Here is a 60,948-nt window from a genome sequence, read left to right on the forward strand (position 1 = left end):
ACCCGAATTCTATTCGTAACTTGGTGGGGACAATCTCCCTATTTTGCGAACAGATCTTGCCTTTAGACCTGGAGATCTTTTCTTCCATTCTAATGCTTAAGAAGCAAGCGAGTCCCCTTCCTGGGCGTAGGCAGGCATATTACTTGTCTCCTCGCCTGGGGTTTAAGCTTTTACACTATCTTCCCAACAAGGTCCCAGCGTGGAAACGGGACTACTTCGGGGTGCGAAGTGCATTGGGGTGGCCGTTCCAAACTGGGTGGGGGATGGCTGCCCCTGATGCCAGTGTTACGCTTGATAGGGAGACAGCGAAGGGCCTCCGGGAATGGGCACGGCTTGGGCTAAAATGCCACCATTATCTGACGGAGACCAAACTCATCGAGGCCGGTCTGAGTTCGGGTAGGTTCCTTACTCAGAGGCTTGTCTTTTGTTTTGCTCTGTTCTTTCGTTTTCCCGATGCCGAGCTCTTTTTCTAGGTGCGATGGACGCAGAGAAGACTCATGGTGGTAACCTGTTTCACATCATGAAGAGGAGGAAGCGAGTCACCAAACGAACTCGTGCCGAGCTGCCCCGAGATGCGGAGCCCGAGGTACCGGACTACCCGTCAGTGGATCCGCCCAAGGAGCCCGAGATGGCCCCTCCAGTACAAGAAGCGGTAGGGGCCCCTTACGCCGAGGCTACTTATACGGGGGCTCCTGCTTACTCTGAGTCTGCTTATACGCGAGCTGGGCCTTCAGGCTCGGGAGGCCAAGGCGAGTTCAGGAGCGTGTTGTCGCCGAACCACGCTCTTCAGAAAAGTAGGGAGGCCATTTACCCTGAGGAGGTCACGGCATGGACCGAGCTTCCTTTGAACCAGGTAGCTTGTCTTGCTGCCACTCATTCCATGGTGGTAAGTCAGTGATTTCTTGTCGGGCTCTTTGCTATTATCTTTCTTGCTATCGTTCTTTTGAACATTTGTTATTTTTCTTTTTGGTAGGTGAATTCTTCTATCCATGCCTTGGCGGCCCAAGTGGAAAGGAGCTCGAGGCGGGCGCGAGCTGCCGAAGAGGCTTCCCGCACTGCCGAGGCAGCTTCTCGAGCTACTGAGGCGGCTTCTCGTGCTGCACAGGCCAGGCTGGCGAGGTCTCAGAGAGATACTGAGGCCATGGGAGTGGTGGTGAAGCATATGGTGGACCTGAGGTTGGATATGCAGCATCAGGTTGAATACCTTCAAGAGGATATTAGGGAGAGGACATAAATCTTTTCTCAAGGCATCGATGATGCCAAGAAGAAGGTTGTCGATGAATATATTGCCTCGTCGCACTTTGATGACTTGATGGTGGGCTCATACAGAAGGGGCTTTAAACTGAGCCGGTGGATGATCCAGAATACGTACCCCGAGCTCGATATTAGCGCCATAACCACTTCGCGCATTACTCAGGAGATGGCCAATGTTGTAGACGGTGAACCGGGCTCTGAGGATGAGGCAGGACCTTCGGGTATCGTTGAAGTGCCTTCTGATGGTGAATAAGTACCTCCGGGCCTGTGAGCTCGATATATATATAGGTCACTCTCTCTCCTGAACTGACCGTATTGCTGAACTGACCATATGCCCAATCTGTTTTGCCCGGGTTACTGCACTCGTGCGGCCTGTTTTGCCTTTGCTTGCCTATGCGGAGGTCCTTGTTAGCTCGGCATTCTAGCCTTAAGGCTCTAGTAGCGACTTAGTCCACTTCGCTTGGTGATCTATAGATAGTATCGTCTCAAGTTAACGACGTTCCACGCTCGAGGTACTTGTTTGCCTTCTAAAGTTTCAAGTTCGTATGCCCCCCGAGCGCTCTCTTTACTCGATAGGGCCCTTCCCAATTCGGCCCAAGTTTGCCCACGCCGGGCTCGGGTGCCATGATCTTACGGAGAACCAAGTCGCCGACGCGGAAGTTCCGCTTCTTTACTTTGGCATTGTAGTACCGAGCTACTCTTTGTTGGTAAGCTACGGTCCGGATGTATGCGAGGTTTCTTACCTCGTCCAGTAGGTCGAGGTTGGTATGTAACTCGTATCCGTTTGTCTGATCGTCATATGCTTCTAGTCGCAGTGTAGGTATTTCGATCTCCGCCAAGATTATTGCTTCAGTGCCGTAGGTGAGGTTAAAGGGGGTCTCTCCCGTGGCGGTTTTTTTCGTAGTTCGGTGAGCCCATAGAACACTTGGTAGCTTGTCCGCCCACAACCCTTTAGCTCAGTCTAGTCGTGCTTTCAGTCCGTGGAGGATAGCTCTGTTCATTACTTCTGTTTGACCGTTTGCCTGCGGTTGCGCGACCGATGTGAAGTTCTGCCAAATCCCCATATCTTGGCACCATTCCTGAAACTTGATATCCTCAAATTGCTTGCCATTGTTGGAGATCAGTACCCGAGGTAACCCGAAGCGACATACTATGTTCTTCCAAAAGAAGTTCTGAACGTTTCGGGCTGTAACTGTTGCAAGAGGTTCAACTTCTATCCACTTTGTGAAGTAATCTACTGCCACCACTAGGAACTTCCTCCCACCTGTTGCTGGCGGGAATGGCCCTAGGAGGTTGATGCCCCATTGCGCAAAGGGCCATGGGCTGGTGAGATACTTGAGGTCGTCGGCAGGCTGATGGTGGATATTGGCATGCTTCTAACATTTGTCGCATTTTCTGACAGGCTCGACGGCCTCTGCCTTCATCGTTGGTCAGTAGTACCCTTGTCGAAGTGCCTTTTGGGCGAGGGCTCTGCCCTCCAAGTGTCCGCCGCACAGACCTTCATGAGTGTCACGGAGTACGAGCTCGACTTCAGCAGGTCGCAAGCAACGCAGGTAGGGGAGCGTGTAAGACCGTCGGTACAACCGCTCGTCTATTATGACATATTTGGCTGCCTGGCGCTGCACCCTCCTAGCTGCATTGCGGTCCGCAGGGAGGGTTCCATCTAGCAAGAAGCTCGCGAGTGGGTCGATCCAGCTCGACTCTGCTTTAAGGACGGGAGCGACCTCCTCTGCCCCACCGAGAATGCTAAGACGAGGTAAGTCCTCTATGTACACGGTTCTCTTAGCGTTGTGACTGATGCTGGCTAACCGGGACAGGGCGTCGGCCTCAGTGTTCTCTGACCTCGGGATTTGCCTGATGAAGTGTGACTGGAAGTAGAGCAGAGCCTCCTTTACTTTTGCCAAGTAGGCAATCATAGTTAGCTCGCGTACTTCGTATTCGCCCGTACTGGTTGACCACAAGCTGGGAATCGTTGCAGATAACTATGTGTTTTGCTCTTACCTTTTGCTCTAGGTTCAGCCCGCTATCAATACTTCATACTTCGCCTCGTTGTTGGTTTATGGGAACTCAAAGCGTAGTGCGTATTCCAATTTCGTGCCACCCGGGCCGCGCAGGACTATTCCAGCCCCGCTGCCCTGTTGGTTCGAGGAGCCATCTACGTGAAGGATCCAGGGCTCCTCATCCCAGTTCGCGTTTGGCCTAACTAGGAGAGATGCCACCCTGGCTACTACTTCACGGGGTTCAGACTCTATTGGCTTGGGAGCTCCGGGCTCACCCAAACTGGGGATCTCGGGCTCAACCCGCCTAGAGACTTCGAGGTTGAACGTGCACTCTGCGATAAAATCTGCTAAGGCTTGAGCCTTAATAGCAGTTCGTGGCTTATACTGGAGGTCGTACTCGCTGAGCTCGATGGCCCACTTCGTCAGCCGACCGGAAACCTCGGGCTTGAGTAAGACTTGCCTCAGAGGTTTGTCAGTCTAGACGATGACAGTGTGAGCCTAGAAATATGGGCGGAGTTTCCGAGTTGCAATTACCAATGCGTATGCCAGCTTTTCTATATGCGGGTATCTTGTCTCTGCTCCCTGCAGAATTTTACTAACATAATAGATGGGTCGTTGGACCCGATCTACTTCTTTTATTAGTATCGAACTGACCACCTCATCGCTTGCCGAGAGGTACAGTTCTAAGACCTCGCCCTCCTCGGGCCTGGTTAAGATCGGCACACTAGCGAGGTAGTTTTTTAGCTTGTCAAACGCAAGCTGGCAGTCTCGGGTCCATTCGAACCCTTTGCCTTTGATTGCTTTAAAGAAAGGCAGACAACGGTCTGCCGACTTGGCCATGAAGCGGCTCAGAGCAGCTATGCAGTCCTTTAGCCTCTGAACCTCTTTTACTTTTCGGGGTGGTCTCATATCTTGGATGGCCTTTATCTTGTTCGGGTGGGCCTGAATACCCCACCGGTTGACGATGTACCCTAGGAACTTACCCGAGGTGACACCGAAGACACACTTGTTTGGGTTCAGTTTCATGCTAAATTGACACAGAATTTGGAAGACATAATCTAAGTCTTGTATTAATTCCTGTGAAAACTGTGTCTTGACGACCATGTCGTCTACATAACATTCTATTTTTGTGCCAATTAAGGGCTGAAACAGTTTATTCACAAGTCTTTGGAAGGTCGCCCCAGCATTCTTCAGTCTGAAGGGCATGACCTTGTAGCAGTACAAGCCGAACTCGGTTATGAAGGTGGTTTTTTCCTCATCGGACTGGTCCATCCTGATTTGGTTGTAGCCCGAGTAGGCGTCCAAGAAGCTTAGCAACTCATGTCCTGAGGTCACGTCCACTAGGCGGTCAATTCTGGGGAGGGGGAAGAAATCTTTCGGGCAAGCTCGGTTCAGGTCGGTGTAGTCGATGCACATGCGCCACTTGCCGTTTGCCTTTTTCACCAGCACTGGGTTGGCTACCCAGCTCGGGTAATGAACTTCCCTTATGAAGTCTGTTGCGAGGAGCTTTTCGACCTCCTCGTCGACCGCCCTCCAGCGCTCTGGGGCTAAGTTGCGTTTCTTCTGTCTAATGGGTCTGACTATAGGGTCAGTATTAAGTTTGTGAGTTATAAGGCTGGGGTCAATACCGGGCATATCGGCCGCGGACCATGCAAAAATATCTAAATTTTGAAGTAAGAAACTCACCAGTTCGGTTCATTGAGGTTCTTGGACGGAAGCACCGATCTGTAGCATTCGAGCCGGGTCCGTAGCTGAAGTTGAGATTGTGACCGTTTCCTCTATGGGTGAAGCTCGTTCCTCGCCTTGCTCCGTAGGCCGCTCCAGTTCGAGGTTGTCGGCTGCTTTGGTTTTTCCCTTTAGGGCGGCAACATAACACTTGCGGGACTCAAGTTGGTCGCCCCGCGCTACCCCCACACCGAAGTCTGTAGGGAACTTCATTGCCAAATAGTAGGTGGAGACCACTGTCCATAGGACATGCGTGATTGGCCGCTCTATTATGGCATTGTATGGGGAGGGGGTCGCGACCACCATAAAATCGTGGTTGAGTCTGACCGCACAAGGTCATGTGCTGACTTCCACAGGTACTGTTATTTTCCCGAGGGGCCTAACTTCCTCTCTGTTGAAGCCCACCAGAGGAGTGTTCGTGGGCTTCAACTCGCTTCTCTGCAACTGAAGTTGGTCAAATGCCGACTTGAAGAGAATATCCGTCGAGCTGCCTGAATCCACAAGTACGCGCCTGACTTCGAAGTCGCTGATCCTTAGTTTTATGACAAGCGCATCATCGTGGGGGTAGTGGATCCCTCGCACATCGTCTTCCGTACAACCTGCTACCACCGAACCTCCCACTATCGCGTGGATGGTTCCCCGAACTGGCCTCTCTTCCGGAGGCTGTCTTTGCGATGGTTCGGCTGGCTTGCTGCTGGATTCGGGGGCATCCCTTCCGTGCTCCCCTTGCTGACCTGTCTTATTATTATTATTATTATTATTATTATTATTATTATTATTATTATTATTATTATTATTATGCTGTACAAAATTTCTCAAGTACCCGCGGCGGATGAGTCCCTCTATCTCGTCCCGGAGATTATTACACTGTTCGGTACTATGACCGTGATCTCTATGGAAACTGCAGTACAAGTTTTTATTTCTCTCGTTTGGGTTCCCTTTTAGGCGAGGTGGCCATTTTATGTATGGGGCGTCTTTGGTCATCATCAAGATCTCGGTCCGCCTCGTGTTTAAGGGTGTGTAGTCCGTCCGAGTTGCTAAGGTAGCTCGGAACGGCTGGGTCGGCTTCGTCTCCCGGGCTGGGTTTTTTCTTCTGTCATATGGGTTGGAGGGTTCACCTTCCCTCTTCCTCTTCTCGATCCCGCTTTCGGTTCTTTGGTTGATCTCTTCCTTTGTTCTCATGAACTTATCCGCGAGCTTGAGGAATTCGGCTACGGTCGCGAGATGGCTAGCTACCATGTGCCATTTTAACTCCTTGTGCGTTACTCCTCTCTTGGCCGCCGCGAGCTGCACTGCGAGGTCCAGTGCTGTATCTGCAAGCACGCGTCATTGAACCGCTTGATGTAGCGCCGGATGGACTCTCCTTCCCTCTGGACTACTCCGAAGATGCTTTCCTCGGTTCAGGGGCACTGCTTGCTGGTAACGAAGTGTGCGGTGAAGACCTGCACGAACTGGGTCCAGCTTCTTATTGACTCGGGGGCCAGGTTCCTGTACCAGGTGCGGGCCACCCCCCTGAAGGTGGTGGTGAAGGCCACGCACATGCACGATTCACTGGCCCTAGCTAGGTGCATTTGGGACTGGAAGGCATTGACGTGGTCGTTGGGGTCGAAGGACCCATCATACTTGTCTAAAGGGGGGAGTTTGAAGTCTCCGGGCATGGGGACTGCAAGGAGTTCTGATGAGAGAGGGGAAGGAACTGAGAGAATAGGGGCAACTTTTACATCGTTCGAGCTTGTCTCTTCTTTACCTCTGAGCTCGGGCAGGACACGGGTGGCAGTTCGGCGACTTCGTCGGCGTCTTCGTTGCTGAGTGGGCCTGGTACTGGCGCTGCTGGCCTCTGTGTTGCCAAGCTCGATGGGCCCGGACTGTTGATAGTCCGCCGCTAGGACGCTGAATCGGTTCTCTGTCAGCGGGAGCTCAGACTTGGAGTGCCGAAGTACTGACATGGCGGGCGAGGTTCCCAACCCGCTGGCGAGCTGCGAGGCGGGGGTGATTTTTCTTTCCCCTCGGCCCGGGGATGAGGCCTAGCTCTTGGGGGGGTTTTGAAGTTGGGAGGCTTCTCTTCGGTGATGGCGTCCACCCTTAGGGGAGGGCTTAACCGGCTTTGGAGCAGGGTGCCGAGGTGGAAGCTGTGGTTGGTTCAGAGGCAGTTGGGGGAACTGCTGCTGATAGTGATACTGAGAGATGTGGTGCAGTACTTGGTGCTGCTGGAGCGGATGCTGCTGGAACTGCTGCATTTGGGCTTGCATTGCCTGCATGCACTGCATCAAGTCATCAAACTGGTTCTGGCTAGTCGCCAGGGGAACAACAGTTAGTTCGGTAAAGGTTGTCTCAACAGGGAGAGAAGGAAGGGGGATGTTCACGGTGGGAAAGGCAGGAAGGTTCACTGGCGCCACTGTTCGTGGCGCATTCAGGCTGTGGGTCCCATCCATCGGAAGGGGGATGGTGAATTGTCCGATGCACACCACGGGGACTTGAAGTTGTTCCCTGGTGGCGTTCATCTTCGTGCCACGTCCGACATTGCTGGAAGAAGCCATGAGTGTTGGGGTTTCTTGGAAAAAAGGGGTTATGGGAGTTTTAGAGGGAGGCTTTTAGAAGCGTTTCCCACAGACGACGCCAATTGATGGTGCGCAATCCGACCGGTCCTAGCTGTCAACGATCTTGCCTTGGGCTGGAGCAGAAGGTGCCTGATACGGAGGAGAAAGCGAGTAATCTCCGGGGAAGAACCCGATGAGAATGCTCTGAAGCTCAAGTTAGTATTTCCTCAAAGGCAAGATAAAAAATCAGATGGTTTAAAGTTACCACATACCTCTCTTCTTGGGGGGAAGGGGGCCTTTTATAACCACTTCGCGCACTCACTCCCAAGCTTTTGTCAGGTCGAGTATGATTACCTCTGCGCTTCTGCCAGTTCGGGTGTCATCACCTTTGCTGAGGCAGAACCGCCACTGCTCTCTTTGTCGGAGCCGTCTCTGTAACTGGAGATGGCGGTGGCAGGTGGCGGTGGCAGGTGGCCGTTGAAGTGCGGCTGTCAAGCGTCAGTTCCCAAGTCAGTCAGGTGCGCCGCCTCAGGATACGGACTCCTTTGGTGTCAAGTACGGTATGGTTGTTCAGTTTGGCGTCCTGGGGGCGAAGTGCTAGAGTGGTGTGCGAGGTGGTCTTGAGTTCGGCGTCCATGGGCGGGCCAGTTTGGATTGTTGCCCTTTGTGTTCGTAAGGCTCGGGGTCAAAGGGAGAGCTCGGGCTCCTTGTGGGGAGTTCGGACCGCGGGTTCCTCCTTTCGGAGCTCGCACCTTGGGCGTACTGTTGTGCTGAGCTGTTGCCTTTTCCACGTGTTGAGTAGTTACAAGGTCGAGCCAAATCTTCTTTCATCAGTATTCTTTTCAAACAGAGCCATAGTGAAAAAATTAATAATAAGAATACGGGAGTTGTAGTGACACAGAGATGAGAGATAGGGAATTGATTACCTTCGCACCATATGACTGCTAGAAAAAACACCGGTGCCGGAGGAGTGGATTCCAAGAGAGAGGGTTGGGTGGGAATGGATCCTTGCTACCTCAGCATCATAAGAGTAGAGTTTGTGCGGGAGGATAGCTGTCCCCATTTCATTGTATGGGGCGTTTGTTCTACACCAGGCCATGGGAGAGATCAGCTTCTATCAGTGCAAACCTGTGCCCATATATTTTAACAGCCTTTTTCAACCTTGCATTGGAAATATCTCCTTATGAAATAAAGTACAAAGTACAGGAGATATTATACATGCAAGGCAGTAAAGGCTGCTGGAACAGGCTTTGCCCTGTCTGAAGCCAACACTAATGTGAAATCAATACAAAGTACAAGAGATGTTCTAATGCATGGCCATAAGATTTTATACTATAATTCACATATGCACCTCACTTAGCATGCCTAACAATACATCCCAATCGTGTAATGGAAGCATCTCCCAACAACAACTTGGAGAGATGTTACAGAGCCTTGTGGTCAGCAATGAGCAGATCCGGCTTTCCATTAAACTGCATCATGTTTGCATAAGACAACATTATATCGCTTTTCTTTGTAAAAGAGGAAATTCCAACGTTAGTATCAGATGCTTCCAATTAAACCACCCAAAATCACTAGGATTCCTCGGTGGGAAACGCGATTCCATGTGAGCAAGATTAATCGAAGGAGTTCAGATCTGCTACCAATAAAGCTTCCAATACTATTCGTCTATTCCAACAACAACAAGTACATAAGGAACATCTCTAATGAATGGTGAATGTAAGAGAGGAATACAGATCATCCGTCAATAAAATATATTTCAATAACATACCAACATAATCTTACATTGCACATCTCATACATGGTGGATCTCAGTCTGATGGTGAGATGTCATTGGTAGAGGGTTAGAACATGTTTTGTTGACAGGAAGATTTCAACTCCTAAGAGAGATGTTATCAATGTACAATTGCAGTGGTTAGTTGGGAGAGTGTTGGAAACATTTTATTGGAAGCATATCACTACTCTAATTTTTTTTTTGGTAACTATCCTTATTCCAATCGAATACCTTGTTAGTAGGGATGCAAACAAATCATATCATATTTGTATTAGGGTATATTCGATTCCGATCTAATATTGTTCATGCTAGTTCTGATTCGATCTGATAGGACTCGATTTTAATTCAAATCCTATCGGATCTTCAAATTTGATTTGATTTGACTAGTTTTCTTTAAAAATTAATAAATTATTAGAAAAAATAAAATATATTAATTTAAATAAAGTAATGCCAAAAAAACAAGTTTTTTTTTTAAATTATTTTCATTATATACATGTTTTTTATAAAAAATAAAAAATATAATAAATTTATAAATAAATAAATAACATATATATGTGTTATATATATTTATAAATATATAACATATCACATCAGATAAAGGATGATCCAAATCCGATCCAATATTTGATCGGATCCAATTATCCAATCCGATCCAAAGATGCAAATAAAAAATGAACCGAATTCGATCGAATAGTATCAGATCCATTTGCAACCCTACTTGTTAGCATTGACGGTTCAAAATTTCCATTCTTTGTTTATTTATTTTTCTCAATTATTGATAGTAACGGACTACCGTAGTCTATATTTCTAATTTAATCACAATAATAATATTTTTTGGCTTTTGCTGCTAATGGAACCTAGTTATGTAGTAGATTAATATCGTGGGGTCCTTGATTTGAGTCCAATATGTCTAAAGAGTGTTATTGGTACGGTAGTCGGTAGATTGATGGAGGGGCGTGATGTCATTCTTATTTTGTCTTAAATTATTAATTATATTATGGTTTTTGGAAGCTTTTTTTTTTATAAATATATATTGTTAATTATATGACGAAACTGTAGTGCACCTTACTCGAATTTTATTTCAATCCGTCACCAGGTTCAATTTTACGGAGTACTCCTGATGCATCCTGACCGTGAATTTGACATCAATTCACGGTCAGGATGCATTCCCCCTGTCACCAGGTTCATTTTACTCCGTGTGTGTTTTACAGTTTTTGCTTTTATCGGCGGAATTTCGAACGCCAAGGAAAGAATCGAAGCATTCGAACAAAGTCGAGAAATTTCGGTTTCTGTTGGGGGTGATCGATCGTCTCTGTCTTTCTCAAGGTATTCTTCTTAAGCTTATCTCCCCCCCCCCTCTCTCTCCGTCTTTTGTTGCTTGCTCATGTTCTGATGTGATTTTCATTTTATCTTGGTCCGTGGAAAATTCTGATGATACCTAAGCTTGCAAGTTTAATATGGGTGTCTTTTGTTTCTTTGGTCTATGTGTAGTTAATATATCTATGGGGCCTATATCTATTCATTCTGTTTTTGTTCTTCCAATGGAGCTTCTCTTTTCTTCTCTTCCTCTCTTCCTCTCTTCGAAGCTCGTTTTTATTGCTGAATTACTCGTATGGGAGAACATGCTTTGTTTCTCAATGAATTTTCCCCTTTCATTGATGTGTATGCAAATAATTCTGATTTACGCAGAAGATTCAGTTATGAACTACGAAGTGTATGATGTATCTGTTGGAACTTGTAAGTTGCGAAATCTAAGAAATACGTAAAATTTTTCGTGTGCGTTGGCTTTCTTGTTTTCTGGTGGACTTCGTTTTTGTTTTTGATGACTCTGTATCCGTATTGTTATAAGCACTTCCTTTGTTTTTGATTTCTAGAATTTTATGTATTTTTTGCATGTAACTTTTTTATTCTTTTTAAGAATGATAGTTATATATGACTGTTGTTGATGACTTTTGGTTTTGATAATTGTTTTGAGTATTCGATATAATTATATGTCTTCAAATTGGTTTCTACAAATATGTTTAACTCATTGAGCTCTAGCTGCGCAGCATTTCAGTAAGACAAACATTCTTCCTTTCTGATATTATTCTTCTGGGACTTATTCTTATTTACAGGTGAAGGAAAATATTCAATTTGTCAATTGCCCTGAATTTCCAAGGGTTACTGATTTTTCAAAGAGGTTCTGCTTTCTCTTGTTATAAGAGAGAGGGTACTGGCTCGTGGAGAACTTGATTCCTACGAGCTTGGCGTCCTCTCTCGTATTACATTATCTTCATACCCTTGAAGCAAAGAAACCCGTTTTCTTTTTCTTGACGAGTGTGTCTAATATATTGGAATTTTGTGAATGAGATTGGAGAGGTATCTTGGAGGCTCTAAGGTAGAAAGGAAATCAAAGCCGCATTATGGGTTCTGTATGCTGCTGCTTGCATGTTGAGGATTTTGAAGAATATGTAAACCCGTCAGTTCGCAGAAACTGTATCTGCCTCAGATGCTTTGTTCAGAATTTCTTCAATGTAGTATGTTTCAGGGATCTTAGTTTTCTTTTTTATACTGTTCTTTTTCTTTATTTTTTGATCAATACTATTACATTTATCTTGTGAAAATAATTTGGTTGAATTCTTTAATCTCTAGATACATACTAGTTGGATTATACACATTTAGGTGGTGCTCTAGTTTGTTCATATCATCTTGGCTACTGTTATACTTCCTCATAGTTCTAGCATGGGAGCTTTCATCAAGAATTAAGAATGACACGAGTATCCAGTCCTTTTATCAAGTTTTTTTCTTCTTTCTTCCATTACTCTCATATTATAATCCAAACAGAAATATGAATTAATGGTCTCAACTGCCTAGGGAATATGTAATTTATATCATAAATTCTCTTGAATATTTGGACTATTCTAATTGTAGTTGGAGATTTGGAATAGCTTGTAGGCTCTGTCATATCCGTAATTGGAGATTGGCATTTTACAGACTGTTCTGCATTTACAAAGGGTTTTCAATAACTTACTTTCGGAATTACAGATTATTGGGAAGTAAATTTTTATGTGGAACTAATTTAGCTATGCTTGATTAAAAACATCAGAACTACATTAGGGGCAGGTGTTACACCACTTTCATATGGACACTTACAAAGTTTCCAGTTTTTAAATTTGCTTCTTATTGTGTCTTATCCCATGCTTTCTGTTCCCGTAAACTTTACTTAGTCCCATGTATTGTTTCCATGGTTCTTTTTTTAATTAAAATTTTTGCTCATCCTTTTGCTCATCTTTGACAGAGTTGGTGAAATCTAGTCCTCTAGGTTTCAAATTTTATGATATCCCAAAAGATTCATATGAACTAGTGGTGGGATTTAGGGCAAAAATGCTAGAAAGCCTGTTATTACTGAGTTCAAATGTGCTTGTTCACATGTTCAACAGTTTAGGATGGATAAATTATGTAGAATAAGTTGGATACTCAAGTTAGGCCTAGTGTTGATTTGTAGAGAAAAACATGTGTTAATCCTAGTTTGTAGACTCAAGCCTGTTTAATCATAAGCAAGCTTGTTTTATGGATGGTCAAGTTATATTGTCATGTAATTATGGTGGACTGGAAATGATGTAGGCCAATCCAGTAATGAGGAAGTGAAGTTTGAATCTCATCTATGATTCCTTTTATTTATTTATTTATTTGTTTGTTTGTTTTCTTTGCCAATATTCACCAAGTAATGTCTTTTCAATTTTTCCTTCTCTTCTCAATGACTCTCTGTAGTACACAGCATTATTCCAAAGAGGGGAAGTGCATGCTCTGCCTTCATCAATTCAGGGAGCTACATCTTTGACTTCTTCAGCATCCCTTGATAATTCTCTTTGTGACATGTACCGTTCTCCTCCAAGGCCCTTGCCTTATGATTCTGATCCTAGATGCTTCCGTTCACAACAAGATGGATTGATCTCCAGACATGAGAAGGGATCAAGTCATTTGCATGAGGAGTCTGAACCACTTAGAAGTGATGCTGATACAGGTCTAGAATCACCAAGCATTGCAGACAAAGGGAATGGGTCTACTTATGAAAAGAGATCAAAGGAGTATCCTTCAGAGTCCTCAGTGAAAAATCCACTGGAAAAATTGACTAGTGGAATTGGGTATATTTATTCATCATCAGAAGACGATGATGTCTGTCCAACGTGCCTTGAGGGTATGTCTGCAATCCCTCTTTTTTCTTTCATTTTTACTTTCTTTTCTTTTTCTTTGCCCCCATTTTCTTTTATGGATTTAAGTCAGACATCCTACACTAGTTGGGAGTGGAGCTGTTTTCATTGTTTCTGTTCAATTTGTAATTAACATATGAGAGTTTTTGTGTCACTTAGGAAGTTTTCATGCTTTTATGATACCAGGAAGTTGATAGTTTTGGTAGGGATTTGCATTATATTTTTGTGTACTTATGGAAGTGAAAGCTTCAAGTTTATGTGGTTAGGCCTTTTCTACCCCTGTTTATTTATTTATGTTTTTCTTTTCAGAATATACTTCAGAAAACCCCAAGATAATTACCCATTGCTCCCACCATTTTCACCTTGGTTGTATATATGAATGGATGGAGAGAAGCGAAAACTGCCCTGTCTGTGGCAAGGTAACATGTTTCTTTATCATGTCTTGTGCACTTGTTTGTTCATTCATGCACAATGATTTTTTATCATCTGGACTTCTGGAGTATTAGCTGATTTCCTTGTATGTATATTGCCAAAACAGTGTCAAAGACAAACCTTAAAAATCTTAGCCCAGTCACTCAGTCAGCAAGGCCAAACTTTTCCAGTATCAAAAAATACTGGAGCTTGTAAACTATGTGCAAGTCTGGTCTTGTATCAACTGATTTGGTTTGAGCTGGTTTGTTAGTTGAGATAATATTGCCAAATCATGGAGGCCATAATTAAATTGTTGAGATGATGGTACATAATGTGAGTGATTGGTGTTGCACCCTCTGCTGTCATAAAAGACAAGGGTAAAAAAAACTAGATGAATCCTAGGAGGTATCTTTGGAAGAGTTAATTGCACTTGCACATCTTGCTGTATGAGTAGTAGAATTTGACAAGTGCAAGGTATTTCTCAATCAATCCAGGAAAATGGCAATCTTGGATTTGGTCTTTATTTATCAATGTTTTTTTTTAACAGATAATTGTCTTATTGCAAAAGGTTGAAACTGTTTACATTATAGAGATGACTTTTATCTCTTGAAAAGTTTCTCATGTGGCAATCTTGACAAGGCAAATGTCAAAGCTACCTGCTAGCATGTATTGCCAAGAAATAGGGAGTAGCAACATATAGATGGACTGCAATTTATTGACAAAAGAAATTACTGAATGAAACAAAGCTAGCTTTCTCATGCCTTGTCACTTGTGATGGTACAATAATGAGATTGTGAGAATTAATAGAAAGCGAGAAGCTCGATAAAAAGGAGGTAGATGAATGAATGATGATTGATTGTGCAACATAAAGGAAATACCCATGTTTTATGTTGCCAAAGTATTTTTTGGTAGTAAAAATAAATTTTCATTAAAAGAAAACAAATCAAGTAGAATGCTGAGGAGATTTTACTACAGCCACCATAGCAAGAACACAATCCCAATCAAAATAACTTCTGCTAAGCCAACAAGAGGCATTAAAAAGCACCTGCTCCGTTAAACTAAACCCAGGGAAGACAACAGCCTTCCCTCAGAATCTTATCTTGATATGGATGTTGAGAAAACATTCTCAACACAAAGAAAAATCAGTGCTTAGAAAAAGGTTGAGATAGTTGTCTCTGCTTGATTCCAGGTGGTACTTATATGTTTAAAAAGGTCACCCACAAGTCATTCATGAAAAATTATAGCAGTATGAATAATCTGAAACTACATTATCTTTTGAAGTTAAGAATTTGAGGATGCACAATTATTTGGTGATGACATCTCTTTCAGGGACCTCATCCCTCATAGATTGGATTTATATGATGCTTCAGATGGTTTTTTGTCCAACAAATGTCAAACATGCATGGTGCATCTATAATTGATCAACTCTTGGTAACATAGTTGGTACTGATATATCCAGGTTATGTATTGCTAAGTTCCATTGATATCATACCATATGGCTTATGGTACAATGCCAGATGATACTGTAATGTTCTGCTTTGGGTAACTGTGCCCAACCCTAGGTAGCCTGACATAAGAAGCATCAAACAAAGGGGCAATGCTATCCAATTCCAAATCATGCTAAGTCATGTTTGGTTTGTTTAACTTGAGATTGCTAGCACTTGAGTTCTTTGATATGCAATTTGCTATTAGATTATGAATTAGTATAAAGTGCTTTTTCATTGTGAAAACTGTGTCTGATAGGGGAAAAATGCTGTGGAACTCTAGCCATGGCAGTGTTTTGGTCTGTACGATAGGAGAGATTCTCGAATTTTTGTAGTCAGGCAGGCATCTATAGAGACTAATCAAGAAATTTGAATGGAAACTCATATGGTGGGAGGGGGTGCCTAAGCTTTCTGAAGGAGTAAGGACATTTTAGAAATCAGTGGAGGTGCATTATATATGAATGACTATGTCACTAAGCCAGTAGTCTTTTATCATACATACAAAAAATATAGATGATATGAATGTACCGATTCTGTACAACTTTTTGAGGTGTCTTCTAACCTGGCCCTGGTCCACACATTTCAGGTTTCTTTTCTTCATTTCTCTTTCTATCTCCTTTTACATGTACGCTGTTGGATTTTTTTTCCCTTTTTTACACTTTAGGGGGAGGGGTGGAGGGGGGTTCTAATTGTATAAAGTGACTTTTTTTTGTCTTTTTGAAATTGAAAGTTTTACTTTGCAGACCAACAGGAACCGGATTTTACTGTTGTAGAGTTTGAATGTACTCTGACTAGAAATGTACCCAATACTTGTTGCTTTTCATGCTTCTTGAAAGTCATAAAGGTAGTTTTTGGTCAGTTAGGTTCTAAGAAAATAAAAGGCAAAAAAAAAAAAAAAGATTAAAATGGAAAGGGAAGAATTCGAATTTACTGCAGTTCTGATTATGCTTTATATTTGTTGTTTTTTTTCTTAGCATTCTAACATTTTTCCTTTCATCTGGCTGCTTTTCTAGGTAATGGAATTTGATGAAACGACTTGATCTTACTTGAAAGGTTTATTTTGTTAATGATTACTCAAGATAAACTGGAAATGAGGAAAAGATACAAAAGAAAGTGTAAATTCTGTGAATACCCCTGGTATAAAAAATTCATAAGATAAATGCTAGATTATGCATATGGATTGTAACGAGTACATGCTTTGCAACATCTCTCTCTCTCTCTCTCTCTAACACACACACACCTGACAGTCCTAACAGTTTCTGTAATTTAATTTTTATTTAGAGAAAGAAATGAAAATAGATGGTGTGAAGACCATATGGGCCCAGATACGGATTATGCTCTTGTTTGCCTTAAATTCTTTTATACGGTCTGTCATCTGAAACATTTTACCTTGTGTGGGAGAATTGGGTCCTGCATTCTTAAGCGTTGTTACCCATTTTATGGGAATTTTCATTTATTTATATGCAGAGATGGTAATTATTAATGCACGGCAGAAACATCTTGGGTTATTGTTGAAATTGGCATTCAAACGAAGGTGCTCTAGAATCTGGACATACCCTTTTAGGCACGGTAGCTTTTCTGCTAAACATGAGGTCAAATGTGCCATGGAAGCTGCCACATCAAAATTGCTTTGGTGATCTTGAAGGGTGCTTTAGAGAACGAAGGACGTTTTATTGCGATGATGTTGTTTCCTCATGAATGGCCCTTTAAGACGGGACTCGGGAGATGCATGAGAAACATCATTTTCCTTCCTTCCTGGGTAGCACTAGCACCAAGAAGGTCAGAACAAGATGGATTTGCGATCTTGAATTTGTCACTGTGAAACTTGATTGGAGGTGTCTACAATCTACATCCCATTTGGGCAACTACTCTTCGTTTGAAATCTCATAGTTTCCATTGCCCAAATCCCATGGTTGAAACTTGAAACATCAAAAATCACCTGAGGGCCTGAGGCCAGGGGAGAAAAATGAACAATATAATCCTGGTTCGACCCGTCTGAAGCGAGCTAACTTCTTGTAGGGACACCGGAGGCCGGAGGGCAGACGGAGTCCTTAGCAGCGCTCTATGCCTAACTCTGTAGAGGTTGACAGAAAGCAGTGAACTCCAGCCCTATAACCCTTTGTAGTTTGTATTGTGGGCTGATGCTCCATGTAGGGAAGTCTATGCCTCGTTTCATTGGGAGTACAGGCCATCCATTCTAGTTCTAACTTCTGAATTTGAATGGGCTTCCCATAGAGAGTTCTGCACAGGCACATGGGATGGGAGATGTTCCAAGTGCATGGGCTGATGTGCCTGTGGGGCTTGTGTGGAGAGCACATCCGAACTCCTAAGCTTTTAGCCTCAGAGGACAACTTTAGGTTTTAGTCAGCCGGATGGAAAAACTTTTCCTTGAGAATATTGTCAATCGTCGACGAGCCAGTTAGCCAACGGGCGAGGCTGCATCCTGCATCTAGCAAATGTAAATCATATCACTCTAGCTTTTAGCATTTGGCACTCTCTGAGGGTTGAGTCATCCAATGCAAGACCACGATATTTTGCTTCTTGTGGACAAACCTGTTGTCACACTCACAAAGGTATGACAAGCGGCAAATTTGCCTTGACGTTCTCAGACGTGAGGGGACCTCATTTGTTTTTCTAAATAGATAGATAGATAGATCATAGATAGATATATCTTAGAAAAATAGTCTCTTCACATAGCTACATAATTACATTATAGAACAAACCAGTGCTTTCCCTGTGGATGGAAACCCAAGTCCAGGCACCACATCACATCAAACATGGTTGGACGTTTGAATTTGATTGTTTCATTCGCCATGCTCACCTGCAATTTCAGCGAACACATTGACTCTTAAAGGAAACAAGCATAATTAGACCTTAAAACCAAATCAGGAAGCAAATCCATAATACCATGACCGTATCACTTTTTGTAGTCCACTCACCAAGTCCGAGATGATCGCCACTTCCCTCTTCAATAATAGTAGCAGATAAGAAAGAAACATGGAATAAGAATAGCAATGACACCATCCAGAATTCTAAGTGACGATTTGGACGGAGCAGAACAAGAAGATGATTGGGGTGAATTCGTGTGCACCATCGGATTGTGTCCCGCAGGATTATTTCTACTATCGGATAACTTGAAGATCGGCCGTCGTGCCCCCGTTACTCTGAATATACACAATATAATCTTTGTACAAACTGGGTATGCTATACAAAAGACAGGCGGAGAACAGATCTTTCCCAAACTGGGTATGCTATACAAAAGACAGGTGGAGTTGGGAACACTGAAAGAGGTAAGGCGGAGTGCATCCCAACCAATAAACGAGTCCATTCCATATGTGCAGCCTAGTCAGGACATCAGGCCAGAGAGACATGAATCAAACTTGGAGCCTTACCTAAGGATTCACGCAAAGGGAAAGAGAAGTGAAGCTTCTTTGACTGTAGAGGGTGAGGAAGTATTGGTTGTACCTAGTCCGCTTCCATAGCTGAGTCCGGAAAAGGGGAAGGGCCTAGTCCTAACTCCAAGAATTGATACCCAGCAGCCGGTTCACATGCAACCATCTATGCTAATTCCAGGTAAGCCTGCCCATTTGGTTTTAGATACTAACTTGGGTTCTCTGCCTGTAACAGATGTCTTGGAATCCTAACCAGACCAACCAACTGGTAATAGGGAAGTGGCTATTGATAATGATTGAGTCCGATCAGAGAAGAGAGTTGGGTTGTTAAAAAGGAAACAAGAGGAGTTAGAATGGATTTGGGAGTAGATTTGTGCCCTGTTGGAGGAATATAAACAGAAGGAGGAAATGATAGAGGTGGCTCTAAAAAACCCTGAATCAGAGGCAAGAACCAATAGATTGGGGCAGGAATTAGGAAATAAAGGGTAGAATATGAAGTCAGTGGGAAACAAGGGTAGGAAAAAGAAATAGTCTGAAGTAGAGAAACTAATAATGGACATCAAAGGGGATATCAAGTTCAGTGGTAGAGGGGAAAGAAAGAAGGGTTCTAAATGAAGGAACACTTTATTGGAGGGCTAAATTTTTGAGATGTAATGAAAATAATAAGCTGGAATGTAAGGGGTTTGGGTAGTGCTAGAAAAAAGAGATCGATTAAGGAGCCACTTAGAAGAGAAAGACCTGATGTTGTGATGTTGCAGGAGACAAAATTAGCTGAACTGGATAGAAGGTGGGTCAGGGAGATCTGGAAAATAAGAGGGGTAAGATGGTGCTCAGCTCCGTCGTGGGGAGCCTCGGGGGGAATAATAACTTTGTGGAGGGAGGACTTTGGAGAACCAGTAGAGGAGCTAATAGGAAACTTCACTGTATCCCTGAAATTCAGAATGGTGGAAGATGGATTTACTTGGGTGCTAACAAATGTGTATGGTCCAAATAATCACAGAGAGAGGAATGAGTTCTAGGAGGAGCTTCATGGGATTCAAGGTTTGTGGGAAGGTCCTTAGTGTTTGGGGGGTGATTTTAATGCAATAAGATTCACAAATGAGTCAAATAATCCTAGGCAAGCCATTACAAGTAGTATGAGGAAGTTCAATGAATTCATAAATTCCTGTGAGTTATGGGAGCTTCCTCTATTACAAGCTACCTACACTTGGTCCAACTTCTAAGAAAACCCAATCTGCTCAAAGCTTGACAGGTTCCTATTTAATGAGGGTTGGGAGAGCCACTGGAGAGGTTTGGTGGCTAAGGCCCTACCTAGGATAACCTTTGATCACTACCCTATAGAAGTAGGACAAGAACCTCTTGGTAATGGATCTAGACCATTCAGGTTTGAAATATGTGGCTAACACACCCGGACTTCTTGCCTAAGGTTAAGGAATGGTGGAGTGAAGAGTTGAGAGAAGTGAAATGGGATGGAGTTAGATTCCACAAAAAATTAAAAAGGTTGAGAGGCAAAATAAAAGAATGGAATAAGGTTCAATTTGGAAGAGTGGAGGAGGTAAAAGCTAGATTATTGGTTTAGATTGAGGAGTTAGATGCAAAAGAATCCCAAGGGATGATGGATGAGCAAGACAGAGAAATGAGTAGGAAACTGAAAAAGGAGTTAGAGGAGACTTTGTTGAGGGAGGAGATCTCTTGGAGACAAAAATCCAGACATAAGTGGATCAAGGAAGGGGATGGGAATACCAAATTTTTTCATGATTTGGCTAATGGGAGAAGGAGGAAAATTTTGATACTAAAGCTTGAGGTTGATGGTGTGGAGATAACCTCTCAAGAGGAAATTGCCAGTAGGATTGTGGATCACTTCAAATCCATCTTTCAAAAACCCTTAGAGAATCGGTTAATAGTAGGGGAGGAGAATTGGCCAACTTTGAACCAAATAGATAAGGGATGGCTGGAAAGAATGATTGAGGAAGAGGAAATTAAACAAACTGTTTTTTCTATGGATAGGGCTAAGGCACTGGGTCCTGACGGATTTACAATGGCATTTTATCAGGACTGTTGGGACATAGTCAAAGAAGACTTAATTGGAGTATTTAGAGAATTTGAGGATAAAAATTTTGTGAGTCTTGGAATCAATGCCACTTTTATAGCCTTAATTCCCAAAAAGAATGATGCCAGACACCCCAAAGATTTTCAACCAATTAGCCTAGTGACAAGCATCTATAAGATTCTAGCAAAAGTGTTTTCTAGGAGGATCAAAGTAGTTATCCCCTCTCTTGTTATCCAAGCACAAGGAGCCTTTATACAGGATAGACAAATTACAGATCAGATCCTTGTTGCAAATGAGAGTGTAGAAGAGATAAGGAGATCGGGCATGAAAGGATTTATTTGCAAACTGGACTTGGAGAAAGCCTATGACTTTGTGGATTGGAATTTCCTGCTGGAAATGTCGAGAAGACGTGGATTTGGGGATAAATGGTGTAATTGGATAAGAGGATGCTTAAACTCTTATCGTTATTCAGTGTTGGTGAATGGGGTGGTTAAGGACTTTTTTCTAGCCAATAGAGGCTTAAGACAAGGGGATCAACTCTCCCCTTTCCTCTTTACACTTGTTGCTGATGTCTTTAGTAGGATGATCTCCAAAGCAGATGAGGAGGGCCAAATAAAGGGATGGAGAATTGGGAGCAGAGGCATTCCAGTAACTCACCTTCAGTTTGTTGATGATATTGTTATTTTCTGTGAAGGGATTGAGTTGAGCAAAGTGAACCTTGAGATTTTAATAAGTACTTTTGAGAGGGTCTCCAACTTGAAGGTAAATTTTGATAAAAGTTGTGTGGCTGGAGTGAACTTGGAAAATAGGAAGATTGAATCAATTGTAGAATGCTTAGGTTGCAATATTTCTTCTTGGCCTTTGACATACTTAGGGCTACCCTTAGGAGCCAACCCTAAAGAAAATAGTTTCTGGGCCCCTATTGTGGAGAAATTTGATAAGTGCTTGGCGGCTTAGAAAAAGAATTACATTTCAATAGGGGGTAGGCTGACTTTAATTAAGGCTACACTTGCCAACCTTCCAACCTACTTCCTTTCTGTGTTCAGGATTCCTCCAAGGGAGGCTAAGAAACTGGAGAAGAGAATGAGGGACTTCTATGGGAACCATGAGAGGTGAAAAATGATCTCTTGATCAGATGGGAGATAGCTAACAAACCAAAGGAAGAAGGGGGTTTAGGGATAGGGAATATAGTGCTGAAGAAAGTAGCCCTTCTTGGGAAGTGGCTATGGAGATGGCCCCGAGAGAGAGAGAGAGAGAGAGAGAGATTATGGCAAGAGGTGGTGGCAAGCATTCATGGTTGTGCAGGAAATGGTTGGGATTCCGGGATATCTCGCCGAGCTACCCTTACTACACTTTGGAAGGCTATACATGGTATTCTCCCTCGCTTCCTCAGATTCATCAGGTATGATGCTTGTTCTGGTAATGCTATTCTGTTATGGGAGGATGTTTGGGTGGGTACTCAACCCCTCAAAGATTGTTTCCCCTTGCTCTGTTCCATTTCCCTTCACAAACATGAGCCAATTGCAAATTTTCTCCCGAGCCCGTTAAACCCCTTATCTTTAAACTGAGACTTTGGATTTCGTAGAGGGTTAAGGGATGGTGAGTCAAATTGTGTTATTGAGCTAATTCATTTACTAGAATCCGTTTGCTTGGACCCCACTTCTTCTGATCAAAGGGTTTGGACTCCTCTTCCAAAAGGTACTTTTACTTGCTCTTCTTTTCTAAAATCCCTCAATTCTAACCCCTTTTCCCAAGGATTCCCTGTCAAAGAAGTCTAGCACGACCTATTCCCCCAAAAATTGTTGTATTCTGCTGAGAAGTCTTCTATGGGAAGATCAATACTTTGGAAAACTTACAGAAAAAGAAACCATCACTTTGCTTTCCCCAAATTGGTGTTCCTTGTGTAAGGCCGAGAATGAGGACTGTGTCCATTTGCTGATCTCCTGTTCCTTTGCTATAGCTATATGGAGGTGGAGTCTTTGTTTATTTGGAGGTAGGTGGTCTTTGCCTTCTGATTTAAGCTTGTTATTCAACCCATCTGTCTTTGTTTGGCACACTAAAAGAGGTAAGGTCATGTGGAAATGTGTCAGGGCAGCCACTCCGTGGACTCTTTGGGAGGAAAGGAATGCAAGAATTTTCTTAGAGAATGAAAGAGGGTTAGATGAAATGAAGGATTGTATCCTAACAAGAGCAATCCATTGGCTGAAAATTGTGGATATCTTTGATGACTTCTCCTTTGATGATTTGTGGAGAAATTGACTAGTAATAGCTAACACTTCAACAAAGAAGGATAGAATTCTGTTAGAATGGATTCTGCCTTTGGAAAGTGTCATCAAGCTGAACTTTGATGGAAGTAGCCAAGGCAACCCCGGGCCTTCAGGTATAGGGGGTATCCTGAGAAATAAGGACAACAACATAATTTCCCTATCCTCAGGACCGGTGGGAGTGGGGGATTCTACAAGGGCAGAAATCCTTGCTGCAATACAATGAATTCAGATCGCCAACCAGCTTGGGGTGGAACATCTCCTAGTTGAAGGGGACTCTCAGGTGGTAACCAGGTGGCTCCGAAACTTGGATACCTCCATTTGGGGCTACAAAGATCTCATCAAAAAAGTAAAGTGATTAACCAGTAATATGAGAGTTGAGGTAAAATGGGTTAGTAGGTTTGCTAATTTTTTGGCTGATACTTTAGCCAAACAGGGGGTTTCTAGGGAAGATCTTTTTTGTGCTTCTATGTAAGTTGTTATTAATTTGGAAATCTGTACTTAACTAGCCCGAAGAGGTTGCAACTTGTACCTTTCCTTGAGTACTTTGTACTATTGTCTATTGCTGTTTTATAAAATCATTTCAATTATAAAAAAAATATAATCTTTGTACACCGGAACCCCATTTCCATTACTCCAACCCACGACATCTGTCGATTCCTCAGTTGTCTGGTTATTGATAAATATTTTAAACACTCCCTGGTTGAGTAATGGGATCATTGGTTGAATCTCACAGAAGTGGAGCCTAACGAGGTAATCGAATCCAGAATCGACGGTGAATATCCATGACAAGTTATAATTCAAATTTATTTGGGAATTTGGACCCATGGTTCTGGCAGTGCTGTAGACTCCTGCTGGAGCAGTGTATGCATGTTAATGCTAGAGTAATATCAGGGCTGAATGATGTTACACCAAATCCAGCGGCGAATATATAAGCGTCGTCTAACACCCATTCCCTAAACATGCCTGTGTCATCTTGGGGCGAGATGTTACTCCCGCCAACGTTCAATTGGTAAATTGTCTCAAGAGCTGTGCTGTTATCGGTATACTAGAGATATTTCTGGCCAACCAAACGGATTGAGACATCTCCATTGTGAGTGTAGAGATTGAATGGCATCGAACAAATTTCAATTCCGTTTACGAAAGCATATGTATCGTCCGAAGAAGTATTGGGTGATGGAGTGAAAGTTAAAGATAGTATATTCCTTACCGTGGTAATGCATAATTCTTTGTAGATGTAGGCCACAAAAAGAGCATCTGTAGTAAGAGAAGGGTTGAAGTTTTGTAGGAGAGTGTAGTGGTCGGTGGCGAGGCGATGGAGAAGGAAGCTTGGTATCTGTTCAAACCTGAATACGAAGCTGGATAGAAGAAGAGCCAGACAAACTTGGGGCCGGCAGATTTGAGTGGAAAACTATAGGTAAAGCATTGACGAAAGATCTGAGCAGTCATGTAGGAGACTTGAGGGGGGGGGGAAGGGTCTTGGACAGAGGCTGTGGAGGTAGCTGATTTGTCGTATTGGTTTGGGAGCACCAAGTTGGAGCCGACATTGCCAATCCAATTCCGGCCATCATCATCATATGCTACAGAGCCACTGGAGTCATCACCAAAATTGAGGGTGATATGATCAGAGGGGAGGGGATATACAGTGACTAACCGACTACCAATATCCCCAGTTGAAGAAAGGAGAGGGAGGTGAAAACGAAGACAAAAATCGATGGATTTTTGTTGATTGTCTCCATGAAGACATCAAGCGGTGTGAAGAGAACTCTTAGCTCATTGTTGTTGAAGTCTTACAGTGTAGCCATTTCTCTTCACTCTCAAGAATTAGGGTTACTGAATGAGAGAAGGATAATGATCCATCGATGATGGCTCCAAATCTACGGAGAAAATTAATTTGGCTGTCTACGTTCGACAGCAGAGCCTCCTCTATTACATGGCCTAGAGTGAACGAAAGTCAATGCGTGAGAAAAATTTTTTTTGGTAGAAAATCTCAAATTCATTGAAAAACACTAAAGCATAATTACAAAGGGAGGTGGAAAATCCACCCAATTCGCTAGCTAAAGAGGGATTGCATCATTATAGACACCTGATTCAGATGACCCTTTTTTTTGCTAGATTGTGAACTAATAAATTACAAAGAGAAAGTGTCCAAAATATCTTTACAAATGAAACAAACATCTTGAGCCCTGAAGCCAGGGTGGCCTGCACTAAGGATTTGTTGTCGCTTTCGATCACAAAAGGTCCCCTGCATATTTTCTTTGCTAACTTACTTCCTTGAAGATAAGCTATATTTTCAGCTTGAAGAGTGATGTTATTGTAGAAGGACCAAAGCTAATTGCTTTGTAGCAACTAAAATGATTTTTAATTACGATTCTAAAACATGTCTTGCCTTCACAAACAAAACTGCCGTCTATATTAATTTTCAAAACATTTATCTTTGGGGGCTTCCATAAAAAAGCTAGTCTTTTTTCTTTAAGTACTTGCAAAGAACTTTATTATTTTTTCACCAAAATCATCTTCCTCTCCTTCTGCCCTGATAAAGGATAAAAGGGTTCAGTGCAGATTAGGAGTGCCATTTTCAAAAACACATTTATTTTTGCTCTTCCAAATTGCCCAAAGTAATAGAGCCGAATAGTTTAGCAACTCATCCTTAATGTCTTTCATTTGACTGCAAATTACAATCCACTCTTCAAATCAACTTTTAAAATCACTTGATGTAGATTCTGAATTATAGCCAAAAATGGAACCAAACCAAAGTTTTTTGGCATGGCCACATTTGAAAAGAACATGCATAATTGCTTCTGGTTCCTGGGAACAAATTGGGCAGATATTGGAGTGTGATAACTTTCTTTTAGATAAATTGACCTTGACTGCTATTGCATCCCACAAGCATCTCCAAATGAAGTTCTTGATCTTTGGGTATATTTTTAGCTTTCATAACTCCTTTCATGGCGCTCTACTTTGATTGGTGTTTCTGAAAATTGATTGATTGATCTTCAGTTTGGGTCTTGAACCTTTCTCCGTTTGCAAGGAAATAGACTGACTTTACAGTGAATTTTCCAGTCGCACTTCCTTTCCAGATTAGTCTTTCCCAATGACCAGAAGCCAAGGATATATATATATATATTTTAATTTGATTTTCATATTCTTTTGTAAAGTATTCCCTAATGATATTTATATTCCAGCATCTTCTTTCTTGATCGATGAGGTCTTTTATCCAAGTAGGACCATTTCTTCCAGGATCAGACCCATTAACCTGAAGTCTGGGGAATCCTTTAACCAAGGATCTCCCCAAATTTTAACCTTTTCTCCTGAGTTAATTTCCCCAAAAGCCCATTTCTTAAGTATTTCCCTTCCAGCTAAAAGACTTTACCACCCCCAGGACCTTCTTTAGAGAAAGTTGTCATTTAAAAAGTTTTTTCCTTTTAAATATCTTACTTTTATTACTCTGCACCGGAAGTTGTTTTCTTCTGTGTAAAGCCTCTAAGCGAGGGCCTTATTAAAACAGTTTGGGTTTTTAAAATTTTTTTGCTCGATGTCTTTTGTTCACGAGTTGAGTTAACTTTCCATTCATTCCAGGAAAGACAAGGAGTAAAACTGTTCACAGATGAAATCCGGAGCTCACGTGTGCCCTCGAATAACAAATCTACACGTCTACTAAATAGAAAAGGGTGAAAATTAAGGCAGCTTATTAATTCTCGCGTTATTCAATAAAAGCCACTCTCATCAGAGCAGGGAGTTATCAATTTGTAAAGAGTGCACTTTCAGTAGTTCCAAAGGTTTGTCCATCCTCTGCCTTGTTGCAATTTCTTATGCATTCTCAAAAATTCAAATGTGAATTCTCGTTTTCAATACGTTTCCTCTCATGTTGCTATTCTTATCGTATTTTTTATATCTCCAGGTTCTCTCTTTCTTCTTTTTCTCTCTCCAAAGCATAAGCATTTTCAGCTTTCCATTTTTTGCATCGGGTAAAAGACCTAGAAAAATCCTAAGGCTGTGTTTGGAAAAGATGCAAATGGTGTAAATCTCAGTTCAGGTAAATTTATATTCTGGTTCACTTTTGTCTGTGTTTGGCAACATTACATTTTTGCATTAATAAATGGCATACCAATGCATATATATATACATATAATGATTTCAGGCCAAACCTCCTTATAGTCAGACATGTGGCTCATTTATATTCAGACACCTGTTATTTCAAAGGTTTAAACAAAATGAACATGTGTCAAATTCTAATTAGTGGTAGTTCAAGAAAAGAGCCCACTAACATAGAGAGTGGAGCCTACCACCATGTAGAGTTGTGAGAAGTGGGAAGCTCCCACTTTCAATCCTTTCCTAAAAAAAAGGAAGTTATGTTATTAATTAAAGTTAACTATTAAACTAATTAATTAATTCCAGCTATTAACTACTTCTAATTAATTAATTACAACTATTAATTACTACTATTAATTATTGTTAATTACTAATTAATTACTGTTAACTACCTCTAATTAATTAATTCCAACTATTATTTCTTATAATAATTACTGATAATTTATTACTCCCAATATTGCTCATTATTGTCGAAATGATAATTAATAAATATTTTCATAATGGTAATTAATAATTCAGAAATAATCATTTTATATTTATATTAACTCATATTAATTATTTTGAAAAAAAATAATTCTAATTATTTATATTATAATTATTATCAGAAATTATAATTCATACATTTATATGAAATAATTAATTATATTATTATAAGTAATTATAATTAATAATATTATATTAGTTAAAACAATTATATTATTATTATTATTATTACAAGTAATTATAATTAATACTATTATTCTCTAATAAATACTTCATTTAGTGAAAGTTAAATTATAAAACTTTCTATTATTCAATATTGTTAAACTTAAAGAATTATAAAAACAAATATTATTTTATGAATTAACTAAAAATTGTATTTATAATAAATTAATTACTTAAAAAATAAAATAATAATAATAGTAGTAATAATAATAATACTTTAATATCACTGATTTCAAAATCAATACACACATAATAAGAATATATTATTAGTTAATAATAATAATATTATTATTATCGATTTCATAATTATTAATATATTATTAATCTATTAATAATACTAATTAATATTAAAAAAATGTTAATAGCTAAATTTAATTACTTAAAATTATTTGCTGAAATTACACATTTTAATTGAGATAGATAATTAATTAATAATTTTAATTTCTTATAGTTATTATTTATTGAATAATTTTAAATACTCTTTGATTAACGACCTTATTTTTGAATAATTGGTTTTTTATGTTCAATAATTTTTTTTTTGCAAAAATCCATATAATTTTTTATTTGCAATTTTTCTCTTATTCAGTTTTTCAAAAGATAAAAAAAAAAATTAATGATGTTTACCTATTTTTACCAAATTATGTATTTATCAAGTTGTTGTCATTGATCATGACGATGATGATGAGTCAACTTTTTGAAAGAGACGAGTACTAATAATAATTAATGACTTATAATTAATTAATTTCAGCTATTAATTAATAATAATAAATCACTGATAATAATTTCTTATAATAATTACCGCTAATACTTAATTACTGATATTAAATAATTACTGATAATATTTCTCATTATTAATTCAGAATGATAATTAATAATGATTTTCATAATGGTAATTAATAATTCAAAAATAATCATTTTATATTTATATTAACTCATATTAAATATTTTGAAAATAAATATTTAATGTTAATTATTTATATTAGAATTATTATTAGAAATTATAATTCATACATTTATATGAAATAGTTAATTATATTATTATTATTAGTAATTATAATTAATACTTATATTAATTAATATAATTATATATTTATATTATTATTATCAATAATTATTATTAATTATTACTAATAATAATGATTTCTGATAAAATTTAATTACTGATTATAATCACTTACTGATAATTAATTCCTTAATTATAACAATGATAATTATTACTTCGGAATGTTAAATAATTAATGACAATTAATAAGTATTTTAATAATATAAATTATTAATCGGGATACAATCATTTTATATTTATATTAATTCATATTAATTATTTTTTAAATAATATAATTAGTGCTATTTATTTACATTATTATTATAAGTAATTATAATTAATACTATTATATTCTCCGATAAATATTTCATTTGGTTAAAGTTAAATTATAAACTTTCAATTATCCATTATTGTTAAACTAAAAGAAATATAAAAGCAATTATTATTTTAGGAATTAACTAAAAATCATAATTATAACAAATTAATTATTTTATAATAGTAATAATAATAATAATAATAATAATAATAATAATAATAATAATAATAATAATAATTTAATATTATTGATTTCAAAATCAATACACACATAATAAGAATATATTATTAGTAAATAATAGTAATAATAATATACTTATTATTATTACTGATTTCATAATTATTAATATATTATTAATCTATATTACTCAATACAAACATGGAATAAAAAATATTCACATTGCTACTAAATGAATGAGCTAAAAATTTATGAGTATTCTAATTGACTTGAATTTGACACATCAACATGCCCAAAATTATAATTTCAACCTACATTTCCTATTTCTATCTCCCAATTCTCATTATTCAAACAAAGCATTATGTTATGTACATGTTTCCCTACCTTTTTCCTAAAGATAAATTATACTCAATCTACATGCACTGTGGAGAGCTTAGACTTAAAATCTATAACCATGATCAAACAAAAGAAGTGTTGCCACCTAACTTGGAGGTGACTTCCATACTTAGGATGGTCCCATTATTCTCCTCTCTTTCATGTTTCCTCTGTTGGATGGGCTTTGGAGTTCTGATTAAATTATCAGTTGATTGTAGTCATACATGATGATTTGATTGTAGTCATATATTTTTCATCTCTTACTTCAGAGGATGGATGCATTTGTAAATATTATTTAGCATGGATTGTTTTTCTTAGCAATTCTATAAATGATTTTCTTCATTCATTGCCTCTTTGAATGGATATTATTTAAATGCTTTTTATCCATTCATATGTCCCTAAATATTAAGCAGTATTGGTGACATTATTGTAAACATCTATCTAATTTTACTATTTTATAAATAGATTAATGATTTCAAAGTTATTGATAATTTTTTGGGGGTGGGTTGCTCAACAGGACATTGATTTTTTATTGTTAAATAGTAAATTTAAAATTCAATGATACTATAGTTGCCCCTTACTTAGTATGGGGACATTGTCTAGATAAAACATGGTAAGTTTCTTAAATCAAATAAATAGACCACCCTAAATGTCTATTATAAATAATTAAAAAATGAAATAATTCAAATTAAAGCAAATAATTACTTGCTAAAAATTATTGAATTAAGTAAATAATAATAACAATCAATTATTTATAGAAATAATTAATAATAATAATCAAGTACTTAATTAAGTAAATAATAAAAAATGAAATAACAATCATCAATTATCATTAGTGTTTATTCAAAGCATGCCCCATAATAATTACCGAATATAGTAATTAAACCTTAAATAATAATCAATATTTATTAACAGCCATTAAAATTGTTAAGCCAAATCATTAATGTTTATTCTTAAATTCAAAATATGAATTAAAAATTCTATTATATAATAATTATAGTCGGTTGGAAAAAATATTTTAAGTAAATATTTAAATATTACAAATTTAGTTAATATTATTACTATATAACAAAAAATTTAAATTAAATACTAAAATAAATTAATAATAAATAATAATAATAATAATGGTTACATTAAAGTAATAAATGGTTCAAGTTGAATTTAGTGACCCGTATAACTTTATGGGTTTGACATATAAGGGTCAATTTATGTGGACCCTATGAGTGTCTTAAAATATGGCAGTTTATAAACAATAATAAAAAATGGTAATATGAATCATATATATATATATAAAACTTCCACGTACTTAGTACAGGGTCATTCACTAGTTTATATTGATAATGAAATGTAAAAATACAATAATAAAAAAGAAGTAAATTTGCATTCAAGTGAGATTTTGATAAAAAAAATCATATGCTTTATTGGAATTTGTGTTTGCATCCATTACAGCTAAAAGTCTATTTGATAAGAAGGTAAATTTGTCAATGTAAAACTAACCCAACTTTGTAATTTATATGAACCCAATTTACATTCTACATATTTGCATTCACACTTATTTGCATCATTTCCAAACGCAATCTAATCTATTGTTTGCTTCTTCTATAGTTAAACTGATGTCCAAAGGGCACCTAGATTTCTCGTTGCTAATGTCAAAAGATCCCTTGAACGAAAGCTGAGGTTATTACAAGAACTGGGTCTTACTATTGTACGAAGAGGAATGCATGTCTAATGTTCAGGAGAAATCCGGGGTTATTCAGGACCTCTGAGGAGAGTTAAAGTTGGGACTTGAGTTCTACTTGTACTATTGGTATAGAGAAGAGATTGATTATACGATACTTAGTATTCCCAAGTTGAAGAACCCTAGTTTTATTAATGCGATACCGTTACCTGAGGATGAATGCAACTAACACTTGCATCAATATTTTGGGGAAAAGTTATTGATAGCTAAGATGATAGTTCCAATTCTCTCATATGAATGAGAATCAATATTTTGGGGAATAATAAAAACATTTTAATTATTACTGATAAATATATTATGAAGTATTCTTATTACTATATAAATATTAATACTGAACATTATTATTTATTTAAATTAAAATGATATTATTTATAATTTTATAATAATAATAATTATTTAATAGTAATATATTTAGTATTAAATAAAAAGTATTATTACTATTATTATTAAATAAATAATAATAATAATAATAATTATTATTATTATTATTATTATTGTTGTTGTTGTTGTTAAATATTAATAATAATAAGGGCATTAATGTCATTTTATCACATCTGAAATGCATCTGATTTTGGTAAGACATGAAACTAGGTCTTACCAATTTAGATTTGAATTTGTGTTTTAAATCCTCTAGTCAAACCTAAACCCAAATGCCACTAGCATTTGTAAAAGCAAAATAACTTCATACATGTGAAAAGTGTTATCAAACGCCACTTAACACTTTTCTTGAATAAACCCTTAAAAATTAACAAGCTCTCGTTAGCTTCTCTTTAATTTTCACCTTTCTTCTGCCTAATAGGTTCTTAATAGATGTCGAGTACTAGTATTAAAGGGTACACGCTTCTCGGGGACCAAAGGGTTCGTTGGATATAAACTTGTTCATGGGTTGGGTAGTTCAATGGCCCGGCCTGGCCCGACCTAAAATATTGGCCTGACCTTTTTATGGATTGGGCTCCGACTTTCTGAAAAAAACTCGACTTGATAATGTATTATATAATAAAAAGCATATATATAATATAATATATTATTTATTTATTTTTTTCTATTTTTCAAATAATAATGAGATCTTTCATTATTATTTTAGGCTCTAAAATCTTTTAATATAAATAAAATAATTTTTAATTAAATTAAAAAGAAAAAATATTTTTTTTTCCAAATTTATGATCGGGCCGGTCTCAAACTTTATATGAGGGCCGGTCTCAAGCTAAATACCTCGGACGGACTGATGATGGCCATGCTGGACTCGAACTCGGGCAAAAACACCGAACTCAACCCGTGAGCAAAGTCTAATTGAATGCGACCTCGAAGTCCTCACTCCTCGAAAAGGAAAAAGCTTCCTTCTTTACGAAAAAAGGGTTTCTTGTTTGTTTTTTATTTTTTTTTTTAATTTTTCATGAGGTGGTTTTAGGTTTTGCTCTTTCTGAAACTTTTTTGTCATTTAATTTTAGAAGTTTTAGAAAGGAAAAAGCTTTGCTTCTTTCTGAAAATTTTTTTATCTCGAGAGAGGGCCCACCCCATTACGATTAGGTTTTAGGTCATTTTCGATCATCTCATTTGTGGATGATTCTTAAACATGTACCACGAGTGCGGCACAAACAGACAAAACGGTGCATTGAAAGGCTGAAAAATGGCCCAGTAAACCCACCTACCAAGCTTATTGAAAATCTATAAAAAGAATTTCATTGAAGATCCTTCCCGACCTAGTACTTAGTTTAATGCGTTCTCTCTCTTCAGCTTCAGCCCTCTCCTTTTCTAACTTCACTGTTCCGAGGTACCCCATTCTTAAGCTCTCCTGATTCTTCCTCAATTTATTGATTTCTGGTCTTAATTTTATTCTAAAGTATGAATTACTGTATGTATTACTGCTGCCACTTGAAAATACTGATGCTTTTCTTTATCCAATTTGATTGCAAAATTGTTCTTGCTGACCCCTTTTGCTGAAAACATGGATTGAATTAGTGATATTTGGTTTGACGAAACATGACTTCGAAAAAGTTGTAGATTTGAGGGAATTGATATATGAAAATTGAAATCCAAATATAGTGTCAACTCTTGATTTCTGACTTGATTCTCTGTTTGGTGCAAATTGGTCTACAGGACACAGATATAGCTTTAGTGTTTTGTTTGGGCTATGTTATATAACACCAAATTAAGAATTTAATTACTCTGACTGGTTTGATTCCTTGCCTTGCAAGGTTTCGTATTGTAGAAGTATTGAAGTTTATGATAATATTCTGTAAAACTTGCAGATACACAAGATTCATGGCTCAATTAGAAGATAACAACGCCGGGAAGAAACTCATTCAAATTGATGTCAGTTCAGACACTGTCTGCCCATGGTGTTTTGTTGGCAAAAGAAATCTGGATAAAGCTATAACTTCATCAAAGGATAAATTTGATTTTGAGGTTCACTTCCTTGTTATTATTTTTCTTTTTCTTTTTTTCCTGAATTGTTTATTTTTTCACCACATGTTAGATTTACTGCTAGTTCAAATTTTCAGATTAGATGGCATCCATTTTTCCTTAATCCTTCTGCCCCAAAAGAAGGAGTTAACAAGGCAGAATTTTACAGAAGCAAGTTTGGATCTCGGGCTGAACAAATTAAAGCTCGGATGACGGAGGTTTTTCTCATTTATCAAATCACTTAATATAGAGTGTTTGTTTCCTTTGTTTTGTTTAGTTAGTAAAAGCATTTTGAAAGCTTTAATTCTTGCAGGTATTTCGGGATCATGGCCTTGATTATGACATGTCTGGGCTTACGTAAGCATGAAATGTGGCTTAATCGTAGATACCAGTATGTAGGAGAAAGATGACCTTTACCAGAGTTTCAACTAACCATGATTCAATAATTCAGGGGGAATACTTTGGACAGTCACAGGCTCATAGCATTTGCCAGACACCAGGGTCCTGATAAGCAGCGTGCTCTTGTGGAGGAATTGGGTTTGGGCTACTTCACACAGGGAAAGTATATAGGAGATCGGTATGTGTGTATTGTTCTGTTGGTATAAACTTGGTGTACTTCTATCTTTTTTTTTTTTCTGATAAATAGTGTTCGTACTTCTATCTTTTTGTTGGTATAAACTTGGTGTACTTCTATCTTTTTTTTGATAAACAGTGTTTGTACTTCTATCTTTTTGTTGGTATAAACTTTGGTGTACTTCTATCTATGAACGGATGTTTGCCTTATAATGTGAACTACATATATACAATTATAGATATCCCAACAGCATTAGCTACCTATATTAATGTTTATAGTTGGGTTTTGAAGGGTAATCATATCTAACATGTAACATCTAAGAAGCTATTTGATAATGGCTGAAGTGTCTGAAATTAATGACTTGTTACTTTAATTTTTAGTGAATAAGTTATTAAATAGGAGGCAAGTTCCTTAATGGATGAAACACCTTGACATACCATTAAGCCATTATTGAGCAATCCTCCTACTTAATGACTTACTCACTAAAAGACAAAACAATAAAATGTTAAATTCAGCTAATTCAGCTGTTATCAAATGGCCCCTAGTGCCTGTGATTCAAATGATTATGATTTACAAGAAACCCTGTTAGAATGTTTCATTGCTTAAGTTTTACTTTCACTTGCTCAGGACGGTTATGAGACAAAGTTAGGGGAAAAAAATCTTCCATACTTTTTTTCTTTAAAAAAATAATGGTTTTGAATTATTGGTTCTTCAAAGATTAGCTACATTTGCCATCTTATGCTTGAATTGGAATTTATTTACTATAATTCACTAGTAACGAGTCAGGAAGGGTGGTTATTTGTTCCCTTCTCCTAAACTAACTCTATGCAACTAAGGTTGTTACAGGGTTGGGGATCCATTTCTCCTCCTTGGGATCATAAAAAGGTTATCATGTAATTTGTGGGTGACTTTGATCTTTTCTGTTTGGAGCTGTGTTGATATGATAAATAGAAAAGAACCTTCATCTCTGAACAACCTTGTGCTCTATAAGCAATTAGCTTCTTGTAGTTTTGATAATGAATACCCCAGAAGGATCATCAGTGCTTGAGTGCTTCTGCTTAATGTGAAAACATTCAGGCATCATTTTATTTATGGTTGATTATGATCTTTTCTGATTCTGAGCTATGATAAATAGTAAAAACCTTCATCTCTGAACAATTGTGTGCCCTATAAACCACTCGTTCTTATAATTTTGATGATGAGTACTCCAGAAGGGTCCTTGGTGCTTCTGCTTATATGTGAGAACATCCAGGTTAAAGGGGAATGCTTAATCATTCCATAAAATGGTCAATATATAAGATTGCCAAGTTTCTTTTAAGAGCCAATAACAGACAAGAAAAATACATGGGTAGCCTGAGGAATAGGCTTAGGCCAGAATAGAACATATCTCAGTCCTAATTTGAAACTCATAGAAGAGAGGATGCTCATGCTTTCAAATCGTTGTAATGGGGTAGACTTGGCAAGGACTATCCAGTCTAGGATTTTGAACAAGCTTTATGACTTTCAAATATCCCCATAAATGATCATTGAATCTACCCTCATTATGCTAGAAAGCAATTACCTGGAATTAGTGCCAAAACAGTCTACATCCTGATAGATCACGATAGGTCTAGATGTTGAACTATCTAGCTTGATTGCATTTGCAGCTAATTCAGCTTGATCCTTTCATGATGCTTCATCAAAACTTCTGTGGTGAATTGGTAATGACATTACATTGACCAAAAGGAGACACCATATTGCTTAACTGCTTTCCTGGCTGAAACAGTGAAGCCATACCATAGTTTCTTCATTATAGAAATGATTAGCAGAGGATATGATATCAGTACCACTTGCAGCATTTCCCTCAAATATAGCAGCATTTCTAGCTTTTCACTTGATGACAGCACCACCAGGGAAAAGATTAATTTCCTCTATCGGTTTCATATGGGGCTCATCCAATATTTACTTGATCTCCTTAACAAGCATCTTGTTATCTTGAACAGCGTATCTTAGGTGAGTAGCTAACAAATAAGTCCTGCTGCATCATCTTGCCACAGAATCCTGAAAATATGGTTAGGTCCAATCAGTTAAATTCTTGACTTGAGAGATCACCTTGCAAGTGATTGGTATCAGCACCTCTTTCTGTGTGCAACATGTACAAAAAGATCAGAAACATGGATTCCTAGAACTGAGAGGTGTTAATATTTGAATGCTGTTATTTTATGAAATATTTCTATTTTAATATTTGAAATTTGAATGCAGGGAATTCCTTGTAGAATGTGCTAGAAAGGCTGGAGTAGAGGGAGCAGCAGAGTTCCTTGAAGATCCAAACAATGGACTCAAAGAGGTCTTTATTTCTTTTTCTTTGTTCCTTTAAGATGTCCTTTTTTCCCCTTACCTTCAAGTTCTATGTTCTCTACGTATTTCAATTGAACTTGCCATTAATAATTTCCTGAAGGTTTACGAAGAGCTGGAGCAGTATTCTGCAAACATTACTGGCGTCCCATACTTTGTGGTGAGTACTGTTTTTTTGTCATAACACTTCACACCTGGGGACACTATTTTCCTTTATTGAGTGGAAGATTTGTTTGACAGATAAATGGGAAACACAAGCTGGATGGAGCCCAATCGCCTGAGGTCTTCCTGAAAGCTTTTCAAGTAGCTGCTGACAATAGCTAGCTTATGGTTTCTATTCTTTTAATTCTGTATTAGAGAAGAAACTTGCTTGCCTATTCCGAAGACCTATTCTGAAGATAAAATGGCTTGTTGGTGTACCATTCTACTTACCTACATTGTCAAAAACTTTGAACCTTATCAGATGTGTTGGTACTAAATTCATGGTATATAGGGGATTGGCTTTGCTAGCCGGAATAAATGTACGACTGACCCATAAATGGATTATCCTGATAAATTAATTTGTTTTCATCCAAATGTATCATGCATGCAGCAAACCAACCCAACAAAGCCTTATCCCAACTAGTCTATACATGGTTGGCTATAGAAATCATAATCATATTTTGACATATTCCACTCTTTCAAGGGTCGTATCCTCTTCAAAATATATTATACTATTTTATAACTCATTAGGCATGATCATTGGGGTCAGTCTGATCAGATAGAACTCTTTCTAGTGCTCTATTGGAGTCATGGTTTCAGAAAGATCAACCCTAAGGGGGCGTTCTACAAAGTGAATCGTTTTTCTTGTTGTTGATTCCAAAAACAAATCAAAACCATCGAAAACAAAAACAAATTCTTAACTGTGTTTGTTTTTCTATTTTCAAAGCTGAAACCAAAATCATGTTCCCGAATCTGTGTTTCAAAAACATGTTTTCATCTGATTATTCAACTTCATGTTTCATAAATCATCTAATTTTTATACTAAAAATTTTATTTTTGTTTTAAAAACTAATATTTTGTTGATTTTAAAAGCATGTATTAATTTTTAAAATAAAATCAACTTGTTTTTCTTTTTGAAAACAAAAACAGATTTCAAAAGCTTTTCGTTTATGCGGATGTGTCATGCACACCACATCACCAATTAAATGGAATCGGCAAAGATATCACATTTAACAGTCTTGTTTCTTTTTTTTTTTTGCAATGATTAGTTTTGGGATTCACCCTGGTGACATGGCACATTAAAGTTTGAAAAATCTGATTACTTTTCTGAGATGTCATATAATTGTCATTATAAATATATTATATGGTAAATCTTTTAAACTATTTGTTTGCAAAATTGACTAACTCTATCCTTACTGTTTATATATTGTCTTAAAGTACCCTTAAGTTTTTTGACAGTTGACGTGCCGGTAAACACTAACAGAGAAAATGAAATATCGAATTTGTCCTTCATTATTCATCAAATTTTCAAAGTAAAACCCATTTAATGAAAAACCCTTGGTTTCCAATTTTTTCCAAAAGCAAATATGGCAACGACAGATCAAAAGAGAGAGAGACTTGCAACAACGTGGACGGGATGAGAGAGAGATAGACAGAGGTAAGAGAGAAGAGGGGCACAGAGGTTGTCGAGCTCAAAAATGAGAGAGCCTTGCCGACCACCCTCTAAGCTGTAATGCTGCGGTTCTATATCTGGTGCCTAGTTGGAAATGCTGCTGCCAACTTTTCATTACTACTTGGTAACAAAATTGACTTTTCCATTTCTTGGGCTAGGATGCGAGCATGAATGAGTTGTTCTGTTGATTGATGAAAAGTTAAAAATCTCTTTCGAGAAGTTGCCAAGAAAGGATACTTTAGGAATTTTAAAAAATATATCAATCACGTGACATCACATGTGAATGGAGTGTGACGGAAAGTTAACGATAAGGAAGGTTTTAGACAATTGTTAGAAAACTTAAGAGATTTACCCTATATTATAATATTAAGTTAAATCACTTTAAATGCCCAATCAGCCTACATCCCGATTTTTTTTTGTGTTTTTTCAATAAAACAGGTGAAATGAATCACTTGTGAACCGGGCCCACTTGTGAAACGCTCTAGTGCCAAACACCATGCAAGGTTCAAAATATCGCAACGTATTGGCCGATATGTATCGCTCCGACAAGAACCCGATACACAGATCATAGATCCTTTGTTCTGTTTCTTTTCATACGTTTCGGCTGATACAGGCCGATACCGGGCTGTTTCGGATCTGTATCGGGCCTGAAACAATTTGATACAGTTCGATACATTTGATTTCGGTTTATCATTAATTTCGTTAATATTTAATACCAAATCTCTCATTAATGTCGTTAGTCTTGTATTAAGTCTAATTTCTCTTTCATTAATTAGTCAATTATTCTAAAGCAATTTTAAATTTGTTCACCAATGAGCCACACATGTTTGCTATGATCATATGTATTTTTAATTTTAAGTAAATTTTCACTTTTCTTAATGTGTGACAAGTGTTTATTAATAAATGCTAGAATTAATTACTAAAATTTATATACTAATAAATATTAAAATTAATTATATTGGTTTTTTTTTTTGAAAATTGACATTCACATTTTAGTTATTTTATTTTATTTTTACATTTTAGTTACTTTATATAAACCATTAAATTATGATTTTTTACATTTAAATGACTTATTGCCAATCATATAAAATTTGTAAATATTGTTAGTGATATATTTTTTAGGATTAATTTGAATTTTCTACTATATTTATATGTATCTTGATTTTTCGTCCATACGTATCTAAAACGTATCTCGATATATCTCTTAAAATTGTCTTTCCGGTACACCTTATGTTTTCAATACTTTGAACCTTGACACCATGTAAGAAATACAATTATCTTGGCTATCTCCACCTCCAATTTTCATAAGTGTCTTATTAATTATGGTAGTGTTTAGAGCCAATGCCGTTTCCTGATAGTTGTTTTTTGAGAAAGCGGTGCTGCATTGGCATGCCATTTTTATAAAAAACATTTTTTATTATTTGGTGCCATTGCTATTGCTGCTACATAGGCAATTTTCAATGCCATGTCAGCATACTATTGCTAGCAATGGTAAAAAACGAGAAAACACAAAAAAAGGGGTTTTCTCATGCCACACCTTTCCTGATTTCTGAGGTGTGGTCTGAGAAAACGTTTTTCAGAAAAATGGATAACTAAACGTTTTCGACTATGATACTGGAAAAACTCCTACTCAATCAACCACCGATGGGACACAGATAAAAAACCCGGGGGTAGAGATACCTACCCACACTTAGGAGTGGATTGACTAGAGAGTTGTTCAAATACACAAAGAACGCATATTCACAAAATTGACGTTGAGCAAATAAGTCAGAAAATAGAGCTAATTTTTACCTGAGCATGAGATGGTTGGTAGGGGTGTCAATGGTATCCCAAAAATCGAAACCGATTTCGAATACGAGATTTGATGTAATCAAATCGAATTCGGATGATCCGAATAATATAAATGGTCGAATTTGAATATTCATTTTCTACCGATTAGTCAATCAAATCGAATTCGAATGCAAGTTCATTCGATTCGATAAATATTCAAATTCGATTATATTATAAATAAATATAGTATTATATAATATATTTTTACCATATCCGCTTTTAATGATTTCTGACATATCTCTTACAAAATTTAGAAAACTTGATTATAAATATAGTATTATATAATATAATTTTATCATATCCGCTTTTATTGCATTCTAACTCTTACAAAATACAAAAAATTGGATTACCATCTGAGTGAGTGACAAGATCACTCAGTTTTGCTTTTCTTTTACCAATAGCGGTGAGGCATGAAGGTGCTCGTTCATTCCCCTCCATCTCTGCAACTCTGTCTCTGCTATACTTTTATCATCTCCCCCATCTCTGCGACTCCATCTCATTTGCCCCGGTTCTCCGTCATTCCCCTCCGTCTCCCCATGGTATGAAGGTGAAAGTTCACATGACGCATCCAGAGTCCGGACTTTAGTAGCTGGAAGCATTATTGTAGAAAAATTAGTCGAATTTTGATTTTCAAGTTTTTTGTTGCATCTTCCCAAGGTGGCAGTTCACATCAGCAGATTTCTTCTGTTCAGACGCTTGGCCAGCTTTAAACCCATTAGAGTAGAAGCACCAGCTTCAGAGACCAAAGCCGATCTAGGTTGAGAGCCAGCAACGACCCCTCTCTCCACTAATCGTCTCCTTTCCATGCATCACCCTCTATGGTGTATAAATACAACCCATATATGTAAAAATAAAAACAAATATACTTGGGTTTTATTTCATCATTCAACACTAAGAAGAATTAATTTTCCTAGTTCATTTTGTGCCTTCTCATTTCATGGCTACTACCAAGTAACTGCTAATAATGACCATTTCCGATTCACTGAAGCCTTTACTACGACAACTTCCTAGGGAGACATGGTGGGATGAGTTCGATCGATCTCTACCAATGGAAAGGCTTCTGGTACGTTCCCCGACACCTGGAAGCTGCGCCGCAGTGGCCGCTCGGTCGCACTTCGGAGCAGGAGATGACGATGTGATCGTAGCTTCTATGAAAACAGGCACCACCTGGCTCGAAGCCCTTGTGACGTGCATCTGCATCATGATGACTCACCAATGCTGCCATGATCAAATTAAGCAGCAGTGGTAATACGGTAATACCACCCTTGCTGCTGTCGATCACGATAATGTCGTTAATTAAGGATGTTGATGACCCTCTGATTACAAGGTATCCTAGAGCCTACATACAAACCTTAGAAATCCATGTTTACAATGAAACCCCCAACTCCTTGTCTTTCTGCTACACCATCTCCTAGACTCTTTCATACCCACATGCCTTACAGAGTTCTGCCTGAGTCCATCAAGAACTCCCAGTGCAAGATAGCATATATCACGAGGAACCCCAAAGACACACTTATTGTGTCCCTGTGGCACTTCAAGAACAAAGTCAGGACACATGAACACGGGCCATTTCCATTTTCCAATGACTGAAGCATTTGAGAGCTTCTTCAATGGAGTCCATGCTTTTGGTCCATTCTTTGATCATGTTTTAGAATATTGGAAGGAGAGCATGGAGAGACCTTACAAGATACTCTTTTTGAAGTATGAATAGCTTAAAAGAGACCCAAGGGGACAAGTGAAGAGGTTAGTTTCATTTCTTGGGAAACCTTTTGCTAAGGAGGAGGAAGTTGATAAATTGTTGTGGATGTGTAGCTTATTAGACAGGCTTAAAAACATGGAGATGAGCAAAAATGGTGAAGACCCTTGGCTTTGAGTCCCCAACAGTTGTTTCTTCAGGCTTGGTGAAATAGGAGATTGGAAGAATCACTTCACCCCAGAGATGGGAATAGAGACTTGATCAAATTACTCGCATTAATTAAATTAGAGGGATCTGGCCTTTGTCTCTAAATATATATATATTGGGGGGAGGGGGGGGGTATTATCTATGTACTGAATATTGTTTTCGGGGTCTTCACTTTTTCTTCATTCTTTTTGGTTAACACATTTATTAACTTTTTTTCGGGGGTCTTCGTAAACGGGGCAAAATGAGATGCAAGCATTATATCTGTTTTTTGTTAATTACAATATTAAGCACGTTGGATGAGTACTTGATCCGGACTGATTTTTGTATTGGAGCAGAAAGTAGGACCAGGTCATTGGGATGGATGAATATATCAAAAGAGGGTGGAAAAGGATGGATGGACCACCATTGTTGGTGAATTTGTCGTGGGCCGGGCCAGTTGGATTTTTAAGTAGTTCGAGCCTATAAAAAAATATGGACTGTAAGTAAAAGACAAGTTGAAGTTTTTTTTTTTTTTGACAGCTTTAAACGTTTCAACTCATGAATATCAAAGTGAATATGAATATAATCTCTAACTTTTTGTTTTTTGACAGCAATAAAATTTTGGTGTTTTTATTCTCATAATTTTTTATGAATTTGTACAGTTGGCAACAGTGTCGGTGGGAGAATCCATCACATTTCAAGGGGGTGTTGTAGCATATGTAGGGGTTTTAAAACAATACATTTAGAAAATCAATAAAAACTTGTGAGGGGGGATGGGTCCTAAATTTCCCAAAAATATTATTTGTCCTATTGTGAGTAATGATATTTTGAACCTTCTTATTATGTGGAAAAGTTTGAATAATAGAAGGGAGAAATCTTAGCCTCTTCATGTTTCATGGGAGCTCGCAGAGGCAAGTTCATAGGAAATGAATAGTGTTTTTACACGCTAGAATTTGATTTTAATTTTTCAATTTTGAACAAATTCATTTTTGGGAAATAGTGGGGGAAAATTGACTAGCAAGAAACTGGTTCCCATTAACCAACTGTCCTATATTGAGCTCAATTCTACTGACAGAAACATATTATTGGCCACATTCACCCAGCCAAGCCCACTTTGGGAAAATTAGTTGTACTTGGCCAGTAATGTGTTGTGGCCAGCGGATCCAAACTCTTCCTGTAATCAAGATTTACATATGAAAAAACAAAAGGTACAAACAAACAAAACAACAGGAAAACAAGAAAAACAGAGAAAACAAAAAACTATAGGAACTAATCAACAACTACAGGGGCTTCCAAAGTGAAGAATAAACACCATCTACCATAAACTTCATATTATCCAGAAAAGGATCCAGCCAGGCTGGAGGGCTTCTCCATTCAGCAGCGACGCCTAATTTACCTCTTCTCGTGAGTTCATGCGCTACCCCATTTACGCTTCTACTTATGAAGCCAGTACTGAAAGAAATACCAATATTAACTAGCACATGAGAGTCTGGTTCAATTCTGATGGATGATAAACCTAGGGATTGAGCAGATTTGCAGCAAAAAAAAATATAGTTGTAAGTTCAGCATATTCCACAGAGACATATTTACATACACCACATTTAGCCATCAAAAAAGAACCAATACTGTTCGCTATCCAGAAACCCAAACCACTCAACCCATTACTATTAAAACTGCCATTAGTCCTTGCAAAACAAAAGCTAGAATTCTGCTGAGGAGATGATCTGATGCTTTCTTCAATTGCTTTATCATGCAAAGAATCTATTAATTCTTGACGGGAAGCTTTCCGCACTTCCCTCATCGTCCTGCCTGCAAGAAACAAAGATATATAAAGATAGGATTTACTTCTTCAAAAACAAATCTGTTTCTGGAATCTCAAATATACCAAAGAATTATAGCAGACAACTCAATGATAGACTTTGCGGCTCCAACTAATGGATTTTCTTGTTGTAGCTACTAGGCCCACCAATCAGCAAAGTGATTAAGAGAAGCCAGATTTAAACCAGTAAGGCCTAGGGGGCTTCCAATCCATGTTCCTGGTGCTTTCCTCTTCTCTCCCACAAATTGGGCAGAGGGAATCCTGGCACATGTTTCTCTTTCTAAGCACTTTTTTCACTGTTATGCTATTATGGCAACATTTCCAAATGAAATGTTTGATCATTTAAGGAATTTTTAAGGCCCAGGTCTTCTTCCATAGATTTGGGGTCATAGGATTTGGATCATTTACTCCACATTGATCTTTGTTTAAGCTAACTGCTAGGTGGTAAGCCGATTTCACAGAAAATTTTCCTTTTGAGTCTTGCATCCAGATCAGCTTATCTTCCCCTCTAGCTCTTGGAAGGTCCATGTTACAAATTAAATTTGCAGTGGCCGGGTCAAATATGGAGTGAACAATTCTTTCTTTCCGACAGTTGTTTTGTGGGTCAATAAGATCACCCACCCACTTGATTTGGACATTAATTTCTTGGTCTTGGACCCATAGGTTTGAAATGGGGAACCTCCTGAATCCACGGATCATCCCAAATCGCTAGACCCTCACCTTTTGCTATACACCGGCACGCCCCTTCTCTAATGAGTTCCCTTCCTTCTAGCAAACTCTTGAAGCCCTAAGAACAATTTCGAGGGGCAGACACATTCCAGAAGCTTTTCCCATTTAAATACTTTCCTTTTACCAAATTTACCCACAAATTTCTTTTTTCTGTGTAGAACCTCCATGCTAATTTTGCTAGAAGAGCAAGATTAAACAAGTATGGATCTCTGTAGCCAAGGCCACCATGAGATTTACTTTTGCAAATCTCTGTCTAGCTAACCCATCTAACTTTCTTTTGATTTTTTGTTTCCCCCCACATGAAAGCTCTTTGGTTTTTCTTTAACTGGGTACATATGGATTTTGAAACCAAGAAACAAGACGTTACATAGGAGGGGATTGCAGTTAAGACTACCTTTTTCAGCACTTCTTTCCCTGCAGAAGGGAGGAATGAGACCTTCCATCCATCTATCTTACTTTCCATTCTCTCCCCCGGATAATTGAACAAACCCTTTTTTGATCTACCAAAAACTGAAGGGAGTCCTAAATACTTCGATGGATTGGCAACTTTTTTAATACCCATAACTCTTGTAATTAGTTTTTGCAGTTTTGGATGCAATCCTGGAGAGAAAAAAAGTTCGGATTTAGAAGGATTCGCCTTCTGCCCGGAAGCTTTCCCATAGTTCTTTAGGATCTCCATTATCATTCCTCACTTTTTTATATCTATCTTACATGGGTATTCTCATCCAAGAAAAATTGACACAGCGTAATGGGACAAAATTAACATTTCTGGTAATGACATTTTATGAATAAAAAGGTTATTATTTAATTTAACTACTCATTACTCAAAAATAATACCAGTAATTACATCCACCCAACAAACACTTATGAGATAAGTGCATTTTTGTGCCATTTGGCAAATCTTTTTAAAAAGATCTTTCAACAACCCAAATGGCCAAAATACATATTGATCTTGTGGGGTCTTGTCTTTAAAGACCGACTATTTGGTAAGCGGCTTGGTCTACAGGCTTTTAAAACGCATTTATTCTATTATTCTGGGTAGTCTTCTTTTCAGAGTTTCAGTGTAAACCTATACCTATTGCTTCTTGTAAACATTAAAGCTTTGTCCCCAGAATTACTACCACTGTGATCTAAATATCAAGGCTTTTGGCTTGTTCTATGTTATGGGCCTGCGCGTAGGATCTCGTCACGGGGTGGTCCATGGGGAAAACTCCTAGCCTTCCCTTGCCCTTCCCTTTGCGTGCTGACCCTATTGTGGCGAACTAGGGGGTGATTTGTCCAAGAGATCACCCTAACTCTCCTAAGCTATTTTCTTGATTGAAAATTCAATGCATTTTCTTCAATTCGTGGCTCCTTAAATAGGAGATTACAGAAGGAAATTTCTAATTAAACTCAAACTCCTAATTACCTACTCCTAATGGTAACACAATTCTTACTTAAGATGAGATAAGATAAGGATAAGGATAAGGATTGGTGTAGCTGGCGGCGAGTTGGCAAGCAGAGCTGATGTGGCAAGATAAGTGTGGGCCCACCCTGATGAGCTATCATGTGGGTCCCACCCTACCGCTGCTGCCGGGCGGCGCGCGCCTCACAGTGCTGCTGCTATCATGCGGTGCGTGCTGCGCGCTACCGGGCGGTGCGTGCTGCGCGCTGCCAGGCGGTGCGTTGTGCCGGCGCTGCCGGGCGGTGCGTGCCGCTGCCTGTCACTACCCGCAATGTGCTGCTGGGCGGTGTGTCCATAACATCACACCCCTCCTGGACAACGAGCTTGTCCTCAAGCTCGAGGGCTGGGTAGGTGTTGTGAAGGTCGGTCCAGGGAATCCAGGTGGCCTCAACTGAGGGTAATCCTTCCCATTCTACGAGAACCTCAAAGGTACCCTGATTGATGCATGACTGGACAAGAGCTCGAGGGTGGAGGATGGGTCTGCCGTCCTTTAGAGGAGGTAGAGAAGGCACATGCTTAGGGGGAGTCCCTGTAAAAGCCTTCAGTAGGGACACATGGAAGATATCATGGATTCTGCTGTGCTCCAGTAGCTCGAGTTGATAGGCAACCTTCCTGATCTGCCGTAGAACCTTGAAGGACCCGTAGAATTTTGGGGCTAGCTTGGGGGGGCCTCAACGCCGGAGGGAGAGCTGACGGTAAGGCTGGAGCTTTAGCCAAACGAACTGACCAGGCTCGAATGTGACTTCGCGGTGGTGCTGATCGTAGGCTTGCTTCATGCGCGCCTGTGTCTGCTGTAAGCGCAGGGAGACTTCAGCCAGGAGGGCATCGCGGTCTTGGAGACTACGCTCTACTTCTTCCAACCGTGTGGAGCCTGGTTCGTAAGATAAAAGACGGGGAGGGTCTCGGCCATACACAACCCTGAAGGGAGTCATGCCAAGGGAGGAGTGGTAGGACGTGTTATAGCAGTATTCAGCCCAAGGAAGGCAATCCACCCAGCGTCGTGGTTGGTCCCCTACGAAACAGCGGAGGTACATCTCTATGGTACGGTTGACCACCTCCGTTTGCCCGTCTGTTTGTGGATGGTAGGAGGAGGAGAAAGGTAGGTCGTGCCTTGTAATTGGAACAGCTCCTTCCAAAAGGTGCTGGTGAAGACTGCGTCCCTGTCGCTGATGATGGACTCAGGCAGCCCATGTAGGCGGAAGACGTGTGTGAAGAAGGCATGGGCCACAGAGACTACGCTGTATGGGTGGGACAACGGGATGAAATGGGCATACTTGGAGAAGCGGTCCACCACTACGAATAAGACTGACTTCCCTCCAACTTTAGGCAAGCCTTCAATGAAGTCCATGGAGATATCGACCCAGATCTGTGTTGGGAGTGAGAGGGGCTGCAGGAGGCCTGCCGGTTGTAAATTCTCCCATTTTTGTTGCTGGCATGTGGAGCAGGTCTAGATGAAATCCCTAACTGAGCCGCGCATACCCTGCCAATGAAAATCGGTGCGGACGCGGTGTAACGTCTTCTGAACTCCTTCGTGGGTGGCATTATGTATGCTGGCGATGACGACTGAAATCAACGGGCAATCTGTCGGGAGATATATCCTCCCTTTGTACAGCACAAGTCCCTCGTGGAAGGACCAATTCGGGTTGGTTGTTCCAGACTGTAATTATTGCACTCGATCCCTCCATGTTGGTGATTGGGGCAGTATGCTCCTTAGGTTCTCCAATAGGGTAACGCGGGGCCGGGAGATCGCGCAAAGGTGTATCATCTCTTCATCATGCCTAGATAGCGCATCTGCGGCCTGGTTTGAAGCCCCTGCCTTGTGGTCTACGCGGAAGTCAAACCCTAGCAGTTTACTTGCCCAGTGCTGTTGGGGTGGAGTAGTAAGCCGCTGCTCTAGAAGGTACTTGAGGCTGTAATGGTCTGTCTTGACGACAAAGGGTCTGCCCCACAAATATGGCCTCCAGTGTTGGACGACCTTGGCAAGCCCGATCAATTCACGCTCGTAGGTTGGTAGCTTTAGGTGCCGGTCTGCTAGCTTGCGGCTGAAGAAGGCTATGGGGTGCTCTTGCTGTTGCAGCACTGCGCCGATGCCTATGCCCGAAGCATCACACTCAACTGTAAACTCCTGGTTAAAGTTTGGTAACTGCAGCACGGGGGTTGAGGAGAGTGCATCTCTTAAGTTTGTGAAGGCGGCATCCGCTGCTTCATCCCACTGGAATGCATTCTTCTTTAACATCTTGGTTAATGGGGCTGCCAGGAGTCCGTAATTCCTTACAAACTTGCGGTAGTAACCCGGTGAGACCTAAGAACCCACAGAGAGCCCTAGTGGACTGAGGCTTGGGCCATTCCCGAATGGCCTGAATCTTGGAGTCATCTACCAAGACTCCTTCCTTGCTGATTATATGTCCTAGATAAAGGACCTGTTGCTCTCCAAAAGAATATTTGGTTCATTTTAGGAAGAGCTTATGTTGGTGTAGCAGCTCCAGAACCGTCCGTAGGTGACGGACGTGCTCCACCCATGACGTACTGTAAATCAGGATGTCGTCAAAAAATACTAGGACGAATCTGCGGAGGTGGGGTCGAAATACCTCGTTCATCAAGGCCTGAAATGTGGATGGAGCTTTGGTGAGACCAAAAGGCATAACTAGGAATTCAAAGTGGTCGTGATGCGTTCGGAAGGCTGTTTTCTTCACATCTTCGGGTGCCATTCGAACCTAGAAGTAGCCTGACCTGAGATCCAGTTTAGAGAAATATTGAGACCCGTGGAGCTCATCTAGCAGTTCGTCCACCACAGGAATCGGAAACTTGTCCTTGACGGTCCTGGTGTTGAGCTCCCGGTAGTCTACACAAAACCTCCAGGTGCTGTCCTGTTTTGGCACCAGCAAGACTGGCGAGGAGAATGGGGAGCGGCTTGGGCGGATAATACCCTGCTTCAGCATTTCTGCACACTGGTTCTCTATCTCGTCCTTCTGAAGGTGTGGGTAGCGGTACGGCCGAACGACCACGGGTCCAGCCCCTGGCATTAAGGGGATCCGATGGTCACATGATCGGACAGGAGGAAGGCCCTTGGGTTCTGAGAACACGTCTGGAAAATCGGCAAGAAGTCTCCATCTCTGCAGCGTGCAAGGCGTCGCCATGGAGGGTATGTACCTGTGGTCTTTTTGCTCTCATCTTGGTCCCCTTCCATGTGACTTGTTTCCCATGTAGGTTAAACGTCATGGTCAAGGCACTGAAATCCCATAGGATAGGGCCGAGGGTGATGAGCCACTTAATTTCCAACACTATATCGAACTTGTCTAGGGGCAATACAAACGGATCAGCGAGGAATGGTTCAGAATCTACTCATATTTGGATGTTTCGGCAGATCCCCGGGCTGTGAACTCTCTCCCCATTTGCTACGGCTACCTAAAGCTGCGGTCTGTCTTCCACCGGTAGTTTCAATTGGAGCGCAGCTTGTTTGCTGTTAAAATTATGTGTGCTCCCTGAGTCCACTAGAACCCATACCTGTTTTCTTGCCACTTGGGCCTACAGCTGCATGGTTTGGGAGTTTTGTATCCCGGTGATGGCGTGGAGGGAGATCTCGGGTTCTAGTGTTGTTTGCTCCTCTTCTTCCTCCTCCAGTTCGTCTACCAGGAGGCAGAACAACCGCTTGCAGCGGTGGCCGACGGAGTACAACTTGTCACAGTTGAAGCATTGGCCCTTGGCCCGGCGTTCCACCATCTCGGCTCTGGATAGGCGTCTGATGGGAGGTGCCGTCGTGCTGCTCCCTATGCTGGTTGCAGATCGAGAAGGGTTACTGGTGAAAGGCCGCGGTTCCCTATTGGCTGCCAGCGAGGGCCCTCCTCCAGCAGGCTTCGGGTTTGTCCAAGCCGTTGCTGGGCGTCCCATGCTGGACAACCCTCGGCTAATCTGTAGTTTGCGCTCGAAGGCTCGGGATAAATTCATTGCCGTGACCAGATTAGGCGGGCTCTGCATCTCTACGTCAACTCACAGAGGTTCGGCTAGGCCAGCTGTGAACATATCCACCTGCTGGTCTGGGCGTACTGAAGAGGCTCTGGCGAGAAGGGACTGAAACTGCCGCTGATACTCTGCTACTGTCCCGGTCTGCTTGAGGTTAATGAGTTCCCCCAAGGGGTTGCTTGTTAATGGGGGTCCGAACCGAAGGAGGCAGTACGACTTGAACTGCTCCCAACTAAGACCTGGTTCTTCCTGCTCTACTCGGTAGAACCAGAGCTGCGCTTCTTCGGTCAGGTGGAATGCGGCCAGGCTGACCTTGTCCTTCTCCTCCGTGTGCTGATTACGGAAGAATTGCTCACAGCGGTACAGCCATCCCAGTGGGTCACCGCTGCCGTTGTATGAGGGAAACTCCAGACGATTGTATTTGGGTATGACCGCTGTAGCTGGGGTGGCATCCTGTCGTTCACCGGAGCCTTTGGCCCGATCTGGGCGGCGGCTGTGGTTGGTGGCCGCCTCTTCAAGACTCCTTTCTCTGGTGGCGAAGTATAACTCTAGTAGGCGTCGAAGCCCCCTGACATCCTCCTTGACCTCTCTTACTTCTGCATGATTTTCCATGAGTCGGTGTTCCAGTTCGTGGACCTTGGATGATAGCTGCTCCATGTCGCCCATGACGCTAGGCTCTGATACCAAAATGTTATGGGCCCGCGCGTAGGATCTCATCATGGGGCGGTCCACGGGGAAAACTCCTAGCCTTCCCTTGCCCTTCCCTTTGCGTGCTGACCCTATTGTGGCGAACTAGGGGTTGATTTGTCCAAGAGATCACCCTAACTCTCCTAAGCTCTTTTCTTGATCGAAAATTCAATGCCTTTTCTTCAATTCGTGGCTCCTTAAATAGGAGATTACAGAAGGAAATTCCTAATTAAACTCAAACTCCAACTTGAACTCAAACTCCTAATTACCTACTCCTAATGGTAACACAATTCTTACTTAAGATGAGATAAGATAAGGATAACGATAAGGATTGGTGTAGCTGGCAGCGAGTTGGTGAGCAGAGCTGATGTGGCAAGATAAGTGTGGGCCCACCCTGATGAGCTGTCATGTGGGTCCCGCCCTACCGCTACTGTCGGGCGGCGCGCGCGTCTCATAGTGATGCTGCCATGTGGTGCGTGCTGCTGTCATGCGGTGCGTGCTGCGTGCTGCACGCTGCTGGGCGGTGCGTGCTGCGCGCTGCCAGGCGATGTGTGCTGCTGTGCGTGCCGCTGCCTGTTACTGTGCCGTAGTGTGCTGCCGGGCAGTGTGTCCATAACATTCTACCAGCCAAAAGTCATAACTTTGATGCTTCAATCTTAAATAATGGGTAGGCAACCTGTTAGATTACTTGGGTAGGAGATCATTATCGAGGGCAGGGCCATTTTCTACCTAGTGTGGAGTGTGGACTATAGAAAGGATGGGTAAAACTTCCTTACATGAAGCCTTGGATGCAATTCAAGTAATGCATCAAGGAAAAAGGGTTCAAACTGTGAATTAAGAATCCAAACACATTAGCCTTGAAAAAGACTTGCCTCTTGTCTTCAAAGAAATGTAGATCCTTGTACAAATAACAAATTTGCCTCCTTTTTTTGGCTTCAAATATGCTTACTTAATTTGAAAGAAATTGCTTAATACATGTTGGGGCCTCTGTGACCCAAAAACCAAAGATTTTCGACCTAAAGCATGACAAAGCTAGAGTGTGAGCAATTATGTTAAGTTTTCTACAAACAAATTTAAAAGTGATATGCCCATGCAGGGCTGCCAGCTGACGGGCATCATAAACCAAGTGATTCCACCTCCAAGGCACCGATGAAGAAGGATTATTCGTATCATGGTTTTTAAAATTGTACCGGACCGGAAAAACCAGAAATCGGTCACTTGACTGGTTCTGTTTTTCCCAAAATCGTTGATTTTGGTCAGCGATTGTAAACTATAGAAAGTGGTGGAACAACTCTAATATAGCTTATTTGTTCATTCTTGTAAAATATATTAAGTAAATAAGCACTTAAACTATAGAAAAAACCCTATTCATTCTTGAAAATTAATCACATAAATAAGATTCCACAGTCCAGAACTTCTATTGCATGCCAAACATTCCGTATACTTATAGCTGAGGGTGCGCGATCTAGATACTCCTAGCTGGAAGATGATCTGAACTCCAGTTGCACAGTGAGCTGGACCAAGCTGCAAAATAATAGATCAGAGAACCCGGGGTGACTAGCCCGGTGGGGTCGCTCTGGTGCTTAAGTCAGTTCTATATTGTGGATGCGAGTTGAATACTTGGATGCTTGAGTGCTAGTAAGTTAATAATCACGCATACCTTTGCCTTGGGGTTTGATGTCCTTATATAATGGAGTAGTCGTGGGCCTTATGAAAGAGCTCTAGGATCTCTGGGCTGTGCAGATAAGATCTGTTTCATTTTTTAAGGAGAGCAATGTGTTGATAAGGTTTATCGTTTACCTCCAATTCAGGCGGAGCTAGGATGAGTCTCGTCGAGATCCCGAGAAATTCGGGGTCCGTTGGGGAGGCCTTTGGAGTCGATTATGTGGCATTTCAACTCTTTAGCTCCGAACTGGTACTTCACTTCTTTAGTCCCAAACTGGATTGGGTGTCGAGGTGTCTCTACGCCAAGGTGGTTTTTGGGCCGAGGTGACTGAATATCCTAGCTCCGAATGTTGCAAATTGGGTTCCTTTGGCTGAGTTGTCACCCCTCGAGCAAATTGTGTCCTCGTTCCAGGGGTCCTGACTCAGTGCAGGGAGTTCATGACGAGTCCAGGTGGATTTGGGACGAAGTCTAGGCAACTTGGAGGGCGGACCGTTGGTCAGACCTATTCAATCATCTGGCTCAACCATGAAATGACCTAGGTCGCGTCTCGGTCACGCGTGGACGTCACACTGTTTATAAATTCCGCAGACACCAAAGGGCGCGCTCAACCGATTTCGTCCTCAGGTAGCGTGCAACCGGTTTTCATGGGAGCCGTCGGATCCCACAGATCTCAACCGTTGATTTCCGGATGTGGTGGTTTATAAATAGGGTCTGAAGGGCCCATTATCCTCGCCATAAATCGTGTGACTGAGCTCTCTTGAGATTGCATCGGAGTCCTTCAATTCGCCATTCTGTTCCCTTGTGTCCGAGGTCGTTATCGCCTTTTTTGGTGAGTTCGTCTTCTTTCACTGGTTGTTCCCTTTTCCTTTTTCTGTCCAATATGTTTAGTGCTAGCATGGATAGGTTACTTAGTGATTCTAACGAGCCCGGGGGTGCCGAGGTGTGGTCCTCAACTCCCACTAGTGAGGCCAGCTCTTCGCTAGAGAGCTCCTCTTTACACCTTTTAGGAGAAGTGCCTTTACCTGATGTCGAGCCATCTCGGCTTGAGGAACCTGAACCTCAGGTAGAGCGGCCGACCTCCGAAGAGGGGGTCTTGTCTTCTTCTCGAGGTCGGGATTCAGACAACTTCGGCCCTTCCACGTTGACCTCGGACCGATTGTTATCCTTAATATCTCGTTACCGTCTCCCCGATACTCTTGTCTTCAGTATTCCTTTGGGTCAGTACCCTTGGGTCCACGACCATTACGAACTCGGGGTTTTTGAGGAGCAGCTCGTAGCTGGGCTGCGCTTCTCGCTCCACCCTTCATCATAGAAATTATTAAGTTTTTTAACGTCACTATCGATCAGCTACACCCGAACTCCATCCATACTATTGTTGGTACAATCTCGTTCTTCTGCGAGTATAACCGACCTTTCACTCTAGACATCTTTAGCTCGATTTGTTCTATTAAGAAAAATTCTTCTTGCTTGCACGGGGACACCTGGAAGAGCTACTATATCTCACCTCGCCTCGGGTTCAAGGTCCTGTTCGGTAACCCGAACAAGGTATCACCCTGGAAGAGAAGATACTTTTTTGTTCGGAACCCTGAAGGATGGCCATTCTCGACTCACTAGCGAGTGGCCATTAAGGACCTCGGGGTGAGGCTGGATGCAGAGACCAGGGCGGTCATCCATTCTTGGAGGGACCTCGGCCTTGAGATGGAAGATTTCTTGGCCGAGGAGAAGCTTGTACGAGCTAGGATGAGTCCTCTTGGTAGGCCTCCACCTCGGCACACACATTACTTCTCTTTTTTTTTTCCTTTTTGCACTTCAGTTCGCAACTGACTGAAAATTCTCTTTTTCTTCTCTTTTGTAGAAGCTATGATAGGTGTTAATGCCGCCAACTTCTTAAGGATTGTTCAAAAGGGGAAGAAGAGGAAGGCCTCGAAAAGGTCCTGTCGAGGAGGCCACCTCTTCGGTTCTTGCTGAACCCGAGGTCACAGTGCCAGAGCCATCCTCTACCGAGCTCCCAAGGGAGGAGGTTCGCCCCTAACCTCCAGTTGTTGACCTGGAAGAGGATCAGGATGAGGAGAGCCCACCTCGCGAGCCCGAAGGTACTTCAGCGCCTGAGCCTTAGCCCCCCTCAGCGAAGGAGAGTGTAATGACTCCGAGGCTCGGTCTTCTTAAGAGCAAAGACGCAGTGTTTCCTACGGAGGTCGCGGAGTGGGCTGACATGCCAACGAGTTAGCTCGGAGGGAGATCAGCTAGCTATTGTATGGTGGTAAGTAACTTTCCCCTTCGTTTACTTTCTTATTCTTCTGCCATTGATACTTACGCTTGCTTTCTGTTTTTAGGTGAACTCCGCTATCCACTCGCTAGTCTATCAATCTGAGATCCGTTTGAAGCGAGCTCAGGAGGCCGAAGAGAACACTCGGAAGCTTTACCACGAGCTGGACTTAGCTCGGGGTGAAATTCTTAGAGCCAAAAAGGGAGCTCGGAGCCAGGAGGGGCTGATCCTAGTACTGACGGAGGAAAAGAAGAAGTTCAAGGGGGAGAAGGAAGCTCTCCTCCGGGAGAATGAAAACCTTGAGGCGATGATCAAGGAATGCACTGAAATCTTCAACACTGCAATTTAGGAAGCGAGGATTCAGGAGAGAGATCGTGCCATCAAGGAGTTCAAAGAGTCCCCTGAGTTTTACGACTTGCAGGTCAAGTATGGTTCTGGCTCGTACCGATCGGGCTTCAAGCTCAGCAGGTGGTTGGTGCGGTAGAAGGTCCCCAAGCTCGATCTTAGATCCATCTCCATGTCTACCATTACTCCAGAGATGGCGAAGGAGGCTGACGAGGAACCTGACACCTCCGAGGGAGAAAGCAATGAGGAACTTCACGAGGTGAGACCGTTAGGGGAGGTAGGTCGAGATGACGTGGAGGAGGACCACATGGAGACCAACCTACCTGCTGGAGGAGATTCTGGAAAATCTGATGTTTAAACATGCCTCTTTTCTTGGACCCCCCCCCCCCCATATAGTGTATGTCCCGGGCCTCCGAGCACGGTTATAGTAACCATGTACTTGGAACTTTTTTGTTAATGAAATATAATGATTCAAAACGTCTTAAGTTTGCAAAAATCTTTCTAAGTAAGAAATTTTCTAAGTGTTGGTTTTCCCGAAGTGCCAGACTAGTGAGCTGGACTCGAGGTAGGAATAACCTTGTGTTGTTGTATGCCGAGGTGGATAGATGTTGTAGGGTATACCTGACTTGTCTATGCACGGGCTACTTACTTGCCCAAGCCGAAGAGGTGATTGGTTATCCCGAAGTGCCAGACTAGCGAGATGGACTCCAGGTAGGAATAACCTTGTGCTTGTTGTACACCGAGGTGGATAGACACTGTAGGGTATATACCCAACCTGTCTACACACGGGATACTTGCCCAAGCCGAAGCAGCGATTGAGAATCGTTACGGCTATTTCGAGGAGGCGACTAGGACTTATCTACCTATGCTGAAGAGGTGAATAGGACTTATTGTAGTGCTAGGGTTACGGCTATAGTTCTCTTTCCTGTCGGTCTTATTTTTTGACCAGTTTGGTGGTCATAGACTTAGAGAAATTTTGCCTTGGAGTCACGTGCTCATAAGTAGTACCTTCTTAGGTTATCGATGTTCCATGCTCGAGGTACCTACTTCCCTTCCAAAGTCTCGAGCTCATATGTGCCTTCCCCAAACACCCGCTTTACACAGTACGAACCTTCACAATTCGGTCCGAGCTTACCTACGCCGGGCTCAGGTACCGTAACTTTCTGAAGAACCAGGTCGCCGACACAGAACTGTCGTTTTCTGACTCGGTCGTTATAGTATCGGGCTACTCTCTACTGGTAGGCTGCGGTCCGAATGTAGGCCAAGTCTCGCACCTCCTCTACTAGGTACAGGTTGGTACGGAGCTCTTCATCATTTGTTTCCTCATCATAAGCCTCCAATCGTAATGTGGGTACCTCGATCTCTGCCGGGGTCACCGCCTCTGTGCCATACGTGAGGTTGAAGGGGGTCTCACCCGTCGCAGTCTTGATAGTAGTTCGGTCAGCCCAAAGGACACTGGGTAGTTCATCCACCCACAATCCCTTGGCTCAAGCTATGCGAGCTTTCAATCCATGAAGTATCGCCCTATTAATTACTTCTGCTTGTTCGTTCTCTTGGGGGTGTGCCACTGAGGTAAGGTTTTGCTGATTGCCCATCTCGCTACACCAGTTTTGAAACTTAACATCTTCGAATTGCATCCCATTGTCAGATATCAGCACCCAGGGTAGTCCGAAGCGACATACTATGCTTTTCCAAAAGAAATTATGTATGTTACGGGTTGTGATCATTACAAGGGGTTCGACTTCCACCCACTTTGTAAAATAATCTACTGCTACAACCAAGAACCTCCTTTGCCTTGTTGCTGGCGGGAAAGGACCAAGGATGTCGATTCCCCACTACGCGAAGGGCCATGGGCTGGTGAGGTATTTCAAATCAGTAGCAGGTTGGTGGTGTATGTTGGCATGCCTTCGACATTTGTCACAATTTTTGACGAGCTCGAGTCCATCTGCTTTCATTGTGAGCCAATAATAGTCTTGCCTTAACACTTTCTATACAAGGGCTCTGCCCCCCAAGTGTCCACCGCACAAGCCTTCATGGGTGTCATGAAGTACGTGCTCAACTTCTGAGGGTCGCAGGCAACGTAGATAAGGGAGCGTGAACGATCTTCTGTACAGCTGTCCGTCTATGAGGATGTACTTGGCTGACTGACGCTCCACCCTCCGAGCCGCATTGCGTTCTGCAAGTAGGGTCCTGTGGAGCAGATAACCAGCGAGTGGGTCGATCCAGCTCGGTTCCGCTTGTGACACAAGAGCGACCTCTTCTGCTCCCCCAAGAATGTTGGGCCGAGGTAAGTCCTCTATGTACACAGTTCACATAGTGTTGTTGCTCGTGCTCGTTAGACGTGACAAGGCATCGGCCTCAGCGTTCTTGGACCTCGGAATTTTCCTAACAAAGCAAGAGATGAAGTTATGCAGGATCTCTCTAACTTTGGCCAAGTAAGCTGCCATAGTTGGGTCACGGGCTTCGTACTCGCCAGTGACTTAGTTGACCACTAGTTTTGAGTTGTTGTATACGATGAGGTGCTTTGCTTTCATTTCCCTTGCTAAGGTTAGCCTAGTGATTAGCGCTTCATATTCTGCCTCGTTGTTCGATGCTTTGAATCCAAACCGAAGAGCATATTCCAACTTCACCTCGCTTGGGTCGTACAGTATCAGTCCTGCACCGCTTCCCTATTGGTTGGACGAGCCGTCGATAGACCTCTTCATGGGCCGGGCCGGGCTTGGGCCGAGCTTTTACTCTTCATTAATGGAAATTTGTTAGGCCCGAGCCCAAGCCTAGCCCGACCAACGGGCCTACAACTTGGGCCCGAGACCGAGCCTGAGCCCGAGCCTGAAACCCAAGGACTCACTGCCAGTGATTGTGTTCATCGGAGCTGAGTTCGCGGTGACTGTGAGGTGCGACCTGCGATTTTAACAGTGATTAGTTCATGTCTGAGCAAGAGAGAGAGAGAGAGAGAGAGAGAACTCACTGCTGCCGGTGTCTGAGATTTGAGAAGAGGAACGAGAGAGAGAAAGAAAGAGAGAGAAGGAGAGAGAGAGAGAGAAGGAGAGGACTCACCGCCGGAGTTGCTGCGCCAGTGAACGTTCGCCGCTTCGCCGGTTGTGTGGCTGCCTAAGAGTGTGAGGACTGAGAACTGTGGAGGATGTTGTCAAAGTCTCCTTGAAGAGTATGTTTACTAAGTTGCCTGAGTCTACTAAGATGCGTTTCACCTCGAAGTCGTTGATCCTTAGCTTCACTACTAAAGCATCATCGTGCAGGTACTGGATCCCGCATGCATTGTCGTTTGTTAAGTAGATCGATTCTTCGAGTCGAGGTTACTTTGGCAGGTTGTCGCCTTCGTTCTCCAATTCGCGGACCGAGGTCCTCCCACCTGCTGATGTACAGCCGACAATAATGAACCCGCCGGTGATCATATTGATCACCTCGCGGACTGGTCTTTCCTCTAGCAGCTGCCAAGGTGGTTGCTCATTTTGCTTGCTGACCTCGGGGCCATTTCTCCTTTGGTCCCCCTGTTGATATGCCTATCGGTCTGCTTGTCCCCTCTCTTCTCGCAATATGTAATTCTTTAGGTACCCACGACGAATAAGTTCCTCGATCTCATAGCGGAGATTCTTGCAATTCTCCGTGTTGTGTTCATGATCTCGGTGGAAATGGCTGTAGACATTCGGGTTTCTTGTTGTCGGGTCTCCTCTTAAACTGGGAGGCCATTTGACGAAGGAGGAATCCTTAATAGGCATTAAGATCTCTCCTCGCTTAGCATTCAAAGGCGTATAGCTTGTTCTCTCCCCGGGCGGGGTTCTAGAGTGCCGACCTGGCTTGTGCCTGCGCGAAGGGGATTGGCTTCTTGACTTGTTTCTTCCCCTTCTTGGGGACTTGCTCTTCTTTCTTTTCTACCCACCATTACTCGTCCCTTCATTCTCTCTCTTCCTCTTTTCCAGCGGTGGATTATCAATCTTTTGGTTGATCTCCTCCTCGGTACCGATGAACTGATCTGCCAACTTGAGGAACTCGGTGATCTCTTTTGGTTTGTTAGCTACCACGTGCCACTTGAACTCTTTATGGGTGATTCCTTTCTTTGCCGCAATGAGTCGCACCGCTGGATCGAGGTCCGGTATCTGCAGGAAAGTATCATTGAAGCACTTTATGCAGCTTCTAATTAATTCAACTTCCCTCTAAACCACGTTCAGAAGGCTTTCTTGCGACTTCAGGCACTTGTTGGTAATGAAATGCGCAGTAAACAGGTCAGCAAATTGGGACCAGCTTTTGATGGAGCCCGGCGCGAGGTTCCGATACCAAGTTCGAACTACCCCCCTAAACGTAGTAGAGAAGGCCACACACATGCAGGATTCGTCAGCCCCGACTAGGTGCATCTGAGACTAGAAGGAATCCACATGATCGTTGGGGTCGAATGACCCGTCATACTTATCTAATAGGGGCACCTTGAAGTCTTTTGGCATGGGAGTTGCTAGGAGCTCGGGAGACAGAGGAGATGATCAGAAAAGCAATGGTGGCGTAGTCTTCGTCGCCACCGAGCTCACTTCTTCCTTTTCTTTAGCTTGCTTTGCTCGCTGGCTTGGCTTTGCTGGCGGACTGTTTCTGGCCGAGGAGTGACATGTCTTGCGACATCGCCGCTGCTGCTTCTTCATCGGCTCGGCGTTGGTTCTGCTAATTTTTGTTTGATCTGGTATCTCGGCATCACTACGAACATTATCGCGAGGTGGATCCTGGTTCCTTCTTGCCGGGTTCTCTTGGTTGTGGAGTTTGCACCGGCTATCACGAGGGTCACGAGGGACGGAGGGGTCTTGCCTCGAGTTCGCACCCTGAACTCCGGGCTGGTTGTTATCTCCTCGTGAGTCATTATTTTCCTGTTGGGAGTGCCGAGCCGGATTGACCCTGTTGAGTTGACTATCCCCAGGCTTGTTTCTAAAATTTCCTTGCGAGACTGGAGGAGTGTGCTAACCATCTCTCCTCCCACGGGGCGAAACTTGACCCCTGGGAGGAACTAGCACCTGCGAGTTCCCTTCACTCCAATGGGGGGATCGGTTGACGATCTGGCTAGTTCTAGGCCGATTCGGGTTCTGGCCCTGACGCAACCCTGGGTGTTGGGGTGGAATTGGCTGCTGGTTCAGCTGTAGTGGTGGGAATTGCTGTTGATACTGCTGGTACAGATAGCACTATTGATACTTTTGGAATTGTTGTACCTGTTGCATCTGGATCTGTATTGTCCGAATGCACTGAATGAGGCCATGGAATTGGGAGTGCCCAATTCCAGGAGGGACCACAGATGGCTTGGAGAAAGTTATGCCCACTAGGGGAAGCGGGACGCTCACTTGCATAGTGCCCTGCAGTACAGACAGTGACGGGACTCCTGAAGCTGTAAGGGGAATAGTAAACTGGCCGATACATACCGTGGGACCTTGGGGGAAGGTTGATTGCTGATCTTGCCCCCCGGTGACGTTCATCTTGATGCTTTTGCCGGTGTTGCTGGAAAAATCCATTGGGATAAATTGAAAGCTAAAACTGCAACTAAAATTGGGATGACTTTTTGATCGTTTCCCACAGACGATACCAATTGATGGTGTGTGATCTAGATACTCCTAGCTGGAAGATGATCCGAACTCCAGTTGCGCGGCGAGCTGGACCAAGCTGCAAAATAATAGATCAGAGAACCCGGGGTGACTAGCCCAGCGGGGTCGCTCCGATGCTTAAGTCAATTCTATACTGTGGATGCGAGTTGAATACTTGGATGCTTGATGCTAGTAAGTAAATAATCACGCATACCTTTGCCTTGGGGTTTGATGTCCTTATATAATGGAGTAGTCGTGGGCC

The 60,948-nt window shown here is 41.3% G+C and overlaps 2 protein-coding genes and 1 pseudogene across 11 annotated transcripts; all 3 read left to right on the top strand.

The window, feature by feature from the left end:
* The first annotated feature begins 10,355 nt into the window (after nt 1-10,355).
* Nucleotides 10,356-31,602, top strand: LOC104597879 (E3 ubiquitin-protein ligase At3g02290-like). Of its 10 annotated transcripts, none has more exons than XR_016085873.1 (7): nt 10,385-10,616; nt 11,405-11,803; nt 13,048-13,467; nt 13,790-13,899; nt 26,661-26,860; nt 26,983-27,117; nt 31,394-31,602. XR_016085873.1 is itself a non-coding variant. In XM_010259643.2 (5 exons), the coding sequence occupies exons 2-5, from the start codon at nt 11,693-11,695 to the stop codon at nt 16,413-16,415; spliced, it is 678 nt and encodes a 225-aa protein (XP_010257945.1). In that variant the 5' UTR covers nt 10,356-10,616; nt 11,405-11,692; the 3' UTR covers nt 16,416-16,689. The 10 variants fall into 10 exon arrangements, 5 of the variants coding, with proteins under 5 accessions (XP_010257945.1, XP_088760488.1, XP_010257948.1 ...); XR_016085872.1 differs by having other exon boundaries at nt 10,386-10,616; nt 11,405-11,806; nt 31,394-31,596; XR_016085871.1 differs by having other exon boundaries at nt 10,386-10,616; nt 13,041-13,467; nt 31,394-31,592.
* A 1,535-nt stretch (nt 31,603-33,137) lies between these two features.
* Nucleotides 33,138-37,407, top strand: LOC104597878 (Thioredoxin superfamily protein). The gene is made up of 8 exons (XM_010259642.3): nt 33,138-33,297; nt 33,776-33,932; nt 34,028-34,147; nt 34,243-34,286; nt 34,381-34,506; nt 36,745-36,829; nt 36,941-36,997; nt 37,078-37,407. Exons 1-8 carry the CDS (start codon nt 33,242-33,244, stop codon nt 37,159-37,161), a joined length of 729 nt encoding a protein of 242 aa, XP_010257944.1. The 5' UTR covers nt 33,138-33,241; the 3' UTR covers nt 37,162-37,407.
* Nucleotides 37,408-38,551: 1,144 nt separating this feature from the next.
* Nucleotides 38,552-42,278, top strand: LOC104598166 (cytosolic sulfotransferase 1-like; annotated as a pseudogene).
* Nucleotides 42,279-60,948: the final 18,670 nt, after the last annotated feature.

The sequence above is a fragment of the Nelumbo nucifera genome, chromosome 4 (assembly GCF_055504915.1).
Source record: "Nelumbo nucifera cultivar China Antique chromosome 4, China Antique-T2T, whole genome shotgun sequence".
Lineage (NCBI taxonomy): Eukaryota > Viridiplantae > Streptophyta > Magnoliopsida > Proteales > Nelumbonaceae > Nelumbo > Nelumbo nucifera.

What these genes read in the sequence shown, in the direction of transcription:
- LOC104597879 (XM_010259643.2), top strand. Translation starts at nt 11,693, where the DNA reads ATGGGTTCTGTATGCTGCTGCTTGCATGTTGAGGATTTTGAAGAATAT. An exon ending in TTCAGAATTTCTTCAATGTA is followed by an intron (nt 11,807 to 13,040) that starts GTATGTTTCAGG and finishes GACTCTCTGTAG; the next exon opens with TACACAGCATTATTCCAAAG. An exon ending in CTGTCCAACGTGCCTTGAGG is followed by an intron (nt 13,468 to 13,789) that starts GTATGTCTGCAA and finishes TTTTCTTTTCAG; the next exon opens with AATATACTTCAGAAAACCCC.
- LOC104597878 (XM_010259642.3), top strand. Translation starts at nt 33,242, where the DNA reads ATGCGTTCTCTCTCTTCAGCTTCAGCCCTCTCCTTTTCTAACTTCACT. An exon ending in TATGACATGTCTGGGCTTAC is followed by an intron (nt 34,287 to 34,380) that starts GTAAGCATGAAA and finishes TCAATAATTCAG; the next exon opens with GGGGAATACTTTGGACAGTC. An exon ending in CTGGCGTCCCATACTTTGTG is followed by an intron (nt 36,998 to 37,077) that starts GTGAGTACTGTT and finishes TTTGTTTGACAG; the next exon opens with ATAAATGGGAAACACAAGCT.